The 72,089-nt window shown below is 39.5% G+C and overlaps 1 protein-coding gene across 1 annotated transcript; it reads left to right on the top strand.

Moving 5' to 3' along the window:
* Positions 1-24,181: 24,181 nt before the first annotated feature.
* On the top strand, positions 24,182-62,353 carry SEPSECS (Sep (O-phosphoserine) tRNA:Sec (selenocysteine) tRNA synthase). The gene is made up of 12 exons (XM_068975111.1): positions 24,182-24,295; positions 25,662-25,816; positions 27,561-27,679; positions 27,992-28,150; positions 30,613-30,766; positions 34,787-34,889; positions 42,864-42,993; positions 43,122-43,213; positions 54,795-54,888; positions 56,627-56,717; positions 58,045-58,428; positions 61,617-62,353. Exons 1-11 carry the CDS (start codon positions 24,182-24,184, stop codon positions 58,346-58,348), a joined length of 1,515 nt encoding a protein of 504 aa, XP_068831212.1. The 3' UTR covers positions 58,349-58,428; positions 61,617-62,353.
* The last annotated feature ends 9,736 nt before the right edge of the window (positions 62,354-72,089 follow it).

The raw sequence follows: 72,089 nt of genomic DNA, 5'->3' as shown, positions 1-72,089 counted from the left end.
GCAATTACAGAATTTTAATATTAATATTGTATACCATTTGGAGGCTCACTGTTTAATTTGTTCAGTAGTTCCTGTGTTCATGAAAGGACAGATTTCAAGTCTTCCTGTTTGCAAACCTTGCTTCTAATAACAGCATTTTGGCATTTCATTTGATAAATATTTTGATTAAACATTTTCATAAGCACACAAAAAGATGTCCAACTCTATTGGCCATCAGAGAAATATCAGTTAAAGTCACAATGAGACACCACTATACACTGGAATGGAGAAAGGGAGAAAGAGTGACCCTATAACTACTGGCAAGGATGTGGTGTAACTGGAGCTTTCAGATACTGCTGGTGGGAATACAGTCACTTTGGCAAACAGTGTGGCATTACCTTAAAAAGGTAAAGAGTCATTATCATACATCTACATCATACAAGTAGGAATTCTACCTCTGGGTATTCACCCAGGAGAAATGAAAATATATGTCTAGACGAAACATGTATATGAACGGTTGTAGCAGCATAATAGTCCGAAACTGGAAACACTTCAAACGTCCATTGTCTTTAAGTGAGTGGATACACCAAGTGTGGTATATCCATACCATGGAAAACTACTAAGCAATAAAAAGGAAGGAAATGTTAATATAGACAACAATGTGGATACATTTCAAAAAATATTATTCAAAACTGGTCCCCTTACTTGGAGAATATGGAAAGAAAGAGGCAAATCATTGCAGATTTGGTAGGTGGCAGTTTTAATAAGCAAAGGGCCTTACATATAAGGTTTGTCTTATTTGATAACAATACTAAGTAGATCTCCCAAACTACCCACCAGAATTTTAAGAGTTTGTGTAGAAGCCTTAATGAGGTTCAGTTATGTATACTGTCTCCAGGCATGCTCAGTTGCTTCAGTCATGTCCAACTCTTTGTGACCCTATGGACTGTAGCCCACCAAGTTCCTCTGTCCATGGAATTCTCCAGGCAAGAATACTGGAGTGGGCTGCCATTTCTTCCTCTAGGGGATCTTTCCAACCCAGGGATCAAACCCACATCTCCTGCATTGGCAGGCAGATTCTTTACCCACTAAGCCACCTGGGAAGTCTGATACTGTCTAGATGGTCTCAATAACACATTGCTTTCTCAAGGCTGTGTCCTTAAAGTTGCTCCTAGTGCAGGTACAGTGGGGAAAATGTACATTCCAAGGACAGAGGAGCAGGAGGCAAGGAGCCTCAACCGCTTGGGTCCAGCTTGGGGGTCAAATGGGGTCACGTCCTCTCAATGACCTCCTCCAACATGATATGATTCCAACATTGCTTTGAGGGAGTATGATCTTCATCTTCAAGTTGTTAAAGTGGGCTGAGAGAACATGAGTAACCTGCCCAGGGAAAATAGCTAGTAACTGGTGAGGCTGGGATTCAAATTAGGTCTGAGTTCAGAGCTCATATTCCAGCTACTACATGCCTTTGGTTTCTTAACTGAATCTGACATTAGCGTTTAACATGATTTTGGGGGGCCATATGGACATGTCATGAATATAATTTAATGATAAATCTCATGTTTAGCTTGTTTTAAATGTTTTTTTCCTCTCCCATCCTCTACCACAATCACAATGCTCTAGCAGTGATCTGAGAATGTCTCGGGTGTCCTCCACCCATTGGTCTCCATCTGCATCGCCTTCTCACACTCCCCTTTGCTATCCATCAGTGGTTCATACCCAGTAAAATATAGCCCTCCAGGGGGTATTCGGGAATGTGAGTGTCAGGGAACATTTTAAATGCCTGGTACTTAGTGGGCAGGAGTCAGGAGTGCCAAGCACTATGTCATGCATGAAGCATGAATGAGTCATTCAGCCCCAAACTGCCAATAGCACTGCCTCCAAAACTTTGGCTAAATCCCATCTTTAATGACCCAACTCAAGTCATCTCCTCAAGGCTTTCTCTGTCCAACCCAGCCCCAAGTCACCTCTTCCTCTTGACTCCTTGCTACCACTGCTGCTCCCGCATAGTCTTCAGTTTTACATTTTCTAGTTTTCTTCTCTTCTTGATGTAAAAGCCAATGTACTGGAGTGCATTGGAGGTACTCTGCCTTTAGGAAGCCAGTCTGCTATTCAGTTGTATCCACCACTTCTGAAACACAGTGGTTTGCTTGCTCAGTCAGTCCAAAAATGATTGAAAAAGGCTTCTATACGCAGTGCTGTAGGGATTTCTTTAGGGATTGTAGCTAAGGAGACATGAACAGTGGGCCTTTCTACAGAATGAGTAGACACATGCATGCTACAGTTGCCAGGGAGACTTGGGGGTGGGGGTGGGTTGAGTAGGGGGCCTCAACCATGGCCGAACTTTGCATGGGGCTCCAGGCAGCATCCAGGCAGAGATGGCTCTCCCGAAATCTCCTGGTAGCACATTATTCTGAGCGGGCTGTCACCATGATTCATGTACCAGGCCATTAATCCAGTAAGAAGCTGCTAAATGGGCAGACGAACAAAAACAGGAAGCCCTTCTGAGAGCTGTAAATTATCTCTTACAACAGCTTTATATACTTGAAAGTGAAGGGTATTCTGAGAACACTGTGGAAAGTACCTGGAACCTCAGCTTCTAATAGAAACCTAGGAAATTGATTCATCCACTAACAAATGGAAGACTTATTTTTGTACAAGAGGCTGGGCTGGTACAGAGATGAATAAAAAGACAGTACTTAATCCTTCTGGGGTTCAAAAATGAGAGAGAGAGTAATTTTAAAAATCTGCTGTTCCCTCTTCTCTGACCCCATAGCCAGTCCTAAGAACTAGCCCCTTAATACCCTCTCCAGACTTTCTGCTCCTCATCACCACTACTGCAGGTTCTCCAAAAGCCCGGATAGATGGATGCAACAGACTCTCAACATGATTTCCTTGACTACTTCTGCCCCATCCATGCAGCGGCACATGAACATTTCCAGAGAGCAATTTGATCATGTGAAAGCAATAAAAGTATTAGTCATTCAGTGGTGACCAACTCTTTGAGACCCATGGACTGTAGTCTGCCAGGCTCCTCTGTCCATCAAATCCTCCAGGCAAGAATACTGGTGTGGTTAGCCATTCCCTTCTCCAGAGGATCTTCCTGACCCAAGGATCGAACCTGGGTCTCCTGAATTGCAGGCGGATTCTTTACCATCTGAGCCACCAGGAAAGCCCAAGCTGATCAAATTTCACTTAGTCATGGATGAAAAACTCTTTAATGGCACTCAAATGTTTTTAAGGATGAAATCTGAACCCCTTACCGAGGCCCTTCACCATCACAGGTCTGTTTGCATCTTCAGTTCAGTTCAGTTGAGTCGTTCAGTTGTGTCTGACTCTTTGCGACCCCATGAACTGCAGCATGCCAGGCCTCCCTGTCCATCACCAACTCCCAGAGTTTACCCAAACTCATGTCCATTGAGTCAGTGATGCCATCCAACCATCTCATCCTCTGTCGTCCCCTTCTCCTCCTGCCCTCAATCTTTCCCAGCATCAGAGTCTTTTCAAATGAGTCGGTTCTTTGCAAAGTGTTGGAGTCTCAGCTTCAACATCAGGACTTCCAATGAACACCCAGGACTGACCTCCTTTAGGATGGACTGCTTGGACCTCCTGGCAGTCCAAGGGACTCTCAAGAGTCTTCTCCAATACCACAGTTCAAAAGCATCAATTCTTCGGCACTCAGCCTTCTTTATAATCCAACTCTCACATCCATACATGACTACTGGGAAAACCATAGCCTTGACTAGATGGACCATTGTTGACAAAGTAATGTCTCTGCTTTTTAATATGCATCTTCAGCTTTTCTGTAATATAATTCTCTAATCCACATATACCAACCCAGTTTCCCAGTCTTCATGCTCTCACATGCTGGTCCCTGATGGTAGGTGCCCCAGCCTGAAATCCATTCAATCACGCTTTCGAGATTCAGCCCAGATTCCATCTCCTCCTCCTCCTTCTGTTCACATAGGTCAGGGATGCCTCTATTTGTGCTCCCATCGCCACTCTGCTCTCTCACTTGTCACATGCACCATAGCTGACTCCTTATTTGTCTCTCCAGGCAACTTTGACTTTTTCAACTAAACCACAAGAACTATATTTGACTCATCTCTGACTGCTCAGCACCTAGCAGTGAGTCTGGTGTTCGCTAGGTGCATAGTAAGTGCTTGCTGAATGGATGTGAATGAGTCCTATATGAGGTCATAATAAATAAGACCAGAATGGCTTATTCAGATGCTGTATTGTGCTTATTTCTCTATGTGGTTCCTGCTTTGTTTCTAATATTGCAGTTGGTAAAGCTGTCATGGACAGTTGAATGCCTCATTGTTCCTGAATGATGTATGGGAGGGGTATGATGTTGGAAAAGAGACAAGGTCTGTTATCCTTGGAAATCAAAATACAGGTTTCCAATACAATTCTGTCTCACAAATGATAGGAACATTCATGTTCACAGTGATACATGCATTTGTTGTTGTTATTTAGTTGCTAAATTGTGTCCAACTCTTTGCAACCCCAAGGACTGCAGCAAGCCAGGCTCCTCTGTCCTCCACTATCTCCCAGACTTTGCTCAAATTCATGTCTATTGAGTTGGTGATGCTATCTAACCATCCCATCTTCTGCTGCCCCCTTCTCCTGCTGCCCTCAATCTTTGCCAGCATCAGGGTCTTTTCCAATGAGTCAGCTCTTTGCATCAGGTGGCCCAAGTACTAGAGTATTCAGCTTCAGCATCAGTCATAGAAGATCTACAGTGGAAGATGCTTTGCTGTGCCACTTGGGAGAGGAGGACTAAATCCCCAGCTGTTAAGATGGCATCAGCTAAGAGGGCTCCCTTGTCCCCTTGGGACAGCTTCTGAGGGTCCATCTGGCTTCAGAATTCCTCGTAAGGTTGGCTGAAGCTCCTACCAGGACTGTGCCATAGCTCAACTTCTCCCACTGCCCAGTCCTGCTCTCTTCCTTTCCTCCCACAGGTTCTAATAAACAACCTGTATGCTCCTCTCCATCTCAGAGTCTGCTTCCTGGGAAATCTAACCTGTGATACCACTCAAGCCTCAAAATTCGAGACCCTAACCTTAGGGATTGGGAATTGTCATTATGGAAACAACAACGGAGAACTCTCCACTTATTCATCCGACAGTGATTTATTGAGCACCTAATATGAGACAAGTCCTTCTTAGACATAAAGAACAGAGGAGTGAATAGGAAAAGTGTCTGCTTTCTGGAGAACTTTCTAGTGTGGGAGGCAGACAAAAACAAATAACAATTTAATATGTTAGGCAGAGATGCACACTTGAAGAAAAACAGAGCAGGGTGAAATGTTGGAGTTTTGGGGTGGGAGGAACTACCTTAAGATGGTTCAGAGAAGGCCTTTCTGATGTGCTGACATAAAGCAGAGATCCAAAGGAAGTCAGCAGTGCAAAGATTTGGGAGATGAGCACTCTGAGCAGCGTCACCTAAAAAGCAAAGGCCCAAGGTGGGAATGAGTGCTGGGTTTTGAGAAACAGCAGGAAGACCAGGATGGCAGAGTGGAGTGAGCAAGGTGACAAGTAGTGAGCTGGAGAGATCAGAGGCCCAGAAGGGTGTCTGAGTACAAGGGGAAGCCTTAAAATGTTTTAAGCGGAAAGGCAACAGAATATGACTTATGGTTTAAAAAGATCACTCTGCCTGCAGTCAGGAGAAGAGTAGAAGCTGGGGACCAGTGAAGAGGCCCTGCAATAATTTAGAAGAGGGATGATGGTGACTTAGACAAGTGTGAGAGTGGTAAGAGGTAGCTGGATCTGGGGGTGTATTTTGAAGGTGGAGCTTTAAGACTTGCTGATTGTTATGGACTGAATGGTTCTGTCCCCCTCCCTGCAAGGTTCATATGTTGAAGCCCTAATCCCCACCACCCAGCGTGATGGTATTAGAAGGTGGTGCCTTTGAGAGGTAATTAGAATTAGATGAGGTTATGAGGGTACAGCCTCCATGATAGGATCGGTATCCTTATAAGAACTTCCTCTCACCACCCTGTAAGAAAGCCGCAAGAACTGAGCCTCCAGCAAGCCTGGAAGAGGGTTATCACCCTAACCAACCAGGCTGGTACCAGGATCTTTTATTTCCCTCCTCCAGATTGTGAAAAATAAATTTCTGTTGTTTAAGCCACCCTCTCTGTGGTATATTGTTACGATAGGGAGAGTTAAGAGACTGATGTGTCAGATGTGGGGCTAGGGGTGGGAAGAGAATCAGGGTAGCTCACTGACATCTTGGCCTGAGTACATGGATGAATGGTGGTGTCTTTACTGAAATACACATTCTCCCTCTTTTGTGCACAAGTCAGAGGGCCCATATGGCAATCTGTATTTGCAGGAGAATCCTTCACTGCATGTCTGAGAAGACATATGATGAAGAAACTAGAGGAGATAGCATTTTAATTAAAACAAATATGTACTTATTGTCTTAAAAGAAATATTCCTGGTGGCAAAGAGAGAGTGAGTGAGGGAGGCTGCAGTCAGAGGCATTCTGCTTTTATTATCACCAGGAGAACTGTCATCTCACTTGTAGAACAGAATGTGCTGTGTTAGTTGTTCAGTCGTGTCCGACTCTTTGTGACCCCCAAGGACTGCAGCCCGCCATGCTCCTCTGTCCATGAGGATTCTCCAGGCAAGAACGCTGGAGTGGGTTTCTATCCCCTCCTCCAGGGGATCTTCCCAACCCAGGGATTGAACCCAGGTCTCCCACATTGCAGGGGGATTCTTTACTGACCAAGCCACCAGGGAAGCCCCGAACAGAATTAGGTATGATAAATAAGCTTCAGCTTCCCTGGTGGCTCTTGAGAGTCCTGTGGACTGCAAGGAGATCAAACCAGTCAATCCTAAAGGAAATCAGTCCTGAATATTCATTGGAAGGACTGATGCTGAAGCTGAAACTCCAATACTTTGGCCACCTAATGTGAAGAACCGACTCATTGGAAAAGACTCTGATGCTGGGAAAGATTAAAGGTGGGAGGAGAAGGGGACAACAGAGGATGAGATGGTTGGATGGCATCACTGACTTGATGGACCAGGAGCGTGAGTAAACTCTGCAAGTTGGTGATGAATAGGGAAGCCTGGTGTGCTGCAGTCCATGGAGTCACAAAGAGTCGGACATGACTGAGCAACTGAACGGAACTGAACTGAAATAAGCTTCAAAACCAGAGTACAGCAAATACAGTTTGGGGTCTCTGGTCAGTTTTGCTGGCACTTATTGATATAATTATAGTTTTCTTAATTTTATGCAATAAATTTTACTTCAACGAATGTTTAAGACAGTGTTTGGCAAAAACTGATCTCATAATTTTTATAAATTCAAATGCAACTCAGTGTCCCATGGGCAGAGAATTGTCCTTGTTGTCTTAACCAACTGCTAACCAGAACTCTGCCTCTGTTTATATTCACTTTTACTTCGACTGGACATCTCCTAAAATCCCAAGAAGGAAATATTTCTAAGCTATAAGGAACTGGGGATGTGTTTTTCAAAAATACATTTCTTTTTTTTTTCTTCTTTTTACCAGTCAAGGAATTTTGAGAAATGTACCATTTGCCTAAGGGCAGATAATTTAAAAGATCTCTCTTGTGATGGCTTCAAATAAGTCAGTGATTGGAAAGCTGATGCATGAATATAAGACATTATTATTCTACACTGATGCTTCAGAGGAGGAAACTAGTTAAGGGAATATTTTCCTCCCTAACATTTTATCCCTGCTGAAATAAGTCAAAATACCCAATGTTCTTTGTATTCAGAGGTGACGCTGGTACCAGCACAACTGTCAGCTGCTGTCAATCCCAGGCTATTGGAAGCAATGTCATGGCACTTTAACTTGCTTTTCAGTTTGCTCAGCATGTCTTTGAAGCATTGCCTCTACTCGTCTCTTCCACAGCTCACTGTTCAGCCAAATTGCTCTATTTCAGCAGGAACTCAGCTAAATACTCAAAAGCTAGTGGACCAGCCTCCTTCTTGTTGAGGTTTTTAAGTATGTTTTTCAAAGAGAGATCCTCAGACAGGCACCAGCCATACTACCTGGGGAGCTTGTTACATTGCCTATTCCTGGACCTTATCTCTCGATGGAAGGATTCAGAAACTGGGAATAGGAGAGCAGATAACCAGCATGTTAAGCAAATGCCCCTGGTGACGTCTATGCATTGATGGTTAGGACCTCTGAGTTGAGGGTTTTTACAGTCACCAACTATGTTTTGGTTGAGCCTCATGTATTCCTTTACACACTGGGCTGGGACATCAACAGTCTGTAGAAGCCTATTTCCAGAAATACATCTGGACATCTTCACAAAAGGCAGGTCGGCTCATATGACTCAAAACTTTCCAGAAAACCCCCTGTCTCTTAAATATTTTATGGCTTATATTTTGAAAATGTCCCATGTGCAATCAAGTATATATCTTTCTAAATGGCTAAATAGATCTGGAACAAAGAAAACAAGCCAAATCCAAAACAGTAACATATTTTGAAAGAAGAAGCACCATATTTCACATATCAGTAACTCTGATATGTTACTGATTTACATATCAGTTACTCTCATTGAATAGTAAGAGTAGAATTATGACCTTTGGTGGGAATGGAAGAATCCTTCACCTTGGCTGATACACAGGCAAGAACTCTTTCAGGTATTTGTTAAGAAAATGAAAATAACTACAGTATCTTGGGCTTCCTTCCAGACAGGTATTCTCTTTGCCGTGCTCAGGGCAGTCTGTACTTCTCCTCTGGTGACTCAGATGCAGCTCCCTAGGCTCAGAACTTCCTTTCCCTCTGTATTGTTTCTGCAACCACAGAGAACATTTCTGCCCATTTTTTTTTTTAAATGAACTTTTGATTATGAAATAATTACAGGTCTGTTGGAAATTTTTTTAAAAGAAGAAGTAAAGGGAGCTTTCATATGCCCCGTACCCAGATTCCCCATGGGTAATATCTTGCACAACTGTAGTACAGCATCAAAGCCAGGAAGCTGATACTGGTGGCTGGTATGATCTACGGAGTTTCTTCAAATTTGACCAGTTCTACCCCATACTGTGTGTGCTGTGTGTGTGTGTGTGTGTGTGTGTGTGTGTGTGTGTAGATCTATGCAAATTTATCACATGTGTAGATTAGCATAACTACTACTGATACTAAGCTACATAACTCTCCCACCACCCAAGGCTCCCTCGTGCTACTACTTCACAGCCACAGCCAGCCTCCTCTCCCATCATCTCTGTGTGTGTACATGCTCAGTCACTCACTGGTGTTAGACTCTTTGCGACCTCGTGGACTGTAGCCCGCAAGGCTCTTCTGTCCATGGAATTGTCCAGGCAAGAATACTGGAATGGGATGCCATTTCCTACTCCATGGATTGAAAGCACATCTCTTGGGTCTCCTGCATTTGTAGGCAGATTCTTTACCACTGTGCCACCTGGGAAGTCCACCACCGTCTCTAACCCTGAGCAATAGCTATTCTGTTCTCCATCTCTATAATTCCATACAATTATTTTTAATAGCATTTTAATAGCCTTGGAGCAACTTCCAACCATGCTGAGCTTCCTGCCTGAACTGTCCAAGTTGTCTCCCAAGGTACCAATGACTGTTTTTGTTCATGCCCTCGTTATAAACTTGCATACATTTTTAGTGGTCTGACTATAAATATAACATTCCTAAAAGCATTATTTTGAATGTACAGTTTTGCTGAATGTGTGGTTTTTCAGCAATGTTTATTATGGGAGAGCAGAAATATTCGTATAATGACTCCAACATAACAGAGTTTATTTTTTACCGAAAGAAGAGTTCAAGGAAGATCTTCTGTTCAGTGAGCATTTCTCCTTCAACTGGCAATCAAGTACTTACACTCTCTTCATCTCCTGACTCTGTCACTTTGATGGTTAATTTTATGTGCCAGCTGCACTGGGTCGAGGGTGCCCAGAGGTTGGTTAAACATTATTTCTGGGTGTATCTGTGAGGGAGTTTCTGGATGAGATTATATTTATATTTGAATCAGTACATTGAGTAAAGCAGATTGTCGTCCCTAATGTGGTCAGGCCTTATCGAATCCATTAAAGTCCTAAACAAAATAAAAGGCTGATTACGAAAGAATTCTTTCTCTCTGCCTGACTGTCTGTGAGCTGGGCCATCAGTCTTTTCCTGTGTTTGGACTCAGATGTGGATTGGAATTTACACCATTGTCTCTTTTGGTTCTTAGGTCTTTGGACTTGGACTAGAACTGTACTATTTGCTTTCCTGGATCTCCAGTTCACCATTTACAGATCTCAGAATCTTCAGCCTCCCTAGCCATGCAAGCCAATTCCTGATAGTAAATCTCTCTCCCTCTCTGTCTATATATATCCTACTAGTTCTGTTTCTCTAGCGAACCCTGCCTAACACAGCTACCCTCTGGGGCCACACACAACTGCAGTTGTACCCCTCTAGAGGATGGGTGGAGAAGGCAATGGCACCCCACTCCAGTACTCTTGCCTGGAAAATCCCATGGACGGAGGAGCCTGGTGGGCTGCAGTCCATGGGGTCTCTAAGAGTCAGACATGACTGAGTGACTTCACTTTTACTTTTCACTTTCATGCATTGGAGAAGGAAATGGCAACCCACTCCAGTGTTCTTGCCTGGAGAATCTCAGGGATGAGGGAGCAGAGGATGGGTACACAGAGAATGGGGGAAGCACAGCTACTTCTTTGAGATTTGACTAGAAATGGCCTGATTGCTTTCACTTACAACCCGTTGAATGTGTGAACTCAGTCATGTGGCCACACTAAATCACAACAGGGGTTGAGGAAAGTTGTCTAGTTCAAAGGACATCTCTCTTCTAACTTCTAAAAATTGAGGTTTCCTTAGGAGGAAACACCAGAAGAAGAAATGGCTTTGGGGTAGGCAAAAATAACGTCTGAAATAAGGATGAATGCAAAGATGATACTATAAAAATGTTCACCACAGAATTGTTTATAACAGTGAAAATATTTTAACAATCTAAATAACCTGTAATAGGAGATTGGTTAAATACGTTATAATGAATTCATAACATTATAAAATATGACGTTTAAAATGGTATTACAGAAGAAAACATGCTTTAGAATGACATGGAAAATGTTTATAACGCATTGTTAAAGTATGAAAGGCTGGTAATGAAACATATACAATATATTTCCTCTTTTGTAAAACAACAACAGAAGTAGTAGACATGTGCACAGAAGAGAGACTAGATAAGTATACACAACAATTTTAATAAAAATGGTTATCTTTCTCTGGAAAACTATAGGTGATTTTTATTTTCTTCTCTAAAATCTGAATTTTCTAATTTGGGGGGTATATACCAAAAATGTATTACACTTGAAATGGAAATAATAAAAAGTTAGTTAAAATGAAGATCATGAGTATAGATGACCATAAAACTGGTGCCCTGGTTTGAATCCTCACTCTATCACTTACTAGTTATATGACCTTAGATGAGTCATTAACCTTTCTAAGTATTGATTTCCTCATCCACAAAAGGAGAATAGTGGTAATAAAAATACTGACCTCATTGTCTTGTTATGAGACTTAAATAAAATATTGTTCTTATAGTTCAGTATCAGGCCCACAGTAAGTGCTCAAAAAGCTTAACTATTGTTACCATGATCATTATTAATAGTAATAGTACAGTGTCTCAGGGCAACTCAAAGTCATAGGGTTGGAAGGCACATGGAAGTCATTGATGGGTCTTTCCATTCCTGGGCCAAATATCAATCTTCATAAATAAATTCTTGCTTCCCTCAAATCTACATTGCTTTTCATTCACCTCAGTTTGGTATTATCCTGTCCATAAACTTTCAAACATGTTCTTCTTTATCATTCCTATTCAGCCTAAACTCCATCTAATTTTTTAAAATCACAAATTACAATATTGTTTCCTTTTAGCAAAAGATTACACCACCAATCAATCATCATTACACATCATTTCTAAAGAATTTGGCTCTTAAGAGACTTCTAAGCAATTAGGATGACAGCATTCTTTTTTTCTTTTTTTTCTCTGTTGTTATCCAAGTGGTGTGGTAGGAGCAAAAAGTGAAAGTCACTCAGTCGTGTCCAACTCTTTGCAACCCCCTGGACTATAGTCCATGGAATTCTCCAAGCCAGAATACTGGAGTGGGTAGCCTTTCCATTCTCCAGGGGATCTTCCCAATCCAGGGATCAAACCCAGGTCTCCTGCATTACAGGCAGATTCTTTACCAGCTGAGCCACAAGGCAAGCCCATGGCAACTATACAGAACATATCTCTCTTACCACCAGCACAAACATACTGATATCTGTCCCCATTCCCAGAGTTCCTTTTATGCAGAGGCAACTCTTCTGGCTCTCTCCAGCACTTCACTAACTCTTCCCCCTCCCCTAGCTAGAACTTCCCTCTTCCTTCTCTTTGGGGAGACTGCCCTGGGCCAGCACTCACTATGGTTAAGTCTGGTTAATTCTGGATGCTGCAGGGGAATCCCATTTGTGTTTGTGTGTGGGTTAGTAGCTCATCTGGTCCAACTCTTTGGACCCCATGGACTGTAGCCTGCCAGGCTTCTCTGTCCATGGAATTCCCCAGGCAAGAATACTGAGTGGGTAGCCATTCCCTTCTCCAGAGGATCTTCCCAACCCAGGGACCGAATCCATGTCCTTTGCATTGTAGGTAGATTCTTTACAGTCAGATTCAACAGGGAAGCCCATCTGGCATGTCTTTAACCTAGACTTTATCAGTGATAAAGAAAATATTTTATCTCCCTTCTGCTTTATCCTTTGTCTTATTTCTTAATTAGTTCAAAACCTGGATGGGGAAATAAAACACATACATACAGTTTCTTGATAATATCAAAGGATAATGGTGGGTTTTTTGTTGTTGTTTTGCAGGGGGAAGGGTTGATGTGTGTGTTTTGTTTTTACTAACGCTATAGTAGGAAGCAGGCAGGAAGAAAGGTATACTCAACCGTCTAAAGAAGCAAAACTATCTGACTATGAAAGGAAAGACTAGGTTAGTGGTCAATGTGGATTCAATTTGCATTTTTAGGACACATTAGTGCTTCTCAAACTTTAATAGTGCCAAAGGATTAGCTGGGAATGTTGTTGAAATTAACAATTATTTTGCTTAATCTAATATTTACAATGTGCCTACAATTTCGAAAGCATACATCTATCTGCATAGCATGTCATATTTGCTCACCTGCCCTCACCTCTGAATATCTCTTTCTCATTATCAGCAGGCTTTTGCTGTTTAACAAGCCACACCAAATGCATTGGCTTAAAACAACAACCATTAACATGCTCACAGTTCCCTGGCGTTGGCCCCACTGGGTGATTCCCTTGCTGGTGTTGACTGAGCTTGCTCTTGATCTATGGCCAGCTGCAGGGAGCTCGACTGCTGTTCCCCTGGCAGTGCTGACTGTTGACTTGGGTAATGGAGAGTACTAGACCACATGTTTCTCATCACCAGCCAACTGGCTAAAGCAGGATTCTTCATGTGGCAGCAGAAAGGTTCCACGTATAGGGTGGATCAGCCTACACATGTCAGCTCTTCTCACGTCTCTACCTCCAGTGCTCTTGCCTGGAAAATCCTATGGACTGAGGAGCCCGGTAGGCTGCAGTCCACGGGTCCCTAAGAGTCAGGCACGACTGAGCAGCTTCACTTTCACTTTTCACTTTCGTGCATTGGAGAAGGAACTGGCAACCCACTCCAGTGTTTTTGCCTGGAGAATCCCAGGGACGGGGGAGCCTGGCGGGCTGCTGCCTATGGGGTCGCACAGAGTCGGGCATGACTGAAGCGACTTAGCAGCAGCAGTGGCATGTCTCTACCTGAATCACACTTGCTGCCATCAATCCCACTGGTCAAAAAGAGCTGCATGACCAAGTCCAGCGTCAGTGTGGGACAGAATTACCTAAGTTGTGGATGCTGGATGGGGAAGCATCTGTGGTTGCTTTTGCAATCCGACTGTTCAAGTTCAAGTTGGCCTTTAAAGTCCACTTCCCTACCACTCAAAAGTCCCATCAGGCTTATTTTTATCTGCATACTATTACTCTTCTACTCCCCTCCTCCTGGAACACTCCTTCTACCTATCACTGGACAGAGACCTGGTCCACTTTCAAAAAGTATGTCCTACTTAAGCTTGTTGTCTAAGTTGGATGGGATCTTGAATTACACAGCACAGCTCATTCAGACATTCAGACTCATTGTTACTTATACACAGGTTGCCTCCAACCTTATTAGATCAGATATTTCTAAAGGATTTTGATTAAGGCTTGCTCATCTTTGCATTCCTGTGACATTCAGCAAATAATTTAAATTTGAAGTCCATTTATGTCACTGGGAATGGAAAAATTTCATTCTTTTTTATGGCTGAGGTATGAGGTAATATCAAGAGGCTGTTTTAGTTCCTCTTCAATTTCTGCCATAAGGGTGGTGTCATAGGCATATCTGAGGTTATTGATATTTCTCCCAGCAAATCTTGACTCCAGCTTGTGCTTCTTCCAGCCCAGCATTTCTCATGATGTACTCTGCCTATAAATTAAACAAGCAGGGTGACAATATACAGCCTTGACATACTCTTTTTTCCTATTTGGAACCAGTCTGTTGGTCCATGTCCAGTTCTAACTGTTGCTTCCTGACCTGCATATAGGTTTCTCAAGAGGCAGGTCAGGTGGTCTGATATTCCCATCTCTTTCAGAATTTTCTACAGTTTATTGTGATCTACACAGTCAAAGGTTTTGGCATAGTCAATAAAGCAGAAATAGATGTTTTTCTGGAACTCTCTTGGTTTTTCCATGAACCAGTGGATGTTGGCAATTTGATCTCTAGTTCCTCTGCCTTTTCTAAAACCAGCTTGAACATCTGGAAGTTCACGGTTCATATATTGCTGAAGCCTGGCTTAGAGAATTTTGAGAATTACTTTACTAGCATGTGAGATGAGTGCAATTTTTGAGCATTCTTTGGCATTGCCTTTCTTTGGGATTGGAATGAAAACTGACCTTTCCCAGTCCCATGGCCACTGCTGAGTTTTCCAAATTTGCTGGCATATTGAGTGCAGCACTTTCACAGCATCATCTTTCAGGACTTGAAATAGCTCAACTGGAATTCCATCACCTCCACTAGCTTTGTGCATAGTGATGCTTTCTAAGGCCCACTTGACTTCACATTCCAGGATGTCTGGCTCTAGGTGAGTGATCACACCATCATGATTATCTGAGTTGTGAAGATCTTTTTTGTACAGTTCTTCTGTGTATTCTTGCCACCTCTTCTTAATATCTTCTGTTTCTGTTAGGTCCATACCATTTATGTCCTTTATCGAGCCCATCTTTGCATGAAATGTTCCCTTGGTATCTCTAATTTCTTGAAGAGATCTCTAGTCTTCCCCATTCTGTTGTTTTCCTCTATTTCCCTGCATTGATCATGCTGCATAAGATCATGGCATCTGGTCCCATCACTTCATGGGAAATAGATGAGGAAACAGTGGCTGACTTTATTTTTGGGGGCTCCAAAATCACTGCAGATGGTGATCACAGCCAGGAAATTAAAAGACGCTTACTCCTTGGAAGAAAAGTTATGACCAACCTAGATAGCATATTGAAAAGCAGAGACATTACTTTGCCAACAAAGGTCCGTCTAGTCAAGGCTATGGTTTTTCCAGTGGTCATGTATGGATGTGAGAGTTGGACTGTGAAGAAAGCTGAGCACCGAAGAACTGATGCTTTTGAACTGTGGTGCTGGAGAAGATGCTTGAGAGTCCCTTGGACTGCAAGGAGATCCAGCCAGTCCATTCTAAAGGAGACCAGTCCTGGGTGTTCATTGGAAGGACTGATGCTGAGGCTGAAACTCCAATACTTCGGCCACCTCATGCAAAGAGCTGACTCACTGGAAAAGACCCTGATGCTGGGAGGGATTGGGGGCAGGAGGAGAAGGGGATGACAGAGGATGAGATGGCTGGCTGGCATCACCAACTTGATGCACATGAGTTTGGGTGAAGTCTGGGAGTTGGTGATGGACAGGGAAGCCTGGCGTGCTGTGATTCATGGGGTCACAAAGAGTTGGACACGACTGAGCGACTGAACTGAACTGATGAGGTAATATTCCATTGTGTGTATGTGTGTGTATATATATATATAGAGAGAGAGACAGAGAGAACACATTTTCTTTATCCATTAATCTGTTGATGGACACTTAGGTTGCTTCTATTCTTGGCAATTGTAAATAATGCTGCTATGAATATTAAGGTGCAGGTATCTTTTCTATTAGTGTTTCTTTTTTTAAAAAAATACACCTAGGAGTGGACTTGCTGGGTCATACAGTAGTTCTGGCTTCCCTGGTGGCTCAGACAGTAAAGAATCTGCCTGCAATGTGGGAGACCTAGGTTTGATCCCTGGGTTGGGAAGATCCCTAGAGAAGAGAATGGCTACCTGCTCCAGTATTCTTGCCTGGAGAAATTCATGGACAGAGGAGTCTGGTGGGCTACAGTCCCTGGGGTTGCAAAGAGTCAGACATGACTGAGTGACTAACACACACACACACACACAGTAGTTCTACTTTTAGTTTTTTTGAGAAACCTCCACAGCATTTTCCCCACAGTGACTGCATCAATTTACATGCCTACCAACAATGCAGGAAGGTTCCCTTCTCTCAACATCCTTGTCATTATTTATTTGTATTCTTTTTGACAATAGCCATCCTGAGAAGTGTTAGGTGGTATGGCATGGTGGCGTTGATTTGCCTTTCTCTAATGATTAGTGATGTTGAACATCTTTTCATGCACTTGTTGGCCATCTGCATTAAAAGTAGGTATTCTTATTGCTTCTTTTTACACATTAGTAAAATGAAAAACAGAGAAGTAAAGTAACTTGATTACAGAGCCAGGAAGCCTAAGATCAGGATTTGAATCCATTTCTCTTGAACTCAAGAGCCTAGCCTTTCTAATTTGGAGAAGGAAATGGCAACCCACTCCAGTACTCTTGCCTAGAGAATTCTGTGGTCAGAGGAGCCTGGTAGGCTGCTGTCCATGGGGTCGCACAGAGTCGGACATGACTGAAGCAACTTAGCAGCAGCAGCAGCAGCCTTTTCAATTAGTTTCCTAATGGAATGAAAATAAATGGTGTTGAATATGCCATATGCAGGTAATTAGGAACTGAACAAAGACAGTATGTTTATCCACTTTGGAATGCAAGTCACGCTTTTTAGGGCTTCTCATAGAGATGAGCTCAGAGTTTTGATTCAGATCAGTAGGTTCACAAGCTATTCTCACTTCTGTGTACAAAGTTTTCAGACTCTAGAAAACTGGATCATTGATAAAATGATTCTAGACTCACAAAAAGCTGAAAAAAATCTAGAATGCTAACTCATTATCGTCTAGGGAGATAGAGAAGTTACAACCACACCAGCACAGGTGTCAGATGGGTAGCATGGTCTTTTATCAACAGGGAAACCAAGATGAAAAGGCTGCAGAGTGTATTTACTTCCTTCCTTCTGAAGAGGATTTGAGTCCATTGCAAAGGGAGTGGTTTTTTAAAGCAATACAGTCACTGATGAGGCATGGTGAGTCATTCTTGATGAAAACGCTAAATCTGCCAAGCTGACAGAAAGACTCATATTGAGTCATTAGTACTCCATCTCTTTTGAGCAGTACTGGGGAAATTCTTCTTTGTCAACGACCCCACTTTCAATATTCCATAAGGACATCAGTATTGATTGCGCTCCCCTTTTCTTCTGACTCTGACTGCTTCCTCCCCAGCATCACAGTAGCAATTTGGGCAGCTGTCACCAGGAGATGACAATGCCTCAGACTTAGTTACATAGGGAAGGGGTAATTGGTCAATCTTCCAGGAGGTGCGAATAACTCAGGGAGGATAATGTTACCAGGTAAAGTGAATGATGTTTTAAAAACACTTCTTTTTCCACATGTGAAAAATGTGACAACAACTGATATTGTGAAAGAAATAAATCCAAACACCTAGTGTAGTAGTCAGGATTGAATGCTGGTAGTGGACATAGCTCTAGGTATTTAACTGTGAAAGGACTTAATGTAGGGAATAAGGTGTTCACAAAATCATTGAGGGGTCAAGGGATATGGACTCTAGACTGGGCCTCTGCAAATGCATTCTAGAATACTACAGAACTGACCTACCAGGGGAGCTACCACCTCTGGGGCTACTGCTAGGGCTGCTGATGTCAAGAACCCAGAGCTGAGATTGTGTTCCTGGTATCAGGAGGCCATACTGCCTCTGGATCCCAGGACCAAAAATTCCATGTCTCTACTGCCTTGTTTGCCAGTGACAATCAATAGTCAAAAAAAAAGCAGGAAATGTCTTCCACCTTCTAAGTCTCATGGAAGTACATCTAATTGGCTAAACTTAATTTGTTTCTAAAGTGCTAGTTGGGAGTCCAGAGAATGTAGTTTATAATTGTCCAGTTTCTAGTTAGGGGGCTTCCCTAGTGGATCAGACAGTAAAGAATCTGCTTGCAATGCAGGAGACTTCGGTTGGGAAGATACGGTGGAAAAATGAATGGCAACCCACTCCAGTATTCTTGCCTGGAGAATTCCATGGACAGAGGAGCCTGGCATGCTACAGTCCATGAGGTTACAAAGAACTGGACAAGGCTGAGCAACTAACACTTTCACTTCTAGTAAGATCCATGAGAAGGAGGCTGAGCGAGACAGTGCACACTCTCCACACTCAGGGTCAAGTGACACACTCATTGCCATGGCCACAAATGGCTGCAACAGCAGAAACCAAGGTCTCCCACTTACTGAGTGCTCCATCAGTGCAAGTACTGGGCTGAGTTCTTTACACCTGTCATTCCTTCCCTGCACTATCATTAGGTTCCTTTCACAAAGGAGAGAGCTGGGGTCTCTCTAGAGAGACAGTAAATTGCACAAGTTTATGCTGGTGCTAACTTCCCTATAGCTCAAATGGTAAAGAATCTGCCTGCAATGCAGGAGAACAGGGTTCGATTCCTGGGTCGGGAAGATCCTCTGGAGAAGGGAACGGCAATCCACTCTAGTTATTTTTGCCTGTAGAATCCCATGGACAGAGAAGCCTGGTGGACTACAGTCCATGGGGTCACAAAGAGTCGGACACAACTGACTGACTAACACACACATGCTGGAGGAAGAGGAGGAGCCAGCCTCTGAGTTCCGTCTGCCTGATTCCAGAGGCTACTTTCTTACTGCTACTTGACCAGCAGCCACCCAATTCTTTATCACTGCTCCCCCACCCACCATCACTCTGAGCCAAGGGCCTCGGAAACTCTCTTCACTCTCTGTTAAGTGCAGCGAGCCTCAGGCTCTGGGCCAGTTCGCAGACTCCTGAGAAGTCTCCCACAGCTTTCCTCTTGGTCCCTGCTTTTGAAGTTATTGCGATAATCTCAGTTTTCCTGCTTGGAAGAAGCTTTCTCTACCCACCTCTCCTCCTTCTGGAAAAAGAACTGCTTTACTCCTCCCAAGGAAGGTCTTCATTTCCCTTCTGCTACATCCACATCTACTTTTGTTTCACCTCTCTCCATCTGAAATGCAGATGAAGGCAAGACCAGGCTCTCTGAATTCTGAGTCTAAGCAAAATGCAATTACTATATTTCTTTTTTCTTGTTCTAATCACAGGAGACTTTCCTGAGAAACCTCGTTACTGATTCTAGTTACTCCCTTACTTCCTACTTCCAACTCCGCTTTGAAGCTTGACATTGGTGTGAAAGGTATTTTGCTTCAAATTGCTTAAGAGGTCTCATTAATGCGGTTGACGACAGCCATATCCTGTCATGCTTTGTGAGACTTGTCATTTCCCCTACCCTGAAAATTTAGAACACTTGTGAAAGGAACAACAAAGTGATGTGGTCATTATTTGTTTATTTGCATCTGTCTTTGGAAAATACTTCCTTAATTTGAAATACCCTCATCTCATGAGGTGTCACTGATTTGCCTCTGGCTCTCTCCCCTCTCTTCATATCTGGGTTCATTCAGCAACCACCAAATGATAAGCAATCTCTGGGACTCATTCTAATTATTTATTCATTCAAATCTGTGAATGCTTACCATGTGCCAGACATCACGCTAACTGCTAGAAGAGTAGGTGAATAAATAGTCATAGTTTCTGTCTTCCAGGAGGTTCCATTCTAGACATCACCAAAGCAGTTTTAAGTAAATATATAAGGAATTTGCCTGCAATGCAGGAGACACGGGTTGGATCTCTGGTTGGGGGAAGATCCTCTGGAGAAGGGAATCGTTAACCACTCCAGTATTCTTGCCTGGAGAATCCCATGGGCAGAGGAGCCTGGCAGTCTATAGTCCATAAGGTTGCAAAGAGTCTGACAGGACTGAAGTGACTTAGCATGCACACACACATGCCTTCTTTCTGCATGAGCCCCCATTTGCATAACAGTCACCCCTCTAAGAAGTAGGAATGCATCTAAAGTTTACTAACTTGTCCATTTTCAAAATGAGACTTCCAGCACTCTGTTCAAAGTCAGGTACTACTCCAAAAGCTTACATTCTATCTTTCTAAGTATGTTTACTCTCTGGTCCTCGGTTAACTGATTAGCTCTAGTAAGTGCAATAAAGTTCTGCCATTTGGGCTGATTTTTACCTCAGGCAGAGGACTGATTTCCAAAGGAGAGCTTAAGTTAGTGATAGTATATACTGCTTGATAACCTCCAGATTCAGTTTTGAGGTATGAGCCATCAACAAATAATATTAGACCACAGTTCTCAGTGGCATTCTCTAATACATTTGAGTCACATACAGAACAGCCTCTAACAAAGGCAAGACAATTGTGCTGTTCACCTTCCTCTGGCAGAGTGGCATAATTCAGTGTTGGAGTGGTGATTAGCTAGTACTGTGAGAGTACAAGGGTAACAATGTTACAAGAGGTGAATCAGCTGGCTGAAAAGTGTTGCATGTTCTCAGCCAGCATTAACGTCTGTCCTATATGAGGAACTATGAAGTCAAATGAGGATCCTAGAGCTAGTTCAGTAAAAACATCAACAATTACTTATTTTTTTAAGCAACAGCTACTATTATAGGGAATAAATCTTTGCAATGAGGTCAAGAGTCTGGCAATAGATTTTTGATGGTTCCCATGAAGTTGAATTAAAACCCCAAGGGTTTGTCCAGATTACTTATGCACATATAGACAAAAGGGATTTTTGTATTTAGAAATACCAGTAAATGAAGCTATTGAAGAATTTTTTTCCTTTTTCAGAGAACCTTTCTGAAAAAGGAAAACACTTTCAATATACTGACTTATCTTTGAACACTTGAGGTGAATAAATACAGATAGCTGAGCAAAAATGACAGGGTTTAATTTAGTAATAGTAGCATCCCTGTCTACCGGGAATTGATAAGGCTGACCATCTGCACATAAGCAGCCATTTTTCCTGGAGGAAAAGAGATTGTAAGCTTAGACAACCTCAGGAGAGCTGGAAATAGTTGGTTAAAAGAGATGTTTGTTCTCTTTGTGTTTCAAGAGCACTCTGAACATAGACCCAACAAATTTTCCACCCTTGGCAGGTGAGTGAATTTGAGTGAATGCCCTCTAGATCAAAGGCAAACTCTCAGAACAAAAATCAAGAGGAAAGTCGAAGCTCATCCAGTTTCATTGGTGACTCACAACAAAGTTTGTCCAAATGGATGCTGGTCTGGTAAGAACAGCCCTCATTAGATCAATACTCATCAGTCTGGGACACTGGATTGAACAACAGGTTTAGAGGACCTGTGTCTGTGTTCTATGTTATGATTCTTCTTCTTATGACAACACTTTCAAACAGCACAATACAAAATAGAAGTATAAAAGAGAACCAGAAAGCATGGAAAGGAATGGTCTGATTCCATGGATGTCAAATATATGGGAACCAATAACAAAACCTGGGTACCAAACTTAGAATAAATAGTTGAAGAACTCAACACAAAAACAGTGGAGCCCAGATTTGGCACTTACTTACCATGTTGAGACAGACTTGACAGCCACAAGCAGGGGGGCATTAGGGTATCTGTGAGAACCTCATCCGGCTGAAGGCTGGGGTCCATGGTGATGGACAGAGCAGACCATGTCTCAGTGGAGTCTCCAAGAAAACTATGGAAATGAATGAAAACCATCCAAATAACAGAAACTTCAGAACTAGCAAGTTCTAAAACAAATTCAGAACTTGCTAGTGTAACAGATTTAGTTATCATCACTTGCATTTGGCAGACTCAAAGGCAGGCAGGGGAGTGGAAAAGCTTTATGTTAGAAAAGGGGAAGGGTTCAGGTGTGCTCTGATTGGAGACTGTTGGCAAGGGGAAGCTGTTGAACATCTATTATATAGATGTTCAGTGCTGTGCTTTGAACACAGGTGTCAAACATAACCCTCATCAATGAGGAGCTCACACTCTAGTTGAGGAAGACAGAAAATTATCAACAGAAATGCAATTTGGCAAGTATCATGGCTGATAAATGGCAGGATGGTCATTTATCCTACTGTGAACACACAGTAGGAACAGTGGTCGAGTGTGAAAGCTTTAGTCATTCAGTTATGTCCTTCGGGACCCCATGGACTGTAGTCCACCAGGCTTCTCTGTCTATAGAATTCTCCAGGCAAGAACAGTGGAGTGAGTTGCCATTTCCTTCTGCAGGGGATCTCTCCAACCAAAGGATCAAACCTAGCTCTCCTGCATTGCAGAAAGATTCTTTACTGTCTGAGCCACCAGGTTACTTGTTAAACAATGAGTCCCAGGGGAGTGGGGTGTGGTGGGGGTTGGGGATTGGGAGGGAAGGGTCTGCTTTGTAAAGATTACTGATTTCAGTGGATTTCCACGGTATAAATACTCCCACCCTGGCCAGTTTTAATTTACCAGTAGGATGCCACTAAACAGGTTGTCGGAAAGAGACATGAAGTAAGGTGCCATTATATCCTGTTTCCACCATACAGTACAGCAGATGCAAATAATCTCAAGAGCACAGATAATAGTAAAATGTAGAAAAATAATTAGGAAATTACGAGTTTGAGTGTTTACTATATTTTGTTTTTAAGACAATTGGCTGAATTGTAAACCTACAATTAAGAGCCACTGTATTTAAAAACCAACTCACAAAATTATTGAACATTTAACAATCACCTCTTGAAAGAGAATATGAACTACTGTAAATGGGCCCCAGCATACCACTAGAAAAGAGTAATTTCAAGTATTGTAGGCTCACCTAGAGTGAAGACTGCAAGGAAATCAATGGGAGGGATCCTGCCTTTTCATCTCCATCTCAAGCACCTAGTGCTAGGTTGTTGAAAAGTCAAAAGTAACTCATTAATTCAATATATATATATATATTTAAATTTGAGCTCCTACTATATTCTGGGCACTTTTCCAGGCATTTGGGGAGTATCATAGCAAATACCAGCTGGTGGCTCAGAGGTTAAAACATCTGCCTGCAATGTGGGAGACCTGGGTTCGATCCCTGGGTTGGGAAGATCCCCTGGAGAAAGAAATGGTATCCCACTCCAGTATTCTTGCCTGGAGAATCCCACGGACGGAAGAGCCTGGTGGGCTACAGTCCATGGGGTCACAAGAAGTCGGACACGACTGAGCAGCTTCGCTTTCACTTTTCACAGCAAATACCAAGGCCCTGCCCTTTAGCGGGTTTACATTCTTTTGGGTGTGTATGTATGTGTATGTTTGTTATAAACGTCTCATATCAGGAGGTGGATGATAAGTGTTATGGCCAAAAATTTTGTGGTGCAAAGGAGAAAAGGAGTGGGAGCATTGTTATTTCAAAGGGGGTTTTCCAGACAACTGTCAATGTTGAGATCTATGAAGGAAGGGATGAACGGGTCTGGAATCTGAGAAACATTGCCTGAGTAAGGCTGAAGAGCAGACTCAGATATTTCACCATTCAACAGGACTGAGATACAGCGTAACCTAGGAAATTTTTTCTTCAGGGAAGCCACTCACTTGGCCCTAACTCTCCTCAGCCGCTCCTCTCAGGTGCGAAGTCCTTCCTTCAAGTCCGCGGGCAGGGCTAATTTTCGCTACTGGTTGAAGCCTACCAAACGACCAGACACGCTTGCGCAGGCGCAAATGCTCCGCTTTCAGGCACACTATTAGGAGCAGTTCGCGCATGTGCGAGAGCGAGACGGAGGTTTTTGTCCCAAGGCCTTCCCGTACCGTCCAGGAGGTGGGTCGCCTCCTGGTTCCGGGGTGTACTTGTGTGTCAGTTGTGCTCCGGTCTCCGACAGCTGTCGCCACTACGGACATGAACCGCGAGCTCTTCGCGGCGGGCGAGCGGCTGGTGTCGCCGGCTTACGTGCGGCAGGGCTGTGAGGCCCGCCGCTCGCACGAGCACCTCATGCGGCTACTTCTGGAGAAGGTACTGGCTCTGGGGTCCCTCCCCAACCGCCGCGCCCCCCAGGCTCCGGCTCCGCCCAGCGCCCCTGTTCGTTCCAGGACAGGCCCCACCCGCTCGTATTTGCTGTCTGAACCTGTTCCCAGAGCCTGCCGCAGATTGTCATTGCCCTGTGCCGGCTTGCACCGCTCAGGTCCTTCTCAGCTTCGCCAGTGCCGCAAAACCCAGAGAGCGTTATTAGGGGATACGAGGTGTTCGGGATTTTGAGCCACCCGCCTCGCCCCGCTCCCTTTTTTTTTTTTCCCCTAACTTCGGGTTGGAGAAGCGAGGGGGAGGGACCACATGATTTAGTTTTTTGTTTGCGGGTAGGGCAAAGTTCTCCTCTTCCAACTTTCACTACTCCCAGGAAACACGTGATGTTTATATAAACTTAGGTTTATTAACTGGAAGGGCTTACCTGGTGGCAAAGAATCCGCCCGCCAATGCCGGAGACGTAGGTTCCATTCCTGGGTCGGGAAGACCTCCTGGGGAAGGAAATGGTAACCCACTCCCAATTTTCTTGCCTGGAGAATCCAGGCTCCATGGACAAAGGAGCCTGGTGGGCTACAGTCCATGGGGTCTCAAAGAGTCAGACAGGACTTAGCGACAAAACAACAAGGCACTTAAAATCCGTCAGTCCTAAAGGAAATCAACACTGAATATTCATTGAAAGGACTGATGCTGAAGCCCCAATGCGTTGGCCACCTGATGCAAGGAGCCGACCCATTGGAAAAGACCGCGAAGCTGGGAAAGATTGAAGGCAAAAGGAGAAGGGGGCGGCAGAGGATGAGATGGTTAGGTAGCACCCACGGGATGGACAGGAATTTAACCAAAGTCTGGAAGATTGTCGAGGACAGAGGAGCCTGGGGTGCTGCAGTCCTTGGGGTATCAAAAGAGTCGGACCCCTTAGTGACTGAACAACATGCTAACTCACAGCAAGTATTGCTGAGGAACTTCACAGGTCTCCTGGTTCTTGCCAGCATCCTGAATTTTAATCTCAGTACAGTTTGGCAACCCCAGTTTTAACACCCTAGTTTGAAAAATCCTAGTTGAAGATAAGGTTTATTTGTCTTCAGTTACTTTAAACTTAAAAGTTTAAACCTGAGTAAATCTCATTGTATGCATTTATCATCACTTCTTGCACCAGTCTGTAGATAATTGTAATGGATTGTAACAAACGTTTTGCCTCCTGGGAGTTTCTTCATAGTGTTGAATTCATGTCTGAATTTTAGAAAGCAAGAAGCAGAACAGAATGTTCATGGAAAAGTTTTAAAGTTCGTTGAAGTAGGGTTCTAGAGAATGATGGTTTTTTAAATATAGTCATAAGCTTTTTTTTCGCTCCTTTTTTAAGGGCAAGTGTCCAGAGGATGGTTGGGATGAAAGTACGCTTGAACTCTTTTTACATGAACTTGCAATTATGGACAGCAACAATTTCCTGGGCAATTGTGGTGTGGGAGAAAGGGAAGGAAGAGTGGCATCTGCATTAGTTGCTCGGCGACATTACAGGTATGTTTTTTTTAAGTGCAAAGCATTTCTTTTTTCTTTGTTAAAAACCATGGTGGCAGTATTAATAATATTAAATTATAAAATGTTCATTTGTAACCTACTTCTTATTTAAATGGACATGTGAACTAGCTGCAACAGGGAGATGGAAACAATTTATCTGAGTAGGTGTTTTTTAAGACAGTAGGGTAAAAGCTCTAGTATGTGGTGGTTGTCCTGTCACGTCTGGGTTGTTAAAAACACTGGCTATATGTTGTGTTAACAGTGTTTAACCTAACCTATGTGGTTATAAGAGTTTAAAATGTGTTAGGGTTGTTTATAATTTTCCATGTTTCTTTTCTAACATTGCAATTTTTTTTAATAGAGTGCTATATGGATAGAACTTTCCATCAATCACTCACATCTAAATTGAATCCCATTATATGAGTATCCTGCTTTGTTGCAGCAGGTGTAGGAAAGGTATATTTAATTTCAGGTTATTAAATCACTCTTTTCTTTTGTATTATTTCAGAAAACATTATTCCATCAATTCTGACAATGATTTAGTTGTCAGTGGTTCAAAATATGATTATTTCTCTGTTCTTCAACCTTTCCTTGAAAAATAGGTAAACTCTTTAAAACTCATGTCTTCCATGATTTTAAATCATGATGAAATTTTCCTCGGGATAGTAGAATTTTATTTCAGCCCAAACTGTTGTCAAAGCTAATGATAACGAATGTATGAGCTAGATGAAAAATTCATGGTTAAAAATAAGCTGATAACATGGTTGATAATATATGTTAAAAAAAAGCTTTGTACCTGAGGTTGCAGTGGTAATGGAGTATGACACTAGTGTTCTGTGATAATTCCTATGTGCAGAGTTTCTAATCTAGGCAACTATAAATGATAAATAAATCAAATTTAAAATGAATGGTTTGTGCACTAATTTTTGAGGAGCATATAATTCTTCTAAACTTAAGGCAGTATTTGAAACATCAGTTCATCTGTGTTGGAACTTAACTCACTGCTCTGATTAGGAAAATGGAAAGAAGATAATTTAATATTGCATATATTCTGGTTTTCCATTGCTGTATAACAAACCACCTCAAAACATAGTGGCTTAAAGCAGTCACTTATTGTTGTCTCTCACAGTTCCATAGGTTACCTGGACTCAGTGGGTAATTATTGCTTCAGGTCTCTCACGTATACAGTCCAGCTGAGAGTTTAGTCATCTGAAGGTTCAACTGGGCAGTTTATCCAAGTTCAGTCACTTAGATGGCTGGGAATTGAGGTGGCCTCTCTAAGTGGCTTGACTTGGGTTTCCACCAGCATGGCAACTGGATTTGAAGAGAGAAACCCTCTCCTCCTCTCCCCAGCCTCCCCTTGAGCAAACCCTTCAAGAGGCCAGGTAGAAGCTTTAAGACTTGTTATGACCTAGCTCAGAAGTTCCACACCATCATGTCTGCTTGATTCTTCCAGAGCAAACAAATCACTGAGGCCAGCCCAGATTCAATCTGGGGAATTAGACTCCATCTCTTGGTGTGGCAGTGGCATGTGGGCATAGAGAGAAAAGGAATCGATAGTGGCCATCTTTGAAGACTAGCAACCACAGCATAATTGATGAATCTGTTTTGATTTAACTAGATATTTCCACGTTATTAATAGTCAAATATAGTGTTTATTTGGTTATTTGTATTTGTATACTTATACAGTGGATTACTTAATACTGAACATTTTTGTCCAGTTGTTGGCCCATTTTTTGCTTAGGTTCATTCATGGAATTGGACGATCAGGTGATATTTCTGCTGTGCAACCCAAAGCTGCAGGTTCTAGCCTTTTGAACAAAATTACCAATTCTTTGGTCCTGGACATCATAAAATTGGCTGGTATGTACTGTGTTAATCATAATACTTTTGGCTGACCAGTCACACAAACCTTTGCCTAATTTCTTTTATTAATGCTTCTTTCCAAAAGGAGTATAAATGGCTTTTGAAAAGATATATATAAAATGTTTAGAATAAGATGGAAAATAAGAGCCATAAGCCTGGAGGATGAATTTAGCAGTGAGCTTCCTGAGCAGGAATATAGAAGTATTAAGTCTGTAACTCTTTTTATTTGATAGAAGTATATAATTTCTTTAAGAAGGATGCTAGTTTTTCAATGGAATAACTAATTTCTGTTTTTGTTCTTATTTGTAGGTGTCCATACAGTGACCAGCTGCTTTGTAGTTCCAATGGCAACTGGTATGAGTCTAACCCTGTGTTTCTTAACATTGCGACACAGAAGACCAAAGGCAAAGTATATTATATGGCCACGAATAGACCAGAAGTCTTGCTTTAAATCCATGATCACTGCAGGTAAAAAAAGAGAAGTAGCATGTATGTCTTAAATATCACAGAAAATTCAAACATTTTATATAGAGGTGAATAAGTGAAAAAGAAACTAAAGTGAAGTCACTCAGTCATGTCTGTCTCTGTGACCCCATGAACTGTAGCCTGCCAGGTTCCTCCATTCATGGGATTTTCCAGGGAAGAATACTGGGGTAGGTTGCTGTTTCCTTCTCCAGGGGATCTTCCTGACCCAGGGATTGAACCTGGATCTCCTGTACTGCAGGCAGACTCTTTACCATCTGAGCTACCAACTAAACCTGTTCCTATTCCATTTTTTAAATTGTGGTAAAACATGCATAACAAAACTTATTACTTTAACTGACTTTGAATATATTGTTTCTTGACATTAAGTCCATTATCATGTTTGAACTATCACTATTATCCCTCTACAGAACTTTTTCATCCTCTTAAACTGAAACTCTACCTATGAAGCAATAACTCTCCCCTGCCCTCCACCCCAGGTTCATAAAAATCACTATTCTACTTTCTGTCTATGAATTTGTCCTTTATATAGGTGGAATTATAGACTGTTTGTCCTTTCGTGACTGGCTTATTTGACTTAGCATAATATCTTTAAGGTTCATCCATGTTATAGCATGTACCAGAATTTCCTTCTTCTTTTAAGACTCCCACTGTGTGTGTGTGTGTGCGCGCGCATATGTGCGCATATTACATATATATATCTCACATTTTGTTTATTCATTAATTCATTTACTGGTGGACACTTGGGTTGCTTCCACCTTTTGGCTATGGTGAATAATGCTGCTAAGAACATGGGTGTACATATCCTGTTTGAGTCCCTCTGTGAATTCTTTTCTGTATACACTCAAGAAGTGGAAGTGTTGCATTGTATGCCCCCATTCTTTAAAATGGGGATATGATTACCTTCTACTTCAAAAGATTGTTTTCAGGATTAAATGGGATAACATACGAAATGCCGGCAATAATCCCTGGAGCATACAGAGTACTTCAGGAATGTTTGTTGTGTGTACATGAGTGGAATACCCATAAATAATTACCATGAATCAAAGTACAGGAATACAGACATCACTGAGTATAGATGAGAAGAAACTTTAAATTGGCATTTTAGTATTTGGCTTGCCGATTGGGTCAAGTCGAATTTGAGAATTTAAAGTTATTTTTGAATGACCTCAGTCTGTTGTATGAAATGAACAGTATTGGACTGTAATTAAACTGCATAAATAATTCTAAAGAAACTCAGGTAAAGGGATTCATAATAAGGTCATATAGCAGAAATAGACTTTTAACTGGCATAAGTCTGTCAAGTCTGTTAATTTGCAAACTATTAACCAAAAATCTGATAACCAAACTTATGAAAGTGATATATTGAAAAACTAGAAACTCTTTCCAAAAGGTGTTATGATTTGGACTACATTATATTCTTATGAAGCAAGATGGTTGTATTCATAGAAAAACAACACAAACTTGCATTGTAGTTGTTTGAAAGCAAAAATAGGGTTGAGTCTAGAGAATTTGATAATAGAAAATTAGCTATCCTTAGGATGTTATTTATTTAAGTAAATTTTTAATAGCTGCTTAGATACGAAAGCTAGACTTCTGTGGACCAGCATATGTGAATTGATGATTTTATAGTGGCTGAAGTTTTATATTTCTGTAGGTAGAATGCAGACAACTTGTTGTGGATTCTAAAACAGAAATGAAAACTACTTGCACTTAACTTTGCTTTAAATTGCTGTGTGACCTTGGGGAAGCCACTTAATCTTCCTAAACTTTGGCTCCCTTATCTTTGAAATGAGTAAGTTGAGTTAAGTGGTTTCTAAATCCCTTATAGCTTTTAAATCCATGAATCTAGCCTAGTGCTAGATCTGGTATTTGGGAAGACTTAAAGATGTGAGTACATAATAACTTTATGTCCAGAACAGTTTTCATATTTAAATTATAGAAGGCTGTTATAAGCTATGAGATGGGTCTTCTAAAATGTGTTTTATTTTTCTTTAGAGGTAAAACATTAAGTGCATGATTGTGATTTGTTCCAGTACTTGAATTATATTATTTTTGTTCATCTCTGAAATAAAGTGAATTTAAAATAAAACTTGTGTTGCCAGAGATTGAGTAGATTTACTTTTCAGTGGACTGAAATTGAACAGGGCTCAGTGACCTCTTTTGTCATCAATGACTGTTATTACTTTCAACACTTGTTTTCGTTTCTTCCCAGAATTAGTCTTTCTTGTCATATTAAAATATTAAATAGATTTGTGATCCTAATTGTCCTTCACATTGTTTTGACCTGCCTTTGCCTCATGCCAGTATTAAACCAGATCTTTATATTAGAGAAGGGTCCATTGACCAAAATAAATATTTAAGAGTTCTGTATAGAGTAGAACTGCTTCCTAGAGTCCAGGATCCCCCCTTATTCTAACATTTTGGTTTCTGGTTGACTTGCTTAGGTTTTGAGCCTGTGGTGATAGAGAACATTTTAGAAGGTGATGAGCTGCGCACAGACCTGAAAGCAGTGGAGGCTAAAGTCCAGGAACTTGGGCCTGATCACGTTCTGTGTGTTCATTCTACCACGTCCTGTTTTGCTCCAAGAGTGCCTGATAGGTAAATGATTTGTGAAAATGCACTTATACTAATTCTGAGAGATGTCTAAGTAACGTTTAGCAGTTAATGCTACTTGAATGGACTGTTGAAGAAACAACATAATGGCTTCAGAAAATAAGAATATGATATAGAAGAAGGAAAAGCAACTAGTACCAAGTGGAAACCCTTTTTAATCACCTGAATAGACACAGAGCATCTCTGTTTTCTTGCTCTTCATTGTTTCTGGCTTTCTAGCATCCTTTTTGTCATTATTTAATAGAAGTTTCTAAGCTAAATTTTGGATTTACATATTTGTTTTTATTCCCATCTCCACTTATTTGATCTTACAGTTAGTTTTCATATATAGGAACTATCAGTATTATAATAACAGATTTTAAATAGAAAATTTTAGAATTATTTACTGTCCTTTGATTTTTCTTTTTTAAATTGGAAGACTAACCCAGGTATACAGTTAGGTATATAATTATCCTTGCATTTAGAGAAAATGCAAATATTTAAAAATGGCAACTGTTTCCTTTACTAAAGGACGGCCACAAGCTTTTGCTCTGAAAATGTAGTAGGCTTAGGTATAGTAATATATATTTCTAGTTTTGACAGCAACTGTTTGTTTCATTTTAACATTTTGAACAGAAGTACTAATAATTTATAAAAACCACATTGACTTTGGACTATTTTCATAGCATCAAGTTATACTTTGATTTTATGTCATGGAGTCACATGATTTGACAGTAATAAATGCATGTTAGCTTTCTTTATAGGCAGATTTTAAGATACTTTTAAAGACACTTGCTTCATTCATGAGCTTGAGTTCTGTTTTCAGATTATGTTACATATGCTTGAGTTGTTTATTATCAAATTTTAAATTTGTATTGAAATATTAAATAAACATCTTTATTTCTTCATTGATGTTTTTGCTATCTAAAAAAATTTTAATGTGATGGAAATAAATTACATTTCTAAAAACAGCATATGGACATTTGTATTATAGATTATTTATCCTTGATATTTTTGTGAGGATATTTTTGTTTTTGTTTCATTTTGACTTTTTTTTAAAATTGACATATGGTTGATTTGCAGTGTTGTGTTAGTTTCTGGTGTACAAAAATGTGATTCAGTTATACATATACATATAAAAACAATATACATTTTTTTTTATATCTTTCCATTAGGGTTTATTAAAGGATATTGAATATAGCTCCCTGTGCTATACAGTATGGCCTTGTGGTTTATCTGTTTTAAATATAGTAGTTTGTGTCTGCTGATCCCAAACTCCTGATTTATCCTTCTGCCACCCCCTTTCCCTTTTGGCAATCATAAATTTGTTCTCTGTGTCTGTGAGTTGTTTCTGTTTTGTAAGTTTGTTCATTTGTATCATATTTTAAATTCTGCGTATAAGTGATATCAAATTGTAATTGTCTTTCTCTGACTTGCTTCACTTAGTATGCTAATCTCTAGGTCAGTCTATATTGCTGCAATTGGTGTTATATTGTTCTTTTTTATGGCTGAGTAGTATTCCATTGTATATAGAGGCCACATCTTTATCCATTCACCTATAGGTAAACATTCAGGTTGCTTCCATGTTTTGGCTATTGTGCCATTATGAATATAGCTCAGCCACTCAATCGTGTCTGAATCTTTGCAGCCCCATGGACTGTGTAGTCTGCCAGGCTCCTCTGTCCATGGGATTATCCAAGCAAGAATACTGGAGTGGATGTAATTTCACACTCCAGGGGATCTCCCCACCTCAGACACTGAACCTGTGTCTCCTGTGTTGGCAGGGAGATTTTTTACCACTGATGCCACCTGGGGAAGCCCTCGTTATGAATATAGGGATGCATGTGTTTGAATTAAGAGTTTTGTCTGCATTTATGTCCAGAAGTGAGAATGCTGGATCCTATGGCAACTCTATTTTTAGTTTTTTTAAGGAATCGCCATTCTCTTATTCCATAGTGGCTGCATCAGTTTACATTCCCGCAAACAGTGTGGGAGGGTTTCCTTTTCTCCACACCCTCTCCAGCACTTATTATTTGTAGATTTTTTTAATGATGTCATTCTGAGTGGTGTGAGGTGATACCTCATTGAAGTTTTGATTTGCATCTCTATAATAATTAGCGATGTTTAGCATCTTTTCATGTGCCTATTGGCCATCTGTATCATTTTGAATAACTTTATTACCTGGTATGGGATAAGTACATTTTGTGTGTATTATCCTTTAGAAAAAAATCAGGGTTTTTTTTCAGTCAGAATTCTCATGTTTATTCTTATGTTAAATGCTACTATTTAGCGGTGTTATATAATGAATGTTCCTGATTAGAGTGAACTTTAGGAACATGATGATGCTCAGTTATTAGTAATGTGTTTGAATTTTTGATTTTATTAAATTTAAAAATGCATTTTGATTTCTTTATATTAAGTTTAATTCCTTTATAGTCTTAATTTGAATGTATATGTTATCTTTATTAATTAATTGGACAGTATTGTGGGACAAAATCAAAGAAAATATTTTTTAAAAGTATCATTCTTAAATTGATAACTTAAATTGGATTCTGAGTTAGAATATAATCCGATTCACGTCAAAAATATTTTTTTGTTTCTCCTTGCCTTCGTAATACACATTGTAAATATTAGCAATTTGATCAATTCAGAATATTTAAAACTACTCACAAGTCCTTTTTTTAAAGTACTTTGTTATTATGAAATGCTTTATTCTCAAAGAAGTTTGTTCCATTATTAAGAAATACTTTCATTAGAACACAAACATGTGAAAGTGTCTTTTATGAAGAAAATACTTGTGTGTATTCCAGAAGATCTATTTTTGTTAAAAACAACATCTGATTAGTTTTCTGCTTTGATTTGTGAGGTTTATGAAAATGAGTGATAAGATTAGTTTTTAATTCTTAAAACTTTAGGGAAGTAAGTTGAAAGCTTCTGACAGTTGAATAATGTTATTTCTATTTGTAGTTTAAAAACATATTAATGTACATCTACTGTAAAAGGAAAATATGCTGTGGATAAATAGATAATTAAGCTATTATATACTTGTAATACATTCTTATGGGGAAGAATTTTTTTTCTTTTAACATGCTTTGCTTTCAAATTTTATATTGTAGAGAGCATATTTTAATAATTTTATCAAGCCATAGGATTTTGTTTTAGCTTCATAGCATGAAGACATTTCTGTTAGAGATGACTTCAGTCACAAGTAGTATTTAGTTTTACAAAAGAGCATCATTTATTACACTCCAATTGAAATTTATTACCTTACTTTGCATAAAGTTAGACTCGCAGATTGTCTTAATATGAGAAGTGTCAAATGAAAAAGTAAGAGTGAATTTTAAACCAGCAGCTATTTAAAAGATTCTTTAGTATCCAAGTTGCTGGAAAACGTTATTTTGGTACTCAAGTAGTTTAATGTTCTGTATTTTTTAATACATTAAAGTCTGTTGAAAATGTATTTTTTACTTTATGAGATGCTTCATATGAGACTTCTTAGGATTTCAAGATATGCTAATTATTTTGCAGATATTAGCTTTGGAGTGATAAGCAACTGAAAGCATTTAAAAATGAGCATATCAACCTTGTAAGAACTTTATAAATAATCTGCTTCTTGCTTTTTATATAGAAAATTTTCAAGTGATTTAAAAGCTACCATCTATATAGATTTTTCTAAACACTTGTTTTCTTATTTTTATTGGTAACATTAATTTAAAAGCTTTTCCAGGCTTATCTGTAACTACCTACTATGTATTTCAAAGGTGCCAAATTATATGCTGAAATACTGCTGTAAAATTTTCAGTTTGTCATTTTTTCCCCTAGTATACTTTTTTACTATTTAGTCACTAAGTCGTGTCTGACTCTTTTGTGACCCCATGAATTATAGCTCACCAGGCACCTCTGTCCATGAAATTTCCCAGGGAAAAATACTGGAATGGGTTGCCATACAGATAACTTAAATTTTAAATTTTTTTTATAATTTATTAAGGCAGAGTAAGAATACATCTTTCTGTTGAATGTTTATAGGTTAGAAGAACTGGCTGTGATTTGTGCTAATTATGGCATTCCACATATAGTCAACAATGCTTATGGAGTGCAGTCTTCAAAGTGCATGCACCTCATTCAGCAGGTAAGAGAGCTTCAAAAGATACGTCAAAAAAATATATTTTAACATATTTGGGATTATTACTTTGTTTTTCTTGCAACCTAATATAGAAAGACAGTTAGTTTAGCATCTTCATTTTTATGGAGCATTAGGAATTTGCATCCAGTAGTCACTAGTGAAAGTCATTATTCGCTGCTAGTGGCATTGGATTATAGCTATCCTCAGAACGGATATAAAAATATTTCACCACAGAACACAGAGCTGAGCTCCCTATGCTATAGAACAGGTTCCCAGTAGCTAAATACTTTACACATGGTAGTTGGTAGTGTGTATTTATCCATCCTAGTCTCTCAGTTCATCCTACCCAAGGTGGGAGGTGGGAGGGAGGTCCAAGGTGGGGGGCTGTATGTAGTCAATTCACTTCATTGTACAGCAGAAACTAATACAACATCGGACATCACCAGATGGTCAATACCAAAATCAGATTGATTATATTCTTTGCAGTCAAAGATGGAGAAGTTCTATGTAGTCAGCAAAAACAAGACTAGGAGCTGACTGGGGCTCAGATCATGAACTCCTTATTGCAAAATTCAGACTTAAATTGAAGAAAGTAGGGAAAACCACTATATCATTCAGGTATGACCTAAATCAAATCCCTTAACAATTATACAGTGGAAATGACAAATAGATTCAGGGGGATTAAATCTGATAGAATGCCTGAGGAACTATGGACGGAGGTTTGTGACATTGTACAAGGTGCAGTGATCAGGACTATCCCCAAGAAAAGGAAATTCAAGAAGGCAAAATGGTTGTCTGAGGAGGCCTTACAAATAGCTGTGAAGGAAGAGAAGGAAAAGGCAAAGGAGAAAAGCACAGATATACCCCTTTGAATGCAGAGTTGCAAAGAATAGCAAGGAGAGATAAGAAAGCCTTCCCAGTGATCAATGCAAAGAAATAGAGGAAAACAAAAGAATGGGAAAGACTAGAGATCTCTTCAAGAAAATTCGAGATACCAAGGGAAGATTTCATGCAAAGATGGGCTCAATAAAGGACAGAAATGGTATGGACCTAATAGGAGCAGAAGATATTAAGAAGAGGTAGCAAAAACACAGCGAAGAACTATACAAAAAAGATCTTCATGACCCAGATAATCGTGATGGTGTGATCACTCACCTAGAGCCAGACATCCTGGAATGCAAAGTCAAATGGGCCTTAGGAACCCTCACTATGAACAAAATTAGTGGAAGTGATGGAATTCCAGTGGAGCTGTTTCAGATCCTAAAAGATGATGCTGCGAAAGTGTTGCACTCAATATGCCAGCAAATTTGGAAATCTCAGCAGTGGCCACAGGACTGGAAAAGGTCAGTTTTCATTCCAATCCCAAAGAAAGGCAGTGTCAAAGAATGGTCCAACTACTGCACAATTGTACTCATCTCAACACGCTAGTGAAGTAATGCTCAAAATTCTCCAAGCCAGGCTTCAACAGTATGTGAACAGTGAACTTCCAGATGTTCAAGCTGGTTTTAGGAAAGGCAGAGGAACCAGAGATCAAATTCCAACATCTGCTGGATCATGGAAAAAGCAAGAGAGTTCCAGAAAACATCTATTTCTGCTTTATTGACTATGCCAAAGCCTTTGACTGTGTGGATCACAGCAAACTGTAGAAAATTCTTCAAGAGATGGGAATACCAGACCACCTGACCTGCCTCCTGAGAAATCTGTATGCAGGTCAGGATGCAACAGTTAGAACTGGACATGGAAGAACAGACTGGTTCCAAATCGGGAAAGGAGTACATCAAGGTTGTATTGTCACCCTGTTTATTTAACTTATATGCAGAGTACATCATGCAAAATGCTGGACTGGATGAAGCACAAGCTGGAATCAAGATTGCCAGGAGAAATATCAGTAACCTCATATAGGCAGATGACACCACCCTTATGCAGAAAGTGAAGAACTAAAGAGTCTCTTAATGAAAGTGAAAGAGGAGAGTGGAAAAGTTGACTTAAAGCTCAACGTTCAGAAAACTAAAATCATGGCATCTGGTCCCATCACTTCATGGCAAATAGATGGGGAATAGTGGTAGACTTTATTTTTGGGAGCTCCAAAATCACTGCAGATGGTGACTGCAGCCATGAAATTAAAAGACACTTACTCCTTGGAAGGAAAGTTATGACCAACCTAGATAGCATTTTAAAAAGCAGAGACATTACTTTGCCAACAAAGGTCCATCTAGTCAAAGCTATGTTTTTTCCAGTAGTCATGTATGGATGTGAGAGTTGGACCATAAAGAAAGCTGAGTGCCAAAGAATTGATGCTTTTAAACTGCGGTGTTGGAGAAGATTGAGGAGTCCCTTTGACTTCAAGGAGATCCAACCAGTCCATCCTAAAGGAGATCAGTCCTGAATATTCATTGGAAGGACTGATGCTAAAGCTGAAACTCCAATACTTTGGCTACTTGATGTGAAGAACTGACTCATTTGAGAAGACCCTGATGCTGGGAAAGATTGAAGGCAGGAGCAGAAGAGAATGACAGAGGATGAGATGGTTGGATGGCATCACCGACTCAATGGACATGAGTTTGAGTAGGCTCTGGGATTTGGTGATGGGCAGGGAAGCCTGGCGTGCTGTATAGTCCATGGGTCTCAATGAGTCGGACATGACCGAGTGACTGAACTGAACTGTATACAACATTGTAAAGCAACTATACCTCAATTTTTTTTAATCTGTTTTTCTTGGAAAAAAAAATTCAGATTATTTTATTTAACTTTCTCAAAATATTCCATTACCAGTGTTCTCATTTTTCTAATGTACTTGATTATAGTATTCACAAAATGTTGAATATTTATTCTAGCATATAACTGTGGAGTTGGCAAATAGGAAAGGACTGTTTTCTGTTAGGGGAAGGACTCTGTTCACTGTTACATCCTCAGTCTTTGGGACAGAACCTGGTACATAATTGGCACTCAATAATTGATTACTCCAAATTGAATTATATTTACTTGCAGTGATTATTCATGCTGTATTAGTATATCGATAGATATTATCGATAGATGAGTTTTATGATTTGTGTGCATAACGATGTAAATCAAGTACTCAGTTTTGACACACATGTAATTTGTGTTATGTGGTTAAGAGTTGCTCACAGATTATCTGTGGTCTCCCACGTGGTGGTGAATACTTCTTAGTTCTGTAGGTCCTATCTCATAAATTTTTTGTTTTCTTTTTTATTCTTCTGAGTGTACTAGTATTATCTCTGATAAAAATATGGTTTGTATGATAGTATTAGCCGATTTTCTTAATTTCTTTACTCGAAGGTTGTACCAGTTAAGATGTAATTGACTGCACGTAACAGAAACCCAACCCAAATTAGCTTAGTCAATAAAGAAATAGATTAGCTTGCATAACAAAAGAGGTCCAGAGGTGGAGTGGTATGCCAGGTTTTTTAAAACCTTTGTGGAAAATCATTTACTGTTTCCTTGATATCCTTTTCCATAACTCCTTAACTCTTTAAGCCTTCATCACAATTTTAGATTATATTATATCTAACTTGAATAGTGGCAGAGGAACTCTTGAAAAAACATGATTTCAGTGATTCATTTTTATTCCATCTCCCTTTCCCCCTTTTCCTCTCTCTTCCTCTTTAATTTTTAGCATCCTCGGTTCTTTTAAAAGTTAAATATACCAGCATTCCTAAAAGTTTAGAAAAATGAGGAAGGAGTAGATCACTCATAAACCTGTTACCCTAACAGTTACCTTTAGTAATTTCTGTTTCCCTTTTCTCTCTTTTTTAAAATACATACATGGTTATACCTGTTATGTATACTTCGCATTAACATTTTAAAATTTAGTAAAAATATTTAATTTTTAAATTTAAATATTAACTTTGTGTTTCTATACTCTCCACATGCCTATGAAGTTTCATAATAATCAATTTAATGGTTCCTTAACATTTATCCAGATGTTACATACTTAAGCCAGCAATGTTGATGACATATTTTTGAATACTGGAGAATTTGATGGTGTAATTGAAGAAATAAGACTATGAAAGCTTCCTGTGGGGTTATACATCACGAATAGACTACTTTGTCATCACTTCTCTTCATTTGTGAGGTGATTTTACTAAAATTTTAACCAGAAAATAACATTATAAGATGGTGAATGAATTTTTATGAGGTAGTTGTTGTATTGTTGCAGATACTGTATTACCTTCTAGAACTGATAGTTCTTTAAAAAAGCAAAGAGCCGTACGTGAACATTGACCCTTACAAAAAGAGGTGGTGTCCCTGTTGCTTTCAACCAAATAAATATTTGGGTCTTATTGGTGCTAGTTGTTTCATGACATTTTAAAAAATTAAAATTAACTTTATTTCAGTAGTTTGTATTCATTGTACGTGCCATTTACTCACACATGTGTCAGGCATCCTGCTAGACTTTTAAAGTTTATTAAATTAATCCTAACAATTTAAGGTATACTTCTTATTGTTTCTGTTCTGCAAATGAAAAAACACACTCAGAGGTATTAAGTGACTTGCCTAAGGAGCCAAGCTGCAAAATGGCCCATCTAGTTCTATGTGACTCCAAGGCCCTTATTTTCCTCTAAAAAACAAAGTACTAAAACTGCAAAGCTTTCTTGAGAAGATAATATTGCAATAATCAAGCAATCAGGGAAGAAAGAGGTATAACTAAAATGTTTCCAAATTCTTTTAATTTTTTTTAAGGGCAGTACCACAGAATGACTTAATGCTGAGCATACCGTGCATTCTGATCTGCATATATGGCCAGGAAATTAACTTTGCAAAACGTATAATTCTGATATATATTAAACTGACCACCTTAGACTCATAGAATATGGGTGTGAGGACACATTACTAGATAGGGTTGTAGTAGAGTCACAAAATTACGTAGAATTAATTTAAATTTTAGAGTTAGAATGGATTGTTAAGCTCCCAAAGTGTGGGAAGCAGTGAGTGTTTTTATTGAGGATTTGAGAGAAGTAGGTGTTATCCTGCTTATTCATAGACCTGTCAGTTCATTCAACACATATTTGCAGGGTTCCCACAGATGTGCCAGGCACCAGGGTAGGCACTGGGGATGCAGTGTGATTGTAACACTCTTCCTCCTCATGGAGTGGAAGCAGACAGTGAGCAGTAAAGATGACAGGTCTTCATAAATGCTCTAGCGTTTGAGAGGAGGGGTGTCAGATGGAGTGATCCAGGGAGTCCTCTGAGAAGTAACATTTGAGCAGAGTCCTGAGTGATATAAAAGAGTGAGTTGGGTGGTACCCTAACCCTAACCCTGGAGAGATTCCAGGCAGGAAGTAACACTGAGGCCAGGGTGTCCCGGGAATGGGTGAAGAAGAGGCCGGTATAGCTGGGCCAGGGCAAATGAGGGCGGCAGTGAGGGTAAAGAGGTTCTGAGATGTGGTAAAGGTTTGAGATTTTATTCTTGGTATGATCATCAGCCAGTGGAAGGTTTTGAGCAGGAGAATAGCCTGTGACTTACTTTTTTAAACCATCGTTTTGGCTGTGCTGTGGGAAATGGCCTGCAGGAAGACAAGTATGGAAGGTTGTTGCAGCTGCCCACGTGAGATGTGTTGGTGGCCTAGGCCAGGGTGGTAGCTGCTAAGGTGTTAAGGAACAGTTCGATTCAGATGTATTTTGAGAGTCGATCTTATAGGGTATGCTGATGAATCAGATGCAAGAAATGAGGAAATGAGGATTCAGGGCCTCCAAGACTTCTGGTGTGAGTTGCTGGAAAGATGAAAATGCTATAGGATACTATTTAATCCTTTAAACATGAGTTCTTCATCGCACTTACCTAGGTTTTTGCGAGGGTGACTTTCAGTGTGTGCACGTGTGCTCAGTTGCTCAATCAAGTCTGACTCTGCGACCCCATGGACTGTAGCCCACCAGGCTCCTCTCCATGGGGTTCTCCAGGCGAGAACACTGGAGTGGGTTGCCATTTCCTCTCCAGGGGATCTTCCCAATCCAGGGAGCAAACCCATGTCTCCTGTGACTCCTGCATTGGCCGACGGATTCTTTACACCGAGCTACCTGGGAAGCCCCGGGTGACTTTCAGTAAGACGCTTTAACTTCCTGTGCTATTAAGTATATTTCTGACCTTGGGCACATCACTTTAATTTCTTTATGCCTTAATTTTCTCATCTGTAAGACAGTTATTATTTGACATCTGCCCAGAGGGGTATTGCAAAGGTTAAATGAGTTAAGAATGTAGAGTGCTTAGAACAGTGCCTGGTGCATGGTAAGTTCTCCGTAAATTCTAGCCTTAATTATTGTATGAACAGTCATCTGTTTTATTCACTGCTGCTGTGTCCAGGACCTGGAGCGGTGTATAATATAGGTGCCCCAATATTTGTCCTCTGAATAAATGAGTGAGTGCATGAACTGATAAATGGCCACTGTTTACTTCATAGTACATGCTCCTGTGTTACCTATTCTGTTTAAGCCCTTCTAGCCTTGTAGTGTGTTTCTTGCCTCCTCAGTAATAGCCTCAGACCTTAGTGTGAAGAACGAGATCTATACACCATTCCTAGCCTGTTTGTTTTCCTGCCACAGAGTTTGCTGCCCTTTGAATGCTTTCTGTGTTTTAGTAGTGAAGGGATTCTAGCAAAGTCTTGTGGATTGCCCTCTTAGTACTCCTGCTCCCAATTTAAGTTCAGATTTCTCTTGGGACATCTTGGGCAGTACTTAAATGTTTATGAAAAGGTGACTCCATTCCACTTTATTTTTATGTGCTACTGCTTTCATAGTTTTCAGTTATTTATTCAGTGACTTTGCATGGCTTTCAGTTATTTATTCAGTTAGTCTCCTATGCTTCTCTCTGTTTTCCTGTGGAAAGATGAGATTTTTTCTCTGATCATAGTTTATGAGGAAATTAGAAAGGAGAATGATGGGGAAGGTTACGATTGAAACAATCCCGTGATAGCCTCCAGAGTGGTCTGTGCCCTTTTTCTGCTTTTGCGGCTTCTCCCTATTGCCTGGATCTGGTCTCTCAGATTAGGCTACCTATCTGCTCCTTCTATTCCCCCAGAGATATGGATGTGGATATAAAGTGGGAAGATGAAGGTCAAATGTGGTTACAGTACTAATAGGAACGTAGATTGTGAATACAGATTGAAAATCTGTGGCTATAGATAAAGAAGAAAAACTATCTTAGCTGAAATTTAGATAGTATCTCAGTTTTTAAAAGGAGAAAATTGAAACACATTAAGCAGAAGGTCATGGACTGTGTTGCATGGGACTAGAACTTAGTTTTACATTTCTAGCAAGTATTCCATTTTTCACCAGAATATGAAATTTTCACTTGAAGTTCATTTGCAATGGAATTGGATCATCCAAGATTATGACATTAGGAAACAAAAGTTACGTAGGACCATTGCCAATAGTATACCCCCCAAAATTCCGTTAGTTGATGTTAAAAATAAAATCTTTCTTTTCTCTGTTGTTATCCAAGTGGTGGTAGGAGCAGAAAGTGAAAGTTGCACAGTCGTGTCCGACTCTTTGCAACCCCCTGGACTATACACAGTCCATGGAATTCTCCAGGCCAGAATACTGGAGTGGGTAGCCTTTCCCTTCCCAGGGGATCTTCCCAACCCAGGGATTGAACCCAGGTCTCCCACATTACAAGCGGGTTCTTTACCAGCTGAGCCACTAGGGAAGCCCAAGAATACTGGAGTGGGTAGTCTATCCTTTCTCCAGGGGATCTTCCTGACTCAGGAATTGAACTGGGGTCTCCTGCATTGCAGGCGGATTCTTTATCAACTGAGCTATGAGGGAGGCCCTCCAGTTATAAGAAGCAGCCTTTAAAAACTCCATTTAATACTTAAAAATATTTTACTGGTGTTTATACAAAGAAAATAAAAATATTTGATCTGTGTTTTTATTTCCGTGCATTGTTTTAATGACATTTATTAGTAGCAATTGCTGTCCTTTCTTCTGGAAACTAATAATATAATATTGCATGTTATTCTGTTCTAGGGAGCTCGTGTTGGTAGAGTAGATGCTTTCGTTCAGAGCTTGGACAAAAATTTTATGGTTCCAGTAGGTGGTGCTATAATTGCTGGCTTTAATGATTCCTTCATTCAGGAAATAAGCAAGATGTATCCAGGTAAATAAATCAGTTGCTCTTCAGAAAAAGTAACTAATAAACAAAAATCCATTTGTATATAGGCTACTGTAATAAGTCTACTTTACAAAGCTTTTTCTCCCTAATGTAACATATCATCCTTATTTCAGGAAGAGCTTCAGCTTCACCTTCTTTAGATGTCCTTATTACTTTATTATCACTTGGATCAAATGGCTACAAGAAGCTATTAAAAGAAAGAAAGGTAAGGTTTCCCTGGAGGTATAAAATAATATCCTTGACTAAAACAGTACTCCAGAGTATTGGTGTTTCTATCTATTGGTTTACCACTTTGGGATATAGATACCTAGTACAGTCCTAGGGGATTGACTTTGATTTGGTTTTCAATTAATCATTGTTATCCCATCTATTTAGATATCCTGAGGAATCTAGAAAAAGTGATTTTGTTTTTGTGTTTGTTTTTTTGAGAAAGTCCTGTATCAGGGATTCTATTAGTTCAGTAAAATTTAATTCATTTATCACTTATAGGTAAATAGAAGCTCTTAAAAGACAGACAGACAAGTTTTTTCTTTTTAGTTTTGGAAGACTTGTTTAGATGTGACATGTCATTTGCAGGAGGAAAAATACAGGTCAGAAGTTGACCAGCTTGTCTTTCTAAGTAATAAGTCCATCCCTTGCCATTATTGGAATGCTGAACTCATTGATTATGTTGATTATGGAAAGTGACGTTTGTGCTTGAAAACTGGACTTTGTCTTCAACACTAAAAGCTAGCTTAATTCAGGGCAGCTTCAAAATTGTAGTCAGAGACAGTGTTGAAAGGGCAGGTCAGATTAAGATGTTTTATTCATCTCCAGTCTGGGAGGCCTACAGGTTCCTGGTATCGTTTTTGTATCTATAACTTTCTAATACTTAGTAGCAGTTACAGTCCCTAAGATTTATAATATTAATTTACATATTTTAAAATATTTTCATGTATATCATCTGATAGATCCTCTCAACAAACAGCCTTATGAATATCTAACAGAAATTTAAAACTTTGTGCTCTGTTTTATCCTAGTCCCTTTCTTCCCACTAATTCAACCCATAGGAAAGTAATTGCTTACTTTTTATTGTTAGGATATCTTTTAAGATTTACATGATATAGGAAAAGATGGTCAACCTCAGTCTTTAGGGAAATACAAATTAAAGTGAGATATCACTAATATAAAAAACAAAAACTAATATAAAAAACTAATCAGCAACTTTGATAACACTTTGGCAGTTTTTTGTATACTTACCACAAAAACTAGTGTCCCACTCTTATCTGTTTAGTCAAGAGAAATGAAAATCTGTATGTGTACAAAAACTTATATGTGAATGCTCATGGTGATTTTATTCATAATTGCCAAAACTGGGAAACAACTCAAATGTCCATCATCTGGGGTATAAACAAACTGGTACACACATACTCTGCAGTAAAAAGGAACCAACTACTAATATATGCAACAGCATAATAACTCTCAAATGCATTATGCTAAATGAAATAAGCCAGACTTGAAAGGCTACATATTGTATGGTTTTACTTACATGCCATCTTTTTTGTAAAAGGCAAAAAGATGTCAGGACAGAAAAGAGATCAGTGGATGCTAGAGGCCTGGGTTGGGGAGGGGACTATTAATGGTAGTGAAATGTTTTGTATCTTGATAGTGGCAGTAGTTCCATGACTGTATGTTTGTCAAAATTCACAGAAGTGGACACCTGAAATTTTACTATGTGTAAATTATGCCTCAATAGACCTGAAAAGAAATTCTAGATGATTAGACTAAAACTCCAGTTTAATGAACTCCAAAAAATAATCATCTTGTTGTAGAGAGAGAAAACCTCAGCAGAATGTTTCAAGGCTCTGTCCCCATAGGACAGATGGAGACTGTTGACTGAGGAAAACCATCACCTGTTTATGTTAAAGTTTAGTTGTATCAGACACCAGTGGGTCATGGCTCTCCTATCCCTACTTGTTTAACTATGGTAAAGGTACTTGAACTCACAAATTTTATTCCCTTATTTGTGAAAGAAACAACTGGCATCTCAGGCCACTTCTAGTTCTGAAAATTATAGAATATTTCTTAAAATGAAATAGCTGCTTTCTGGGCCTTGGGTATTATAGTCATGGGAATTGGCCTGTAATTTAGTAATCCAGCACAAGTCATACGGGTAATTTATTTCAAGCATTTTTAAGTTTGAAAATTTTGAGATGATCTCTTCAATTTCATGGTGTCTCATATCCATTTCCACCCCTGTTAAGCCGTCTTGACCTACCCCCTCCCCCAATCTGAACAGTGACAAGCTCATTTAAAATAGCATGGTCTAAAGTATGGACCAGTGTTTCTATGAAATAGAAATAAATAGTGGAGAACTTTGATTGTAGGATAAGTTTCGCTGAGTAACTAATTTACTAAGTATCTGTTGAGCATATATTATGTGTCAAGCCTATAATATTGATATAGTAACCAATAAGATAGACAAAAGATACCTGCTCTTGTGGAGCTTGCATTTTGTATGAAGGATACCACCAATAAACAAATAACATAAAATATAAATTATAAAGTTTGTTTAATACATAAATTATACAGGTGAAAGCACTGTGGAAAAGAACAGAGTAAAATAAGCGGGGTTAGGGTTGATGTGACAGGGGAGATGGTGAGAACTGATTTTTAAAATACAGTGGTTAGTGCAAGCCTCATTGAGAACCTGACTTCTGAGTTGACTTGAAGAAGTTTGAGGGAGTATACTCCCTGAAGTGTATGATGGAGAAGAGTATTTCAGGCAAAAACCAGTACCTGAAATTAGGGCAGAAGACTGGGAGCTGACTGTGGCTCAGGTCATGAGCTCCTTGTTGCCAAATTCAGACTTAAATTGAAGAAAGTAGGGAAAACCACTAGACCATTCAGGTATGACCTAAATCAAATCCCTTATGATTATGCAGTGGAAGCGAGAGACAGATTTAAGGGACTAAATCTGATAGAGTGCCTGATGAACTATGGACAGAGGTTTGTGACATTGTATAGGAGACACTGTTCAAGACCATCCCCAAGAAATAGAAATGCAGGAAAGCAAAATGGCTCTCTGAGGAGGCCTTACAAATAGCTGTGAAAAGAAGAGAAGTGAAAGGCAAAGGAAAAAAGCAAAGATATACTCATTTGAATGCAGAGTTCCAAAGAATAGCAAGGAGAGATAAGAAAGCTTTCCTTAGCGATCAGTGCAAAGAAATAGAGGAAAACAATAAAATGCAAAAGACTAGAGATCTCTTCAAGAAAATTCAAGATACCAAGGGGACATTTCATCCAAAGATGGGCTCAATAAAAGACAGAAATAGTATGGACTAAAAGAAGCAGAAGATATTAAGAAGAGGTGGCAATAATACACAGAAGAACTATATAAAAAAGATCTTCATGACCCAGGTAATCATGATGGTGTGATCATTCACCTAGAGCCAGACATCCTGGAATGTGAAGTCAAAGGGATCTTAGGAAGCATCACTACGAACAAAGCTAGTGGAGGTGATGGAATTCCAGTTGACCTGTTTCAGTCCTAAAAGATAATGCTGTGAAAGTGCTACACTCAATATGCCAGCAAATTTGGAAAACTCAGAAATGGCCCCAGGAATGAAAAAGGTCCGTTTCCATTCTAATCCCAAAGAAAGGCAATGCCAAAGAATGCTCAAACTAATGCACAGTTGCACTCATCTCACATGCTAGTAAAGTAATGCTCAGAATTCTCCAAGCCAGGCTTCAACAGTACGAGAACCGTGAACTTCCAGATGTTCAAGCCGGTTTTAGAAAAGGCAGAGGAACCAGAGATCAAATTGCCAACATCCGCTGGATCATTGAAAAAGCAAGAGAGTTCCAGAAAAACATCTGTTTCTGCTTTATTGACTATGCCAAAGCCTTTGACTGTGTGGATCACAATAAACTGTGGAAAATTCTTCAAGAGATGGGAATACCAGACCACCTGACCTGCCTCTTGAGAAACCTATATGCAGGTCAGGAAGCAACAGTTAGAACTGGACATGGACCAACAGACTGGTTCCAAATAGGAAAAGGAGTACATCAAGGCTGTATATTGTCACCCTGCTTGTTTAATTTATAGGCAGAGTACATCATGAGAAATGCTGGGCTGGATGAAGCACAAGCTGGAGTCAAGATTGCTGGGAGAAATATCAATAACCTCATATATGCAGATGGCAGCACCCTTATGGCAGAAAGTGAAGAACTGAAGAGCCTCTTGATGAAAGTGAAAGAGGAGAGTGAAAAAGTTGACTTAAAGCTCAATGTTCAGAAAACTAAGATCATGGCATCCGGTCCCATCACTTCATGGGAAATAGATGGGGAAACAGTGGAAACAGTGTCAGACTTTATTTGGGGGGCTCCAAAATCACTGCAGATGGTGATTGCAGACATGAAATTAAAAGACACTTGCTCCTTGGAAGAAAAGCTATGACCAACCTAGACAGCATTTTAAAAAGCAGAGATATTACTTTGCCAACAAAGGTCCATCTAGTCAAAGCTATGGTTTTTCCAGTGGTCATGTATGGATGTGAGAGTTGGGCCATAAAGAAGGCTGAGTCAGAGAACTGATGCTTTTGAACTGTGGTGTTGGAGAAGACTCTTGAGAGTCCCTTGGACTGCAAGGAGCTCCATCCTAAAGGAGATCAGTCCTGAATAGTCATTGGAAGGACTGATGTTGAAGGTGAAACTCCCATACTGTGGCCACCTGATGTGAAGACCTGACTCATTTGAAAAGACCCTGATGCTGGGAAAGATTGAAGGTGGAAGGAGAATGGGACGACAGAGGATGAGATGGTTGGATGGCGTCACCGACTCAGTGGACATGAGTTTGAGTAAACTCTGGAAGTTGGTGATGGACAGGGAGACCTGGCATGCTGCAGTCCAGGAGGTTGCAAAGAGTCGGACACGACTGAGCAACTGAACTGAACAGTGCATTTGAGAAGCAGAGAAGAGGGCAGTGTGGTTAGGGCAAAGAGATTAAGGAGAGTTGTGAGAGTTGAGGTCAGGATGGTAATGGGGACGATGCTGGTCATGTATGCTTCTAGGCCATGTAAGGTCTTTGCCTTGTATTCTGAGTAAAATAGCCATTATAGGATTTTCAATAGAGAAATATTGCTTGTTCTAACTCTCATCAGACTTGTAATTATTTATTTGGTATGTAGATTTCCCCTGCAGTGTAAGTGCAGGGTTTTAACCACTGGACCACCAGGGAAGTCCCTAGTCACTGGATTTTTAACAGACTTCCCTGATAAATCTGATGCACACCCAAGCTTAAAATCCATTATTTTGGGGCCCACAAATCATTTGTATGTATAATGGAAGCTTGGAACAGAAACCTGCAATGTCATAGTGTTGTAGTGTTTATGAAAGTGAAAAGTGAAAGGACATTTGGGAACACATAAGTCCACTCTTCAGTCTTGTTTTACACAGAATAAGTATCTTTCTATAAAATTAGGCAGAAAACAAATAACACGTTAGTGCTGACATCTCATATGACTTAGATATTCTTATAGAGACATTTCTCTATAGGGATATAGTTGAAAACTCGTGAAAAAGGAATGACTTAAAATGGTGATTACCTGTTGTATGTAGCATTTGCTGTGCTTGAACAGGGCTTTCTCTTAGCAGATACTCTTCTTCCAAAAGGACTTTTCTTACCCCTAAGAATTTTGAAATTGTTGATCTTAGGGATGTTCTGGCATCTTTATGCAGTCTAGGAATTTCTTTTATGCCATGCTTCTTACTTTTGACATTTAGAGTTTGACTTTAAAATTTTAAGTTACTTTTAGATGATTCCAAGGTCCCGTGCACATATACGTTTTGCTTAACATGAGTGAAAGTCCACCTGCTTTGAGACTGACGTGCAGTAATGTGTAGCTCAGCTGGTAAATGGATCCAGTAGGCAGCCCAGCTCTGATTTCACTGGGACTTTGTCCTTTATTAACCACTGGGTAAATATTTTGTGGGGAAATAGTCCACTTTAGGTGTCAAGAGATCCCTTGCTTTGTAGCATCCAGAACTTTGTTATTTTTCTTTATTTAGATAACGTAGAGTGGAAGGAACAGGGACAGGAAAAGAACAGGATTACGGCTTCAATATATTAGCATGTGTCTGTATGCGTCCTGCTGCTGCTGCTACTACTGCTAAGTCGCTTCATTCGTGTCCGACTCTGTGCGACCCCAGAGACGGCAGCCCACCAGGCTCCTCTGTCCATGGGATTTGCCAGGCAAGAACACTGGAGTGGGTTGCCATTGCCTTCTCCGATGAGTCCTGCTAGCTAATGTTAATTATTTTAGTTTGAAAACTGTTCAGCTAAGAGAAGAGTAGGTGGGGGGGAACATATTTTTACGAATGTCTGCTGTATGTCTAGGACTCTGCTAGGTTCACTGTATTCATTATTTCATGCAATGCCTGTGGTACTCAGAGCAAGTTTATGAGGTAGATATCCCCATTTTACAGATGCAATTGAGGTTAGGAGAAGTTACATACTTACCCAGAATCACATGTAAGTGCCAGAACTGCTGTTGAAAGCCAAGTCTGTGTGATACTGAAGCCTCTGCACTTTCTGTCTTCCCACTCTTCCCACCTGCTTCCAGTCACCTATCAACTGTTGTGGAAGTGTTTGCCTGCTCTGTGCAAGGCATCTGAACCATAAAAATAGTAATCTCATGACCCCTTTTCTTATCTAATGGAGGTGTGTAAAATCCCAAAAGCTCTAATGTATTCATTGATTTTATTTAAAATTCTTTGTATTGAATTTACTTAGAACAGAGACTATCTATAGTAGTAATCTTCAGAGTATAAAAATGCTCATTTGAGAACTCTGTCATTGTAAGAGAATAAAAGTTTGCTTTTTAACAACTTCATTCAACAGGAAAGTCTTTTTCTTGAAAAATGTGGATGTCCTCCATAAACCATAATTGCATATATGTAGCATAAATATTGTTTTTTTATTGGATTTGTTGCAGAAGTAAAGCCCTCTTTTGTTTAAATGGACTTGCTTTTGAACTGTGAAAATTTAATCGTGATAGTTTATTGGTTCAGCTCTGGAGAAGCTGAGGCATAGCTATTTTGCTCCAGCCAGAGCTATTTTTATACCATCACTGAGAGCTCCTTTTTATATTATTGGTGTTATTGCGTACTAAAAAAGGAGTGTTAAAAGAAAGCTTAGGATTTTTTAAAATTCTGTGCCCTTATTCACCACAATGATATTTTTAGAGGTTATTTCATCTAGCTATATCTCTTCCAAAAAGGCTTTATCTTTTTCACAGTAAAAGCAGACAAGAACTCAGCTTGAAGCCGTTCCTTCTCAAGCCTTCTTTTTTGAAGAGTGAAAGGATCTAAGAGAGTGGAACTGTGTGTGTGTGAATTGAACCTCTTTGCCCTTAGCCCCTTCCTGATCAACATGTCTGCTTCACTGAGAGAAGTGACCAGGAAGTTTAACTGAAGAGGCCTTTAAGAAAAGGGATGAAAACTGCAGAAACTATTTCTTTGAGTTGCTCTATGCAAAAGAATGATCAGTCTTAGATGTTCATCCCTGCTTCAGATTTGGTTCCAGAGAAGACCATTATTCTGCTTAGCTTTACTTTTTAGACGAGTGCTCTGCTGAACAGGACAGGCAGGTAATCGTTCATTGTTGCAAATATCTGCTGGTTTGGAGAAGAGAATATCTACAGAAAAGGAATGAAAAATGGCTGCTTCCGTGACTGGAATTTGTTTGCTGAGACTTGGAGAACGTTAGACAAACAACTCAAACAAACTTTGTAGCCCTAAAGGTAGAGTAGTTGAATCCCAACGAAAGTGTCAGATTTTAGGCCTGGATATGAAGCATCAGTAGAAAAGTTTGAAAGCTTTAGCCTGTGCTGCATGGAGTGTGTCTGGATGCTGTGGCCTGGTCATAGTCATAGTAGCAGCATCCCACATTGAGTGTGTTTGTCTTCACTTAGGAACATCTGTGTGAGTGGATATGTACCTCCAGTCCATTGTCTGTCCATCCTTATATGTTATCATTGAAATACCAGACTACTTGTTATGTTTCCTTTTTGATTTATTACCCACCTTATGGGGCATATTGTAATGATATGTGAAGTTCTCTTTCATCTTGTAACATGAAATAGTTATTTCAAAAGACGTGGTTACCTAAGACCCTTTTCTTTAAAATTCAGTGAATTATGTACATCTTGGGTTGTGGGAACAGATAAGCTAGATGTTGGGCTTCAAAACTGCAAATCAGTTTGCAAAAGGCTATATGAAAGATAATGCTTAATGTAATTCAACTTCTCTTCCATTAACATCTTGAGTTATGGTGTAAAATTCTGTATTTTTATTCTAGAAATGTAGCTGACATTAGCATTCAGGTGTACGGTTCAGCTTATCTCTGGTGAAGAATCTTTTAAAATTAAGTTAAATACAGCACAAAAGACATAGAAAATCAATAATATTTCATTTCTTTTAAGTAAGATCTTTCTATATACATTTGTTTGGAGTGCTTATAAATTTCTCCCTTTACAGGAGTATTTTATAATAAATGTCACTTATAGATTTAACTGTAGGAAAAAAATAGTGCAGGTTTTGAAATACCTTTAATATATCAGATAAAAAACTGCTTAGCTAAGTATTAGTGTAGGAAATAGTGGTACAGTCTCTTAAATGATATTTTTAAAGTGTAGTGATATTAATAGGAGAGCATTTAGGACCCTAATATGTGAAATACTATAGGACTCAGTACATTGTGCTTTAAGATATTTTAAGCTGCTTTGCTTGTCATAAACCTTTATACAGACTAGAGATACTAAAAACATTTGAAGATGGATGTGAACTTGAGTCACAAATACATTCTTTTTTGTTTAATTACTTCCATACTAGTAATATGTGATTTATTTACTTTAGCATTACACTTATAGTCTGAAGATTTTTATTCTAATATTAGCTACCATTCTAGTGGTATTAGCAAGTGATTGATAGAACTGGTTAGAATTAATTTGTTAAGATATTAGAAATTGAACACTGGAAAAATCTGTTTTTTAATAGCCATGTATGCATTAGTGAATTTAAAAGCACCCTCTAAGGGTGTTATTAAGAAACCATTTCCTCTCTCTTTTTTTAAAGAAATAGCTAAGTACAAATTAAGGAGAAACTAACTACTCTTTTCAGGTACCTTTTATTCTATAAGTGTGACCATGTTGGTGGTTACTGTGGCAGTCATACTAGAGAGAATAATATTTTAAATTTGGCCCTCACAATTGAAATAAGTTTTTCGTTATTAGTGTTAGAGGGGAGAATGTGGGAGTCTGTAAGAGGCATTTCCTGGCTCTCAGGTTTGTTTCTGCTTATGGGAGGTTAATGAATTTGAGAGTAAGCGAGAATTAGATGCCCATTCAGACTTTAATATATAATATTATGAAGAATCAGCAGTTAACATCTAAATTAAAATATATGACTCTTTTTTTTTTCTTTTTTAAACAACACTGAACATTTTCAAAATTTTATTTTTAATGTTTTTGGCCTGTGGGATCTTAGTTCCCCAGCCAGGGATTGAACCCAGACCATTGGCAGTGAAAGCACCAAGTCCTAACCACTGGACCTCCAGGGGAATTCCCAACACTGAGCATTATGTTAGTGACCTAGTTACTTTATAGTAGAGGGAAATACATAAATGAAACCCAGGAATTTTGCTCTTCATTAACACTGGCATGGTACTAAAAGATTATGAATTATTCCAGTTGTAGGAAAAACTCTTGATTTTTAAATTTCATTTGATTTTCTCATAATTTCACCTAGTGAAGTGAACATCAGAATATTAGTTTAAGACGGAAGGGCCAGGAAATCTTTATATGTCTAAGAAAAGATGCCTACTCTCTTTTCTGTTACTGCAAATGGTGATAACATATGTCTCCTAAAGTATTTCCATATACTTTTTTTTAATGACAGAAGAGAAAAACTTATTAAATATAACAATATGTTTACTTATAACTTCATTTGGTATGACAAATTTGGGTGTTAACTTTTTTAATATAAAAAGAATCAGTATATTTTAGTGACCTAAGATTTCATAATTCTGGCATGCTGAGAATTGATATTAAAAGATCCTAAAAATTTAAGAATGACTATTAAAGTTTTTTTAGGTCAGAATATAAAATATACTGTGTTGACAAGGATAAAAATGCTTGTGGTCTTAAGGAGACTCATTCATAATTCATAAACCTGGTAGGAATTTTCCTCTTCTTTTAATCCTTACCTAACAAAAGACAGAGTTAGTCATCTGCTATGTGCTTTAGACAGGAAAAAGCTACTCTGGGTCGCAGTGTGGGCTCAGACTCACCAATCCTTACCTTAGAGAAAACTGAAGCCGCTTACGTGGTCTTTGAAGTTCAAGTACGATTTCCTCCTGTCTCCACTTAGGCACTCTGTTGGCCCTTGGCTCTTTAGTACATCATTAGAATTTATATGTCTTGACTGTGGCTGGAGGAGGTCATTGCAAATGGGTTTGTTCAGCTGCAGACTTACTGGGGCAGATATTCATTTCAACACTTTTTAAAGTCCTTACTAGGAGAAGAAAAAACAATTTTAGGTCAAACAGTTGCCAACTTAATATTTATTTGTAGCTTCATTAAATTCTCAAATGTGCCTGTGCACATGAAATTTTGTACTTGTAAAATAATATGTATTTTTATTTTTTACTACTAGATATACTTTTCAGAGTAGGATCAAGAGTACAGTTTTTAGTTGTTAGCTGCTATATTTTTTTAATTGAGTTAAAAGGTAATTGTTAATTTTAAGTTTATAATATTTAAAGGAAATTAATTTTTAAACTGTCTCTTCCCAATTCACTTACATACTAAAATCTTGGCATATTTTTCTTGATGTTGGGAAAACAGTGGTGAAGAAGGTAAGGAGTCCCAGCTTTCAAGGAGTTTTTCCATTCTAGTGCGTAGTCATAGGCAATATTTATTTGAGCACATAAAAGAGATAACTTCAGACTGTGTACGTATAGTGAAGGAACCAAAATAGACAGTGGTGCTGGCGGGAGATTAGGAGTTGGAGGTAGGCAGGGTCAACAGTTACTTTAACAGGGAAGCGATAAAGGAAGGTCTCCTTAGATGGTGACAAAAGGGACCACTCATGGAGTGATCTGGGACAAGAGCCTTCCTGGTCCTGGAGGAGCAGGCGCAAAGGTTATGACGTGTCCAGGGATCAGAAAAGGAGGCTGATGTGGCTGGCACGTAGTAAGTGGAGGGAATGGTTGTTGCTGAGTTGGGCATTTTGGCTCGGCTGGATCATGCGGGGCCTTATAGATAAAGAGTTTTTGTTTTTTGCTTTTTTAAATACTTACAGGAGGAAGTTGGGAGGAACATGATCTGATTTATATTTTTGAAAGACCACTCTGGCCTCAGTCTGAAGAACAGATTGTAGAAAGGCGGGAAAGTAGGCAGAGAAGTCATTTAGAATCTATTGCTGTGATCCAGGGGAGAGGTTGATGGCTGCTTGGACTAGAGTGGTAGCCCTGGAGTTCTGAAAAGAGGATGGATTTCTGATAGATATGTGATAGCACCTGAGCAGGAAATGTTCTGGTTCTTTACCTTTAAATCCTATGCTTTCAGATCATCTGGCAGCTCTGAATCTCACTATATTGTTGCAAAGGAAAGAATTGTTCCTAGGGCTCATGGATGAGTTAATTTACAGCATAGACTATACACCACTCAGATTTGTTTTACTCAATCTGGCAAGTTGCAGTGAGTGTTTATTTGATTTTCTGTAAATGTAACATTTTGTTGTTGCAGGAAATGTTTTCCTATTTGTCCAACCAACTAAAGAAGCTGTCAGAAGCCTACAATGAAAGACTGTTGCATACACCTCACAATCCCATATCTTTAGGTAATTTTTTTTCTATTTTAAAACATTAGTACTTCTGAACCATTTCCAGTGGGAAGCTGATATTTCTCAAAAGAGTATGGATTCTTCCTTGTTACAGTGATGTTTCTAATTTCATTACAGTACTAATTTGTAAATTTAAAAAATTTAGTTAGCCTTTTTAAATACTTGAATGTATTTCAAAGGTAAAACCTATGTGCTGAAAGAATTCAAATCTGTATTATGTTACAATGAATATATGGAAAAAATACTTTGACCTCTTGCTTCTTACCAGAATAATTTGGTCAATAATAATGAATCTATGTAACTATTTAAAAATTTCTACCAGTTAAAAAAACACCATAACATTGGATATTAAAGTTGCTCTTATAGTTTTTAATGCTGTTATTGTTAGTTTTCCTTAGTGTGCCTATGTTAGAGATACCAGTGTTTATGATAATTTAACATTGGCATTGTAGTACAGGAGCTACTGAAGGGGTAATATGGATGTTGACTTCTATGTATTTCACTAACATTTAAGCTTCATCATTACCTCTTTCAATTTGTGAATATAAATAGTATAATATGGTTCATATTTATGTATATCTGAGGAAAGTAAGGAAATTAATAATTTGTAGTTGAAGCCTTTTCCAGGAATGAACTTCCTTGGAAAACCATTTGGCCACTGATAGATAATAACTCACCCCGGTCAGTCTTCTCTGTTGGTTTAAAATCTAGGTAGATGGTATAGAAGGTGATATGGTGTGATCTGAATTTCAGTTCTGCCATGTAGTAGCCTCTAACTTTCCTTTCCCTGTCTATAAGTAGAGATAATGATCCCTCACTTACAAAGTTAAAAGTGGTTGAGATAATAACTGTAAAGTATCTAGTATGGTAAGTCATACGATTCATGTCATTGTTACCTGAATTTAATTGGAATATTCACTCTTGGGAAGGGTTGTATGGAAATTCTTTTCTGAGTATGTTAGCTTGTTTTAAAATATTTTTCTTTGATATGGAAGAAAATCCTTAACTATAATTTATTAAGTGCATTAACGTGAAATGGTGCCATGAGACAGTGAATAAAAAGTGCTATCTCCATGAAATAAGCCAGTTGCAAAAGATAAATGCCATATGATTCCACCTGTGTGCGGCACTTAGAGTACTCAAAATCACGATAGAAAGTGTAATGCCGGTTGCTAGGGTCGGGGAGAATGGAGAATTACAGTTTAATGGGTATAGAGTGTCAGTTTTTAAGAGAAAAAGAGTTATGGAGATGAATGGTGTGATGGTTGTATAACAGTGTTTGAGGTATTTAATACTACTGAAGTATACAGAGAAGGCAATGGCACCCCACTCCAGTACTCTTGCCTGGAGAATCCCATGGACGGAGGAGCCTGGTGGGCTGCAGTCCATGGGGTCACTAAGAGTCGGGCATGACTGAGCGACTTCACTTTCACTTTTCACTCTCATGCATTGGAGAAGGAAACGGCAACCCACTCCAGTGTTCTTGCCTGGAGAATCCCAGGGACGGGGGAGCCTGGTGGGCTGCTGTCTATGGGGTCGCACAGAGTCGGACATGACTGAAGCGACTTAGCAGCAGCACCAGCAGCATATACTTAAAAATTGGGTAAGATGGTAAATTTTATGCTTTATGTTTATTAACACAATTTTAAAAAGTAATGTCTTCATGATTATTTGTTTCTTGAGTGGTTTTGTGCTGGTGAACCAAGGCTCACTGGAATACTGTTTTCTCTTTCAGCTATGACACTTAAAACCCTAGATAAACACTGTAGCAAAGCTGTCACTCAGCTTGGCTCCATGCTTTTTACAAGACAGGTTTCTGGAGCCAGGTAAGTATGTTCAAAAGGGGATTGGTTTTATTTTGTGTTATAAAGTTAATGAAGTATGTTTCCTTACCAGTAAGTCCCTCAAGTATACGGTGAGCTATACCTGAGGATTCATCATGGAGGAAATAGTGATGAGGTAGAGAATCTGTGAGGCTGTTATGCATCCACCTGTAGCATGTGAAGTAGTCACAAAGGGATATGAATCTTGTTTAACATATACACGAAAACAGAGTTCATTACCCTCTGTACAAATTTTTGTATTTATTTTCCTTTGTTAGATAATCTTCACATTATGGTGTTAGAAATAAGTTAGCTTCCTTCTTAAATGAAAATGTTTTTAAGGAAAAGTCCATTTATTAAACAGAAAACAGCTATGAATTCTTGTCTTGCCTTTGAAAAATGTCTTTTTTGCTTTTATAGCTTAAGATGAATTTCATTTTATATTTGATGAGGTCAGAGAAAGATGACTTGGAGTAGCTTGCTCTAAGTACTCTTCTTTACATGCTTCTACTAAAGAATTTCTCTCTGACTACCAGAGGTCAGAGATTTCACATCAAAGAACAACTTTTTAAAAGGAAAACGTCTTAAATTACTTCACCTTTTTAACTTGATGAGCTCTCTCTGTATGCAGCATAGTTTTGACACTTATAAAATGGTTTTCTTGGCCTTGCTTTTTAGTGTTGCCACTATTTGTCTTTATGTTTAGGTTGATCTTAATTGGCTGCTTTAAAAAAAAAGTACATTAGAAATCTGCTTATATCAAGTATGCCAGTGAAATCAAGCTTTAAAAATGCATGTGCCTTACTGAATATTGCTAGTTGCTGACCATCAATCCACTGTAAGCAGTTATGCGATTTCTTCTGCAGCCTTGCTCTAAAACCTTCCATGCATAATATGATCAGATAGGTGTAATTTTAGTCTATTGATTACTTAAGGCGATACGTGGCAGTTAATCAAAGTGGTTTGATTTACAAACTTAAATATTCCAGTTAAGTGCGTATATGTGAAGTGTCAGATTTCCATATTTGGTACAAAAACGAAAATAATTTTCTTTCTACTTTTTTGAAGATGTGAAGGTGTTTTTGATTTCTAGAGCTTGATGATAAGTTAATGGCAAGCATCAGATAGTACCTTTCTGTGTGAAGTGCACTGTATCGTATAATTTTATTTTAAGGCTGACAGTCTATTTTCATAGGCTACGATCTATGGCTGTTTTTAAACTTCTTAGTAAGTGGGTGTAAGGCTTAGTAACACAGCTTTCTTTTGTTTATGAGTGATACTCTGTTAACATCACCAGACATATTAAATTGGTAAATCTTTTCCCTTTCAGGGTTGTTCCTCTTGGGTCTATGCAGACTGTGAGTGGCTACACTTTCAGAGGCTTTATGTCACATACAAATAATTACCCTTGTGCTTACCTCAATGCTGCGTCAGCCATTGGAATGAAGACACAGGATGTGGACTTGTTCATAAAGAGACTTGACAAGTGTTTAAAGACAGTCAGAAAGGAACAAAATAAAGAGAGTGATGTATCTGGAGTTGACAATAATGACAAAACTGAAGATGTGGATGTAGAAGAAATGGCTTTAAAACTAGATACTGTACGTCTTGACACATGCCAGGATTCTTCTTGATGACATGTGAAGGGTTTCTTTTTGATAATTTGAAAGAAGTGAGGAAGCTACAGTATAAGCTAACAGTTTAAAGACAAAACGTAAGATTTTTGAATTGAGAATTTCATGGAGAATATTTGGTCAAGGAATAGAATACAGTCTGAGCTAGCCATTGATGATTGTTAGATTTGTTGTTTTTAGACTGCTTCAATCATTACCATCCTCAACAGGTCATAATATACAATTAACATTTTTCTAATTGTTAAACATTTACCAATTAAGCATTATGATTCAGATAATTCTTACTAATATGTTGATAGTAAAACTACACATGACCTCTGATTCTCTTTGAAATGTGTAGACTGTGTTCCTCTGACCATTTTCTGTCATTCACAAATTACTTAGTTTCTGACCACACAGAATTTAGGAAGATCACTAATGCTACTATTTACTAGATGTTTGTCGATGTGTGTAAGTCATTGTATGCCTGTAAAATGGATATTTCCTAGGAAAGCAGAGTCAAGGTGTAAGCTTTAATTTTCACTCAATAGAAATGGATCTCAACTTCAGGATGATTTGCTTATATCTAAGAAACATCTGGGGATCTTTTTGATTGTCAAAACTAGCAGAATACTATTGATATCCAGTTAGTGGAGGCCAGGCATGCTGTTCAGCATCCTACAATGGGCAAGACAACTTCCCAAACCAAAGATTTATCTAGCCCCAAATTTCACTAGAGCTGTGGTTGAGAAACACTGCTCTAAATTCTCTCATAGCTCAGTCGGTAAAGAATCTGCCTGCAATGCAGGAGACCCAGATTCGATTCCTGGAAGGGAAAGATCCCTTGGAGAAGGAAATGGCAACTCACTCCAATATTCTTGCCTGGAGAATCCCATGGACAGAGAAGCCTGGCAGGCTATATAGTCCATGGGGTTGCAAGAGTTGGACATGACTTAGCGACTAAACCACCACCAAAGTAAGAGAACTAAGTAAACAGAAGTTTCCATTGCAACTTTACTTAACTAGTAACTTAATATAAAGTAGCTCTGTAAATGTTAATGAACTACACAGTATGCAGATTCTTAACTGATAACTGAGGTTACCTCTTCTGAGTATATAATTATAAATTGTTAATACAACATGTGTGCATTTTTCCATTTGAGAAAGTGAAAACTTTATTTCAATGTTTTTGCCTCAAGAAATCTTGGTTAGCTTGTTCAGGTGTTTTGTACAGCCATCATCAAGAGTGGTTAACATGGGGATTCTGAACATATTTTTGCTGGGGAGGTGAAAATGATGGAGTATGATGAACAGGTGTATTCCCTACCCATTGCCCCTATGCTTCCTTTCTGAATCTGAAATCCTAGACTTACTGGCTATAACTGTTATTTTTGGTGTTAATTTTAAGACTGATAGCCTAAGGAATTAGTGAAGCTCCTGAATGCACCAAAGTTTCAAAACTGTGTTTCTTAAGACTTGCTCTGTGGAGCATTTATTCCTAAGAGACGCTCAAGGGTATGAAAGCTTCCATGAGCAAGTTGGGAACTTTGCAAACCTGCCTATTGGCATATTAAAGGCTCTAAGAATCCCTTCTATTTGAGTTTGAATATATCCTTGTCTAAAGATGGAACGTGTTTTTTAAATTAAATACTTACTGACGTCCCATTGAATGTATTTTTGAAAACACTACAGTAGAGAATGCCACTTTTCTTTCTGGATTGTGTTTTTCTCCATTGGTTTGGTACTGTAAACTGTGTTAAACATGAGCTCAGATTGCTGTGACTCCCACTGGTAACTTAGAATATTTTATTGTCAACTTTGGAAGCCCACTGTTGAGAGAAGTACTTAATTACAACTATTGTAAAGGGTTGCTTTGAAATTTTTGTATGTCTGGGGTTCAGATATTTGAAGTGTCTGGGTTCTTTAAATACTTCTTTCAAAGGTAAATCCTGGGTTAAAAAGTTGTATAATGTTTTTAACGTGAATTTGGGACTGACTCGAAGAACTAGTTAAGATGAAGAGTTGCTATAGACCCTCTCCAGTCTGTAAAAGGAAATGAAGTGATGTTGTGGATGTAGAGGCAGTATAGTGTCCACATAAGCCAAGATCATCTTACAGAATGAGGGATCTGTTTTATGTGATCATCATTTAACTTAAGAAAGGCCAGAGTCGAGAGACCCGCAAATGTTTTCTCATCCGTGGTGTATCAGCAGTTCTTGGGCTACAGCTGCTGAATAGATAATAATTCTAATTGAAGATAAATTACACGAACCCACATGTGAATGATAGATATGTTATAACATTTCATTCCTGGTGCATAAAATCAGCTGCAGCTTTTACCATTAGCCCCTTCTTTTCAGAGGTTTTAGAATTCCAGCTCTATCCCTGCTGGTTTCAATTTGACCTTGAGGTTGTAGAAGTCAAGGATTTTTGAAGGGATATTATAGGTTCTGCACATTTAGGCTTTCCTTTGTTCCCACTCCAGTGTCCTTTGACTTGCTGTCTCTCCTTTCCGTGTACATACAAGTTATTTATTTTAATCTCCTAATAATGATTGGTAAGCCTCATAATTGGCTTTAGTTATCGTCTCACTGGGGCAAAGGGCCAACTGATGATATCTTTTCCAATCAGTGGCTAAGATGACCTCTTCTATCTTTGTGATCCAACTGCCCTTATTAAGACTATCAGGTAGAATTTTGGAGTTTGGTTTTTAAAGTCATTGGGCTGTGTGGTAGTCTGCCCAGAAAAGAAAATTGAATAACATGAAATATTCTTTAGGTCACTACACCCAATGTGTTACTTATTATACACAGAGCAGGAAAGGGTATTTTCAATCCAATTCTCAATTTGGCTCTTAAGTTCTCTGCTGACAAATTCTCCCTCTATCAGGGAATGATATGTGATACTAGCCTTAGGAACTCTGTGTTCAACTATAAATCTTTTTATTTAGCTTTTTGCATTAGTGGATGAGTTGATCAAATGTGAATTATTGAGTACAGTTATGTTCAGTCAGTGGGTACTTGATATACAGAATAACTTTAAATATAAATTGAGGGTTTTTTTTCCTGATATTTTGCCCTAGCACATACCTCTATTGTGGTTCTGTTTCTTTAACCACTATAATAAGTACTATCATGAGGTCTAAGCTATAGGGTATGCTTTTGGTTTTAGACTAGACGGCCATGGTAGGTCTTAGTAAAATTAAACAGATAATTTGTTCAACCAGTGATGTTACTTTAATATTGAATTAGTAGCTCATCCTAAGTTATATTCTTGTCTTCTTTCGTAGAGGAAAAATCCAGCAACTGACAGGTATGGCGAGCCCTGAGGAGTCTCATTCAGGGAAACGTTTTTGAATACATACACATTTGGTGCATATAAAATCTGGTTTTTCTTTTCCCACTGTCTGAAATGTACCCATTTCTGCCAAGCCCTTAAATGGCTTTGTGTTTTGCATTCATGAGGCCAATCTCGTTTTGAAACTAAGTTTGTGTATGTAGAAGTTTAATTATTTCAGAGGTTTGATACCCTCTGAATAATTTGATAAACAACTGAATATGCTGTGAACATCTTTTTTAAGTTCCTGTAAATAGTTTTTTCTTGTCTGTCACGTTGTGTTGATTACTGGTCTCTTCCAGCCACTCAGCATACAAGTCTGAGACTTCCCTGTGTATTCTTTCGTGCCTGCCTTTCTACTTTCATGCTCTTCTTGGTCATTATGGTGTGTACACATGTCAGATGATGAATTCAAGGCTAATGACTATATGTTTATAATTGTCCACCTAATATTTTGAAGTTCAATCTAAGGCCTTAAGCAAAATATGAAACTATTTATATGGTCTTGTTTTTATCAAGTGATATTGGTGTCAACTTGAACTTTTAGAGAACTGTAAAGAAAGGCTATGTTTAAATGTATAGTTGTGAGGGATTTTAGCTATTAGAATTGAAGCTGGTGTCAGCCTGCTAACTTACATGTTTTACTAAAAGAGAAAGATATTTCCAAAAATATTTTTGGTGTAGACTGTTTAAAAATAAGACTGAATTGTATAATTTATTATGCAATAAATTTTTAATAAATCATGGCAGTGCATTACATTATTTTACCTAATCATTGCTGCAGATAAAAATCTGAAAGTACAGATAACTAACATTAAATTACTTGGACGTATTTTCATTTAGTCATCAGTATTAACTTGCCTAGAAATCAGCAAGGAAAGTCATACTTTGTAATGAGACTCATGAGTCATGGGGGTGGAGGCTAGATTATTATTTTTTTTTAAAGAGGAAGGAGAAAAGAATCTTCCAGCACCCATTTCACAAAGCTCTGTTGACTGTAGAAGGTTGGAGGCTTAGAAGTATTTAAAAAGAAACATGTTAATTAAATATAAAATGGTAATACTTCCTTCTTCAGCAGACTTCATTTTTAAATTGTACTGTTTGATTTTTGCAGGTTCTCATTTGATTTTTAATTAAATCTTTGCACTGGTACTTATTAACCCATGTGAATTCATATTTAACCTCTCTGAATCTCAGTCTCATCCTATGTTAAGTGGGTACAATCCTTTAGGATTGAGGATTTAAATGAGATATAAAGTGATTAACTCGATACTTGAAACATAGCACTTGCTGTTAATAACTGCTGTGATGGTCTGCATAAAGCTATAATGTACCAATTTTTACTAGATTTAAATTAAATTTTAAAAATTAAATAAAAATCTATTTCTTAGCTTATTAGGTGGATTTTTTTTTTCAGCCACACTATGTGGCTTATGGGATCTTTGTTCCCTAATCAGAGGAACCTTGGCCATGGCATGAAAGCACCAAGTCCTAAACACAGGAACCCACCAGCGAATTCCTAGTAGAATTATTTTTGAGAGAGAGTTATCAATGAAATTTTGTTCATTTCCAGTGGAAATTACAAAGTATTAGTTGATTTTTGATGACTACCTTTTTTCTTTTTCCCGAATTTTTCCATTTAGATTTTTGTGAATTTCTGTGTTGTGTTTATATTTTTTTAAGAAACATTTAAATATGCATTAATAATTTTATATACCTGAAATTTCAGATCACAACCCAGCAAAAATGTACAGAGAAAGTTCACTTACTATGATGTCCACGTCCATTGTGTTATCTGACCAGTTTTTGGTATAGTCAGCAGACCTACCAGCACAGCAGTTTGCTATATTTAGCCCTATTCTTGTATAACTTTATAGTGGAATGACCAACTATGGTTCTCAAGCAGACCTCTTTCTTGAACTCCATAGCTTTGAATGCTCCTCTTTCCCTTTGTTCCCCACCTTATCTAATTCATCAAGAAACTTTGTTGGATCTACCTTAAAAAGTTATCTAGGATCAAACTGCTCCTTACCTCCTCCTCTTTTATTGGCCAGGTCTCAGCTATCAGTGTTTCTTGTCTGAATTATTTCAGTACTTCCCTCCCACCCCTAAAAGTCTCCCTGCTTTCTCACCGTGCCCCATTATAGTCTTATTCTCAATACAACAACCAGGGTGATCCTTTTAAGATGTGTAGTCACTTGTCTGCTCAAACTCTTGTAGTGACTCCTTATATTACTCAGTGTAAGTCATAGTTCTTGTTGCACCCCCAAAAGCCTGACAGCATCTGCCCATCCTACTCCCATCCCCTTTATCTCTCTGACTTCCTTTATCTCTCTTTTCTTTCTACTCCACCTTGCCCCTTCCAGCCAAACTGACTATCTTGCTGTTCCTCAAACATGAGGCACACTTTGCCTCAGAGCCTTGGTTCCAGCTACTTCCTCTGCCTGGGAACAGCTCAACCCAGATGCTTTGCTGACTCACATCTTTCATGTTTTTAATCAAACTTTCCCTTCCTGATGAAGTCTACCTAGACGACTACTGGTAGCTATCTCCCCAACTTTAACATTGCTTAAAATTTTTCTTAAAATTGAAAGTGGAGCCTCAATTTTTTTGTGCTTAAAGATGAGCTGCTTGTTAAAATGCAAATTTGAATTCAGTATATCTGGGGTGAGGCTGGCCTTTCTAGCAAACCCACAGGCAGTAACAGATACTGGCCTGTGATACTGGCCCAGGGACCACACTGAAGAGCAAAGATACAGTGTATTATGTAATTTAACTGTTTATTATGTTCAATCGTTTATCTCCATCCCTCTGGCTAGAACATAAGCTACTTCAGGGCAGAATCTTTGTCCCTTCACATATACCCAAGTACCTAAATGGCACCTGGCACATGGCACATGTATTTGTTGTATGAATGATTCAGTAGGCATTATTAGTTATATTTTAACTATGTATGAAATCCTATCATGTCTGATTGAGTCTATTCAGTGGTTTTCTATTGCTTCTAGGACAGAGCTCCAAAAATCCTATTTGGTTATGGCAGATCCAGAGAGGTCCTGCTCCAGTCTCCCCATCAAGAAGAGACTTTGTTACCTGGCTACAGCAATGTGCTTCGCTGACAGCCTCCCTGATATTCACTCCTTTTTATTTTTTCCTGGCTGCTCCTTGAGGCACGTGCTATCTTAGTTCCCTGACCAGGGATTGAACCCGTGTCCTCTTCATTGTTTGCTCCTTCAAAGTTAGCTCACGCCTCAGTTAGCTCTTTTGTAATTTAAAGTACTAATTACTGTTTTATACATGGTGGTTTAACATACCTCTGACAAGTGGTCCATACACTGTGAGGAGAGTTAAAGCATCCCCTGAACCTTTAGGAAGAGTTCTGTTGTGACCGAAGTACTGTAGTGACCAAGGTACTGTGGTGACCATGACGTAATTAAGAGACCAGACTCCCACGTGTCCGAGTGACACTGCACAAGTTACTTTTGACTCGTCTGTGAAACTGGGGTAATGCTATCTAAGAAGGTTGAAATAAAGATCAAATGTAATCATGCATGTGACGTACCTAGCAAGGAGTCTGATAAACAGCAAGTGCTTTGATAGTAGCTTTTATTACATGGCAGTTAACAACAAGAAAGAGATTTCAACAAAGTAGCACCAGAAACAATCTTTTAAAATGTAGCTGTGTTAGACATAGAAAGCAAACCTAACAGTTATCAAAGGGGAAAGGGATGGAGATAAATTAGGAGTTTGGGATTAACATAAATATACTACTATAGAAACAAACAAGGACCTACTGTATGGCACAGAAACTATACTCAATATTTTGAGTATAGGAAAAATGATCTTTAAAATATACATATATATGTACATATCTGAATCACTGAAACTAACACAACATTGTAAATCAACTATACTTCAATTTTTAAAAATGCAGCTGGGTTTAGAGGCCTGATCTTGATTAAATCCTATTAGATCAGATGAAGAAATGAAAAGATGAACTGTATTCAAAGCTCCTGTTCGAGTGGCCGTTTTCCTCATGGCCCCCTCCCTCCCTCCTCTCTCCTTTGCTCCCACCTTATTTGCTACTGTTGTATTTATTTATTTGTCATAAGTCTTTTTTAAAATCCTGTTAAAATGTATTAATAGCTACATCAGGAAATAGATAACTGCTATTTACCCTTAGCAGCAATGTCTTAGTTTGGATGAGTTTATCAGATGTTTCCCTGAGAGTGGTTTATTAAAAAAATGTTTTTATTATGGAAAATTTCAAACATATTGGAGAGAACCATATAATGAGGTCCACCTTTGACACTTACCAAGCCCTATTTTGTTTCACCCGCACCACCCTCTTACTTTAAAGCAGATATACATTTTAACGTGTAGCTCACATTTCAATATGAATCTCCTAACTGAAGAATCTCCTTTCTCCTAGAAGGAGAAGTGGGCAACAGAGGATGAGATGGTTGGATGGCATCATTGACTTAATGGACATGAGTTTAAGCAAACTCCAGGAGATAGTGAAGGACAGGGAAGCCTAGTGTGCTGCAGTCCATGGGGTCAGTAAAGAGTTGGACAAGACTGAGTAACTGAACAACAACTAAAGGACTCATTTTTTTAAAAGTCATAATATTATCAACCCCAATTATCTTGATATCATCAAATATGCTATCATTGTTCATTTCTCTAATTACTTTCCTTTTTTACATTTGAGTCATGATCCAAATAAGATCCCCTAAGGGTAGATTTTAGTGGAGAAGGGAGAAGAGGTGAGAAACAGATGGCATGAGTAACCAGAGAAAATTAGACAAGTGCAGAGAAAAGAGACTCACAAGGCTTGAGATGGTATTTTTCTAACAACTTTCCCATGGATTAGTAATACTGGATTTAAGAAGGATGTTTGTACTCCAAATGGGCTCCTAAATATCTTCCAGGATGCTGGAGAAATTCACATTTCACCTGTTCCAAGTTTTCACTGGTTGTCATAAGAAATGGACTTCAGTCCATATTCCTGTATAACAATCCAATTTCAATGCCAACTTCCTTAACATAAGTCTGCAAATTAGAACCTCAGATTAGGCCTATAAGGCAATGGGGGTAATCGTTTCAGATACATAGAGGGAACCCGTATTCTAAATAAATGCATTGAAGGCTAATTGAACCATTGTTTGGGGCTCCAGCCAGCCAGGTTTAATGAGCAGTGGAAGGGTGAGTGCCATCTCAAAACCAGTTTTCAGAGAAGGGATACAGACAGGGACCCCCTCTGGGATAAATCAGAAGAGCTGAGTGTGATGCTCAGTGGGAAGAATGCCTGATGGATGTCACGGACCACTTTAGAGAGAGGGAAACTTTTAGAAAGCACTTGGAGCTTTTGACCAGATAGAAAGCTGAGAGTGATTTTCCACACTCTCGCCTCCAAAAGATTTGCTCACAGGCAGTAAATTGGTCTTATACACCACAAAGGCAGAAAGTACTTTCAGTTAGAAAGCTGCCCCCAAAAAACCAAAATCCAAAAACCCAACAGAACAGAAGAGAAGCAAAACCTCTCCTTGGAGAAGTTAACCTGGAAATGAAACACCCACTTTAAGTCTTTCCCCAGTAAGAAAACAGGTTCTGAGCAGGACTGACTGCCCAAAGTCACACAGCTAATTAGGGTCAGGACTGAGGCAGAAGCCCTCTACCAGCTATGACAGGGCATGGACAGGTCTGAAGGAAGGAGCTAAAACCCCTTTATAAGATAAAAAGTTGATCCAGAAAACATTTGACAGCTTTTGGGTAAACTTCCTTTAGTTCCCCTGTAAAACGCATCAGTTTCTTTTTGTGCCTTCAATTCCCCATGCCCACTCTCACCATGTTCACTGTATGCCCTATTTGCCATCACCTGGTGACTCAAACCTTCTGGGGTGAGGGTGGAGGCAGGTGGGAGATAGAAGCCTTTTTGTTTTGCACAGTGACCCCAGCTAACTTTTCTTGAAAGCCAGTAAAAATACTCGTTAGTTTTAATCTACTAATTATAAGCAAATGGGCCTTTTAACATTAGGAAATTCAGTATTTTTGTTTGCATTTATGATCATTGTCTATTTTCCATTTATTCCCATCTATTTGCAATAAATGCATTTTGGGGCCAACTTGGTTTATGCTGTTTCCCAGGAAAAAAATAGAAAAAAAGCAAACCCACAACCAACCAAACTGCTTATATAGCCATCCCCATGGAGTTCAGTGCTTCCTAGGCATGAAATTGACTGACACACACAAAGGCAGCAGGTGCGGGGCCACATGCCACTTGCCGCTTTTTTTTTAGTGTGTGTTTATAATCAGTAAATGGCTGTGGATGTTTAAATGGTTCCCTAATACTGATAGAGTGCGGATGCCATTATAACTTGAACTTGTATTGCCACGCAGATGGTGGAAATAAACATCCAATTCCGCACACAGTTTTGTTTGCCTCTTACTTTTAAAAGATTGACTGAGCATGATGCATCCATGGTGCCAGCAGGGACTCTTGGATGGGTAGGGGTATAGGCGAGCAGGGCTGCTGTCAGATTCCAGATCAGCTTTTGTGTTGAGAGCCCCCAGGACAATTGATTCCTGGTGAGTGGGGGTTCATTGCAGCAGTGGGCCCTGCCCTGGAATTATCAAGCTCCAAATATCCCTTCCCACTCAAGACATGCCTCAGACCCTTGCCCTTCTCTATCACAAAGTAATTCCATACCTCTGGAACTCTCACTGTACCTTCCTTTCCTCCTTTCTCTCTCTTAGACACCTGGAAAAGTGGGCTTGGTTCAGTACAGTGGTGATGGCACCAACTTCAGTTTCACCCTCCTGGCATTCTCTGCTGGTCCTTCCAGATGCCTCTTTCCTGGGGGTCATCCATCTACTTACTGCATGTTCCTCTCTCTGCATGTTGGAGAACCTTAGTAAATATCCGTTGGCCCAATGATCAAATAACTTGTTCACACTATAGAAATAACCAAGAAAGCTTAATGGTAGTCTATTCCAGAAATAAATATTTAAACAAATGTTGAGTTTGGAATAAAGATAGAAACGAATCTCTGAGATCTTTTGCAAATCAGTGAGCAGAAAGAACTGGGTGTTATGTGGGGAACAGGGAAGATTTCGGAGTGCCTTGAGATTCCCTGGTGGGGGGTGCTGGGTAACCCACTCCTTGGAAAGTGGCTGAATCTGGGAAGACCAGGTAGCCCAGTTTTCTGGGGCAAAAGCACTGGCCCCAGATAGAAATGCTTGATGGATGATTCTTTTCTGCAGGGCCAAAGGAACTGCCTGATGAGCGAGGGCCACAGGGTTTATGCCACAGGCCATTTCTAGCAGGTTTGGTCTGTTTCATTAATAACTCATGCAAAAGCCAAGCAGAACTCCCTCTTCCCCCAAACTGGCTTATTTTCCTCATACCAACCTCCTTCCTCTGAGTCAAATAATGCAGTAATCCTTCCCTTTTCTATAGAGTGCTCTCCAGATTACAAAATACTTTCACATACATTATCTTGTTTTTATCTTCTGTCAGTCCTGGGAGCAGGACCAGGCGTGATGATGATGTGTATTTTGCAATTAAGCCCCCAGAGAGGTTTGGTGATTTAGATGACTTGTCTGCCCTCCTTCCGAGGGGTAGGAGGGTCTAGAAACCTAGGCACTCAGGGCTCTGATGCCCGCCTTGCAGTTTTCTTGGAAGCTTAGAACAAGGGTTAAGATCCTGTGCTTTAGAGCAGGGATAGGCAAACTTGTCCTGAAAAGGGCCAGGTAGTAAATATTTTAGGCTTTGGAAGCCATACGGCCTCCATTGTAACAACTCAAAAACTGCGGCAGACAATATGTAAATGAATGGGCATGGCTGGGTTCCATTAACACTTTATTTATGGACACTGAAATTTGAATTTCATATCATTTTATGAGTTGTGAAATATTCGTCTTCTTTTGACTTTGTTTTTCAATCACTTAAAAGTGTAAAAACTATTCTTAGCTCACGGCCACACAAAAATAGGAGGCTGGTTGTGATTTTGCTCATGGGCCATGGTGCACTGACCTTCTTTTAGAGCTGGTTCTGCCATTTAATAAGCATACGATTTGGGGCAGATTACTTAAATAAGCCTGCTGCTGCTGCTGCTCAGTTGCTTCAGTCATGTCTGACTTTGTGCGACCCCATAGACGGCCTCCCACCAGGCTCCCCCGTCCCTGGGATTCTCCAGGCAAGAACACTGGAGTGGGTTGCCATTTCCTTCTCCAATGCATGAAAGTGGAAAGTGAAAAGTGAAAGTGAAGTCGCTCAGTCATGTCCGACTCTTAGCGACCCCGTGGACTGCAGCCTACCAGGCTCCTCCGTCCATGGGATTTTCCAGACAAGAGTACTGGAGTGGGTTGCCATTGCCTTCTCCGCTAAATAAGCCTGCTACTGCTGCTAAGTCACTTCAGTCATGTCTGACTGTGCGACCCCATAGATGGCAGGCCACCAGGCTCCCCCGTCCCTGGGATTCTCCAGGCAAGAACACTGGAGTGGGTTACCATTTCCTTCTCCAATGCATGAAAGTGAAAAGTGAAAGTGAAGTTGCTCAGTTGTATCCGGCTTGTAGCGACTCCATGGACTGCAGCCTACCAGGCTCCTCCATCCATGGGATTCTCCAGGCAAGAGTACTGGAGTGGGGTAAATAAGCCTAAGTGCCCTCAATGACAGGATTGGAAAAGTCATAGTGTTTTCTACCTGCAGGGACTGGAGGATGAAATGCAATAATTGTAAAATGTTTAGCAAATTTCTTACATAGGTAGCCCTCAATGGACGGGAGGTGTCATGATTCGATGATGCTAAATTCTAGGGAATCATTCGTCCTCCTGAAATACACTGATAGGGGATTCTGCTGTCTCTCAAACAACTTCAGCCTTTTCTGCACCTGGTCCTAATGAAAAATTGTGAATTGAAGGGAAATCCAGATACACCCGGAGAAGGCAATGGCAACCCACTCCAGTGTTCTTGCCTGGAAAATCCCATGGACAGAGGAGCCTAGTAGGCTGCAGTCCATGGGGTTGCTAAGAGTCTGACATGACTGAGCGACTTCACTTTCACTTTCATTCATTGGAGAAGTTAATGCAACCCACTCCAGTGTTCTTACTTGGAGAATCCCAGGGATGAGGAAGCCTGGTGAGCTGCCATCTATGGGGTTGCACAAAGTCGGACATGACTGAAGTGACTTAGCAGCAGCAGCCAGATATACTCACAGGACAGAAGTACTCTTTTTAAGCCAAAGGTAAGCCTTCAAAGGTAAGCCTAAGACAAATATAGATAGTGTTTAGGTGTCTGAAAAGCAGAGACATTACTCTGCCGACAAAGGTCTGTACAGTCAAGGCTACAGCCTTCCCAGTGGTCACATATGGTTGTAAGAGCTGGACTTTAAAGAAGGCAGAATGCCAAATAATTGATGCCTTCGAACCGTGGTGCTAGAGAAGACTCCTGAAAGTCCCTTGGACAGCAAGGAGATCAAGCCAGTCTATCTTAAGGGAGATCAACCCTGAATATTCACTGGAAAGACTGATACTGAAGCGGAAGCTCCAGTATTTTGGTCATCTGATGCTAACAGCTGACTCCTTGGAAAAGTCCCTGATGCTGGGAAAGACCAAGGGCAGAAGGAGAAGAGAGTGTCAGAGGATGAGATGGCTGTATGGCATCACTGATGCAATGGACATGAACTTGGGCAAACTTTGGGAGATGGTGAGTGACAGAGAAGCCTGGTGTCCATGGGGTTGCAAAGAGTCGGACATGATTGGGCAACTGAAGAATAACAACAAAGCCTTTAAAAAATAATAAGTTGTAGTGACAAGAAAGGCCCAAATGAAATGAACAGGCTGCATGTTTGCCCTGCTGACAAAATCAGGATAAGGATCTTCTGCTTGCAGGCCTCAGTGTTTTCATCTGTAAAATGGGAATAATAACAATGATCTCTATCTCATAGGATGCAGGAGAAGATGAAATAGGATGATAGGTGTCAAAGGTATAGCATTGTGCTTAGCCAAGGGTCAACAATCTTCCCGGGCAGGTGGTCTCCCTGTTCTGTCCCTCACAGGTGCCCCACCTCAAGCTCAGATTCTGAAGGGATCAGTGTTTTGCAGTGGGGAAGGGGAGGGAAGTGTCTATTAGCCAAATATGCCCCTTTTATTCCTGAGCACTAAAGAGACAGATCTTCAGAAACCCTTTGCTCCAGGCACCCTGAGTATTCAGCCCAAGGCCCGGGGTCATGGTCTATGGGGCTCCAGCATCACCACGGGAGGCTGGAAGCATGGTGAGCAGAAGACATCTGCAAGCACAGAAAGCAGCTAAGGAGCTGAATCCAGGAAAAAGCCCCGAGTCTGTCCACTCAGCATGTGCCAACCTGGCCTAGATTTGCTCAAATCTGCCTCCCTGCTCTCCTTGTTCAGAAGTAGAAGCTTG

Source organism: Capricornis sumatraensis, chromosome 7 (assembly GCF_032405125.1).
Source record: "Capricornis sumatraensis isolate serow.1 chromosome 7, serow.2, whole genome shotgun sequence".
Taxonomy (NCBI): Eukaryota; Metazoa; Chordata; class Mammalia; order Artiodactyla; family Bovidae; genus Capricornis; species Capricornis sumatraensis.
Note: the sequence above shows the minus strand (reverse complement) of the source record. Positions and strands in the feature narration are given on the sequence as shown.

Excerpts from the sequence above, each read along its gene's own strand:
- SEPSECS (XM_068975111.1), top strand. The coding sequence starts at position 24,182 with ATGAACCGCGAGCTCTTCGCGGCGGGCGAGCGGCTGGTGTCGCCGGCT. Across the intron at positions 30,767-34,786 it reads GCTCCAAGAGTGCCTGATAG|GTTAGAAGAACTGGCTGTGA; the intron begins GTAAATGATTTG and ends GAATGTTTATAG. Across the intron at positions 34,890-42,863 it reads GCATGCACCTCATTCAGCAG|GGAGCTCGTGTTGGTAGAGT; the intron begins GTAAGAGAGCTT and ends ATTCTGTTCTAG.